The sequence below is a fragment of the Strongylocentrotus purpuratus genome, unplaced genomic scaffold (assembly GCF_000002235.5).
Source record: "Strongylocentrotus purpuratus isolate Spur 01 unplaced genomic scaffold, Spur_5.0 spur5_scaffold_2, whole genome shotgun sequence".
Taxonomy (NCBI): domain Eukaryota; kingdom Metazoa; phylum Echinodermata; class Echinoidea; order Camarodonta; family Strongylocentrotidae; genus Strongylocentrotus; species Strongylocentrotus purpuratus.
Genome location: NW_022145605.1, coordinates 14,926,828 through 14,977,807, shown reverse-complemented (window position 1 = coordinate 14,977,807; position 50,980 = coordinate 14,926,828). Strand labels below are relative to the sequence as shown.

The 50,980-nt window shown below is 36.2% G+C and overlaps 3 protein-coding genes and 2 long non-coding RNA genes across 5 annotated transcripts; 3 read left to right on the top strand and 2 right to left on the bottom strand.

The window, feature by feature from the left end:
* Positions 1 to 7,076: 7,076 nt before the first annotated feature.
* Positions 7,077 to 20,978, bottom strand: LOC578077 (ankyrin repeat domain-containing protein 13D). The gene is made up of 12 exons (XM_030991765.1): positions 20,769 to 20,978; positions 18,018 to 18,153; positions 16,883 to 17,053; positions 15,703 to 15,846; positions 13,675 to 13,858; positions 12,689 to 12,837; positions 12,151 to 12,233; positions 11,113 to 11,401; positions 9,536 to 9,760; positions 8,469 to 8,581; positions 8,170 to 8,237; positions 7,077 to 7,568 (listed from the first exon to the last, which is right to left on the bottom strand). The coding sequence occupies exons 1-12, from the start codon at positions 20,865 to 20,867 to the stop codon at positions 7,229 to 7,231; spliced, it is 2,001 nt and encodes a 666-aa protein (XP_030847625.1). The 5' UTR covers positions 20,868 to 20,978; the 3' UTR covers positions 7,077 to 7,228.
* A 190-nt stretch (positions 20,979 to 21,168) lies between these two features.
* LOC754314 lies at positions 21,169 to 23,136 on the top strand. Its single transcript, XR_973839.2, has 2 exons — positions 21,169 to 21,432; positions 22,016 to 23,136. It is a non-coding gene; the product is annotated as an uncharacterized LOC754314 (long non-coding RNA).
* Positions 23,137 to 24,314: 1,178 nt separating this feature from the next.
* On the bottom strand, positions 24,315 to 31,338 carry LOC578194 (structure-specific endonuclease subunit slx1). Its single transcript, XM_030991766.1, has 6 exons — positions 31,068 to 31,338; positions 28,582 to 28,633; positions 28,041 to 28,286; positions 27,365 to 27,526; positions 26,740 to 26,937; positions 24,315 to 25,843 (listed from the first exon to the last, which is right to left on the bottom strand). The coding sequence occupies exons 1-6, from the start codon at positions 31,310 to 31,312 to the stop codon at positions 25,790 to 25,792; spliced, it is 957 nt and encodes a 318-aa protein (XP_030847626.1). The 5' UTR covers positions 31,313 to 31,338; the 3' UTR covers positions 24,315 to 25,789.
* A 51-nt stretch (positions 31,339 to 31,389) lies between these two features.
* LOC100893601 (serine-rich adhesin for platelets) lies at positions 31,390 to 46,586 on the top strand. Its single transcript, XM_030991764.1, has 13 exons — positions 31,390 to 31,575; positions 32,503 to 32,599; positions 33,166 to 33,309; positions 33,893 to 34,000; positions 34,349 to 34,483; positions 35,231 to 35,325; positions 37,102 to 37,171; positions 37,518 to 39,431; positions 40,235 to 40,345; positions 41,371 to 41,448; positions 42,091 to 42,148; positions 42,639 to 42,747; positions 43,289 to 46,586. The coding sequence occupies exons 1-13, from the start codon at positions 31,565 to 31,567 to the stop codon at positions 43,536 to 43,538; spliced, it is 3,180 nt and encodes a 1,059-aa protein (XP_030847624.1). The 5' UTR covers positions 31,390 to 31,564; the 3' UTR covers positions 43,539 to 46,586.
* A 161-nt stretch (positions 46,587 to 46,747) lies between these two features.
* Positions 46,748 to 49,129, top strand: LOC115926689. The gene is made up of 2 exons (XR_004065212.1): positions 46,748 to 46,981; positions 47,392 to 49,129. It is a non-coding gene; the product is annotated as an uncharacterized LOC115926689 (long non-coding RNA).
* The last annotated feature ends 1,851 nt before the right edge of the window (positions 49,130 to 50,980 follow it).

Sequence of the window (50,980 nt, the reverse complement as noted above, 5' to 3'; positions counted from 1 at the left end):
GAGATTCTATGTGTGTATCGAGCATCGCAAGATAGCCCAATCCTATATTTTCTTTCATAGCTTGCAAAGCTTATTGGAAGAAAAGATATATTGGTAAGATATTGACAATGAGACCATCAGAATTCAGAAAACACAATTTCTCCACATCCAAGACTTTTATCAGTCTCGTATAATATTACAAAATTAATTCATGTGTGTTTGGAATATGAATGAAATTTCACAGAAGAAACTACATTTAAATGAAATATGAGTGATGAAGAGAGTTTAGATTCCACATTCTGATTTTTATGTGCTGCAGTATTGACTAGAAAGTGAAGGTACTATTACAAAGCAAGTGGTATATTTATCTTTAAAAGATTAAATGTTTTAAAAAACAGTACTTGTGAATGCCAAAGTGAAGTAAATTAAGCAAGCCAACGTACAGGGCTGAAAAGAAACTCTGATTAGAGGCATGTGACAGCAGGAATTACAGTTTGATGTACATGTCGTGTTTTTACGACATTTGACATTTGACACCAGTTAATTATTTACCAGGGTCCAGCTTGCTAGTGTGAAATAATGTTATTATGCTCTGTTTTGATAAAGATTTAGCTTTGACATTAAGTGAACTAATTATGCCAGCAGTATCCACCGCTTATATCTACAGTACTCGCACAATAACATGTGCATGTGTATCCTTGCACACAGTCACTTAATTGTTGATGCCCTTGTCAATTATGCTTGGTTGACCAAGTGCTGGCAAAACAGAACTGCCCTTTCATTCAATGTTTGTGTAAGACACTCTTTTATTATCTAGTTGTTTTTGTGAATGGCTAGTTTATAATTTTCATACATATTGTTAAGGTCGAGAGGCAGGGTTTGTGTAAGTATTTACAAACTTTATGTAAGCTGAAAACAAGATACATACAATAAACCTGCTTAAGTGACTACCTGTATAGAAAGACCACCTGTCTACAGAGACCACATTCTTTTTTCCCCATTGAAAATGGTTTCTCATTGAAACATGTACTACAGGAACCAGTACTTAAAGATTACCTGCCAATAAAGACCACTTTTCATGACTCCCTTGAGTGGTCTTTATATATACAGGTTTCATTAGCTGTACTGCAATAGCAATATATGCACATTATATTGAACTATATGTTGTGTTTTATCAAGTACCGGGTAGTTTGTAAGATCTTATTTTCCATATTCCCAATTTATTTGAAGAATAAGGCTGTAAACTCTAAACTTGCAAGTTCCCCATATTCCAGAGGGCGCTCAAAATACGTACGCGCTGGCGGACGGCGCTATAGCTGCCTATTGACACCAACAGAATACGGCTCTTACGCATATGGCATGTTCCGATAACTACGTTGAACGTGCCTCTTTAAGCACAATGCAGTTTGATGAAGAATTATTGCTTTAAATATATTTGTATTGTTTTTCATTTTTCATTTTTGTGGTTATTAGTATATTTTACATTTACTAATATCATGAATTACTTTCACTTTGGCTGCTATTGTATTATCTTTATTCATAAGTGTATTATTTTTGCATGTTACATAGATTCATGTGCTCATTGTAATTTTGATTTTAGGTGCAAAATGGTTGTTTAATGGTACAGTACAAGCACAGCTATCTGACACTGTGACAGAATTGTGAAAATGGCTAAATTATTTGTTTAATACTTTAAGGGAAAAATAGAAAATTTCTTTAAATGAATTTATTTTGTTGTTGGTTGTTTGTTGAATTTTAGTGGTGTCTTTTTTCTGTTTTTTTTTAAATTCTTTAAGAAAAATATGGAATTTTAATACTTATTTTTCATGAATTTACTTAGACATCAAATGGGGGGGGGGGGGGTGTCCTTTCACCTTAATTCAATTCCTTTTTCCCCTCTCTGTTTAATTTCTCTCCTTTTATTTATTCATTTTTTTTTTTTGGGGGGGGGGGGGGGGTGAAGACATCCCCCATGCCCCCATATCTACTCCACTGCGAAATGATACAAGCTTACATATAATTGTCCATGCATTATTGGTCAACGAAATGGGCATGCTCGCTAATGAGATGTGCACCTGATATTCAGAGCCTAGCTGCATTTGATAGATTGACGACATGAGTCAGTTGTCTACAGTATATGCCCCAAGGCTTTTCTGGGCAGAACCAGTAATTGCATTATCAATCACATCACAAGGCCTTCTTTCCATCTTGTCTATTTTGTGTTCCTTCCATCCTTCCTCCTATTTTTATAGTTCAAGAACGCAACATCTCTCTTTGCCCTAGCTTCCCTCTTCCTGTACAAGCATGACAAGTGTGAAGTGATCAATCAAATGCCAGATCATTGTCCTATGTATCTCTTTGGTCTTATATCTCTCTCTTTTTCTGTTTGTTTGTCTGTCCCTGTCTCTCTCTCTCTCACTATACCACACCCTCCTCCTCTCTCCATCCCTCCTGTCCTCCCTTCATATGTCTGTCTGTCTTTCTCTCTCTCTCTCTTTCTCTCACTTTACCCATACCTGCCAACCTGAGACAAGAGAAATTAGGAGTAAATTTTTCTGGATGGACTACGAGGTCGCGAACCACCGAAGGATTGGGGTAGTAGCCCGTAGATTGGGGGGGGGGGGTACACAGGACTTTAGGGTCTATTTTTTTTTCCATGTCGCTGTGTATATCTTCTATGAGCGCGAGCGCGGATGTCGGCGTGATCTGGTTATCAGTGCTGTGTTATGCTTTAGTCTTATACATACATACATACATATTGGTATTTATTGAGCGCCTTTACATGAACATGCTCAAGGCGCTTTACATTTCAAAATACAAACATAATAGTTATATACTCTCCAAGTGCATTACACTCTATAAAAAAAAAAATAAATAAATAAATAAATAAAAAAAAAATTAAATAAAAAAAAAATCGGAGTTTTGAGGCATGCATTCGGAATTCGGAGTTGGTATGTAAAATGCGGAGGAACTCCGCTTAAATCGGGGTGGTTGGCAGGTATGTTTACCCCTCCCCCATCTCTCTCCATCCCACTCACTTTACCCCTCCATGTCTCTCTCTCTCTCTCTCTCTCTCTCTCTCCCTTCCTCATCTTCCCTATCTTCATCTTGCTCCCTTCCTTTCCCTTGCTTGAAGATCTAAAAAAAAAGACAATGTTCCAGTTACAAATGTAGGCATTACTCACAAATTGCAGGATCAAATAAACTCATACAGAAATTATAATTGAACATATCAGAAGCAAAAATACAAAATATATATAGATACTGCAAAAGTTTGCATACCGGTCAATGTTATGCATCTACTAAAAGCAAAGAATATTGCACCTTTTCATGAAAAGTTGGACAAACATTACACAAAACAGAAAATATGGTCCACATAAATACCAAATATCTTACAAACATCAGACACAATAGCTGTGGGTTAATGGGAATAAGTTATGATTGTTTTTTTTCTACAGCACATAAAAAATGGAGCCTACAGGTTGACAGTTAATTAAGATCCTATCTATACAGATGTTGTGTCTTCATCAGTTATATAGGGTTAACATACATAGGTCTAGTTCTGAAGTACATGTTAATATAGCTTTTACATAATTGCTGAGCAAAATTGTTGCATTTTGATACATTTACTCTCTGTGACCCTCGTAACATGGCAAAGTTTACAGGAGATCTGCCTGACTTTGCAGCAAATCATGATGCAAACTTCCTTGTATAGAAAATCAGCAAAATGACACGGAGGGTTACAAAGTAAGCACAAACATCAACAAATTTGTATAATAACTAGATATATTAAAGAGGGGTTGCACAGTGATACTACAAACTATTCTTTGTTGTGTTGAAGTACAGTTGACATATATTTTTAATTATTTTTTTCTTTCTCAGTAATGAAATGGATTCATTCCATAAAAGGGATTTGTAACTCAGCCAGAACTTATGAAACGGCTTCATTTATTACAACTCGCATCAAAATCCAGTGATGATAAATAAGCAAACTGTCTTCCTACATGTAGCTACACTGAACAGGTAAAATTATTATTGGGTGCTGGTAAATAATAACTAATATATTTACCCTTTTTTCTGTCAGCCATGAAATACTCTATAACACAAAATTACTACGAAAATGTTATAGATGATGTATAATACACTCATTAAACCTTAGCTCTCTAAAATAAAGGGAAAAGAAGATAGATTTGAAATAAACAAGTTTTGTATGATACATTAACAAGCTACAGGAATGTTTTTTTGTGTACTTGCTACATGTATCGGCTTGTGGGGACACATACATGTAGGAAAGTAGGTTGTATAGAAACATGCTACTATTACCATGGTAATGGTTAAACTGAACAACAACCTACCCCCCCCCCCCCCCCCCCCACTTTCTATAACCTCTGTGGCCCTAACTTCCTATTCACTATGTGAAAAGCATACACTTTCAATCTTATCATGTAGTTGTGATTGAAGAAATTGAATTCATGTGCCACTTATTACAATACAAATTCATACATATCACAGAAATTTACTGTCTTAGAAACTTATCATTGTTTAAAGAAATATGGGAAATATTTTTACATTCACATCAGTTGATATCTACAGTGAACACTGCACATATTATACCAGCATCATTGAAACTGAACCAATCATTCCTTAGTGAAAAATATATAGAGAAAGAAAGTTGACTATTGCTAAAAACAAGATTTTAAAGAAGCACCTTTAATCTGCCAAATGCTAATCAAATACTAAAGAACTTTTTTTTGGTAGAAAAACTTGACATCTTGAATTTATCTTCAATGCAGGAACACTAAATAAGGAATACTAATGGGGTTAAATTAGATTAGTAAAAAAAAAATCAAACTAGATTTGAAATCCATTGTCTCATATTAATAAGATTAATTAAAAGCTGGGCTACAAGAAATTCAAGAGCTGGCAATAAATGGGATTTGCAAACTGGTGTCTATTCTTATACATTGTTTAAAAAAAAATGATGAATTGAATTAAGTAGATCATAGTTTTGGGTTTTCTTTGCTCCGTATTTGTTTACTAGGGAAAGGGGAGGGGGTCCTTCACGTAATTTAGTCATATCATGCAGTCCAATTTTCATGAATTAATCACCAAGAAAGGGAATTAAATGATAGAACATGAGAGGAGAGTCCTCGATGCAGCTTAGGAGAATGCCAATATATATCTGCAGAAAGATACAAATTGTACTGAGTTTGAGTTCTGTTTCAGTACAATTCTACCATGAGCTCCAAGTTTGATTTACTCCAATAAGTTTTCTTTCTTTTCTTTTGCAGTTTCTTCCTTAAAGATTTATATGCATTTGGTTAAATAGTGTCAAAAATTAGCATTCTTGTATTTACAAGGCAATATATAAATATGTACTGTACAACAGGGTGAATAGGAACACCAGGGTTAAGTAAGGATAACAATTGGAAAACTGTAACGATCAAATTTTTCATCTTCAGAGATTATACAGACCCGTATCATTTCCTTTATCAATGATAAATAAAACGATAAGAATGGTCTACATCATAACTAGAAAATATTGATTTGTTACCCCTCTTGCGTGTTCCTATTTGCCTTGTCTTAAGGTAGGTATCAAATATTTTTACATTCACCACATTACGTTCTTACGTATCCATACCACAAACATGACTTTGATTATCGCATAAAATCCCATCCGACATAATCTATATATTTTTCACCTGACAGGGACATAGGAATGGGTTATCAAATATGCTTAACTTTAATCTCAGTGTGAATGGAAAATGATCAAATTGCACATTTGTATCTTCTTTAACTTCAATGCTTTTTTTTCTTGTCCTTCTTTTGGGGAATATAAGAGATAAAATATTGTTCACTCGGCTCAAAGTAGCCCTATGACTGCCTTCCCTTCTGTTTTTTATGACGAAAGCGTACCTTGCCTATATGACTATTTGTTCGATAATGAATTATTTTATTCGTATCCGGCACACAACATATTCCGATGAAAGATAACAATAAGTTGAATTGCAATCGTGCAAGGGACAAGTGACTGGCGAATTTCTTTCAGTCCTGCCTGCCAGATCAGTTTAACCCATTAGGTATCATTTCATTTTGCATACCACACAATTTGCATATGTTATCTCAGGATTGGTATTCAATACATGTAAGTTAATTTACAAGTACAACAACCATTCATATGGAATTTGTGTCATTCCTGCCCATTTTCTCTTACTGCGACATACTGTGACACCAAATTCATCAACTTTTATTACAAATGGGATTTATAAGAACAGTTTTTAAATATAGTTTCCTTTTCATTGTTCACGTTGAATTGTTGATACAAATGGATTCCACAATGTCTAACACCACAATTCAGAAATCTGCTCGAGAAATTCCATAAATGTCAAACTTTCCTTCGTCCCAATTATTATAAGAAACAATATAAACAATATGAGCAATGAACTGCCTATGGGAAGAGGATAAAGGAGGTCATATAGTAGAAAGGAATGAGGGATAGAGGGTAGGTTAGGACTATAATCTTAAATGCTAGATTTGTGGTTTTTCACAGATATCAAGGATCCTGGTCAAAATGTTTCTCTGACTTCACACTTCCTCTATCTAACAATACTAAGCAGGTTTGTGTATGATATATCGACAAGAACAGAACAATACCATCAAAGTATAACGTTTCAACACAAGGAATACATCTCAAGATAAGTTATAACCAGAGGCAACATCTTAAAACAAATCAGTTGAAAGCAAGATCCAAAGAAGCACTTTGGTACAAGAAAAAGCAGAAACGGTTAAAACAGAAAAGAGAGCTTGATCTGTCATGATGGATTGGGTCCACATGATCGTCAATAGCTTAGTCCATCTAAGATAAGAAATCACACCATGGAGGTGTTTCACAAAGATTTTAAGTCAAACTTAACTCTAAGTTCGACTTCAAAATTATGGAGAGCCATTTGTAGCCTTAAAATAAATATATTCAAAAGCAATAATTCAAGTATTTCAGACTTTTCATACATTCCACATCAAGAACTTTAAATCTCCTTGATAATAGAAAATATGAATGATTTGAATCAACATTTTATGCCTTTTAGAACAACTTTTACAAAATATTTTCATAGATGCGAATGGCTTTCCATAATTGTTAAATCCAACTTAGAGATAAGTTGAACTTAGGATCTTTGTGAAACACCTCCCTGATCGTCAATAGCCTAGTCCTTCTGAGATGCTAAATCACACCAGTTATATCTGTTTGATGTCATTTCTCCGTCATTGAAAGCTGGAGTATCATCTGCAGCTCCTCATCCTCCTCCTGCCTTCTCTTGTCAGCCTCCAGCCTCTCCCTCTCAGACAGCTCCAGCGCAAGCCTCAGCTCGTCATCCGTCCTGCTGGAGAACTCGCAGCCGACTGGGGCGGGACGGGCGGGTAGCGGCGAGGTAGTGATGGAGGGTTTGGTGGGGGTGGGGTTGGCCCCCGGGGGAGGTAGAGTGACCCCGGTGTGATTGGATGAGGCATGGGAAGGCGATGATGATGTTTGGTCCCCTGATGCATTGTTGCTCTCGTCCGTCTGGGAGAGAAGGAGGCTTTCTTGAATGGCCCTGTGGTGGTGAAGATGGGAACAAAATGTGAGGAAAAGATGAAGCATCCTTCTATCAAAGATTAAACTAGTGTGTGTGTGTATTGGGTTTTTACAGACATGTATCAATCAGATATGATTATTTATGTCTGGGGACCGACCTTTAAATGTCACCATCCAAAAGACGTGACTCAGTTTCGAACCTGCGTCCTTGGTTGAATCAGTCTATAACTTCCATTATTAGCTGGATTACAGGTGCACGCCACAACGCCCAGTTGTGCCAACTATTCTATTAATTATACTACATAGTGTCATCTTATTTTGTTTGGGGCACAAGAAATATCAACGAAAATAGGAAAAGCATATTCTGATAAAATAATTGGTGAAAAACTGAATGATAACAAGAGCATCAGTCATTAAACAGAAGATATGAAGTTTAAAAAAAAAAAATCTTTCCATCTGTCTAATAAAGTTCAAATTAACAAAAAAAGTTTTTGCATACACGAAATCAATGTTGGCAGACCCAGACTTGATTTTCAAAATAGGTCTCCAAGGGCAAAAATTAGTTTTAAATGATGCATATTATACAAACACCAGCACACTGTAAAGCTACTATAATTTACCTTTCTAAGAGTTTGTCTTCAATAGATTGAAGGTTTTCTGTTTCACCAAGAGCATCAATAAAACCAACCTGTAAGGAAAGATAAAAATAAAATCAATTGAGTACATCATCATCATAACAATAAGAATTATAACATGTGCGATTTAAAGGCACCAAATCCACTTGAAAGCTCCATCAACTTCTTGTAAACTTGAGGGGTCTTAAAAATAACCCAGAGTCAAGCACCCTTCAATACAGGTAGTTACAGTTGATTACAAGTAAAATGAATTTTAAAAATGAGATTGCTATAGTTAGACTGACCTCATCTTGATTGTTGGTCTGTTGTTCTAGTAGACTCTGCTGTATAGCAAGCTGTAGAAGCTCATCTTCACCATACCTCACCTGACTCTCCCCAGATCTATACTTGGAATAATCTAAAGTGACAAATAAAATGACAAACATATAAGAAAATTTAAAGAAAATCTGTTAAAGTGGGAAACCTAGCCAGTTTTTTTTTCTTTTTAACATGTACACAAAATAATACCAGTACATCTGACACGTGGGCACCATTTTATGAAAGAGTTGCAATGGATTACAAATAATTTGCAATTGATATCAATTGCATCTCCTATCTCTTTAGTACAGAGTTGGGATTGATATCAATCAAAAAATCATCTGTAATTATTTGTGTCTCTTTCATAAGATGGGGCCAAGATCACTAAATGATACCAGTACTGTTGTTTCCTCTCTTTCTCTCATATTCGGTTTAATTTGAATATGATTCAAACCTAACTGAACGGCTAGTGAATCAATGTTGATCTGTACCAACAAAAGTTAGATTCAAATAATTTGATCTGTGAAATGAGTATGCTCTGGCCTCTATTAAAGGGCAAGTCCGGCCCATTTGCAAGTTGATCGCTATTTTGCATATAGCCTTTGTGACACATATCACTGTTCATGAAATCGTGCCAAAGCATACCTTTCTTATTTCTCGTCGGATTTTAATGTTACTTTCACTGTTTTGTTTGTTTAATTTTCTCTATTTATTAAATTCAACTTGCAAATTGGCATGACATGCCCTTTATGCACAGATATCACTCCTTACCATTCATTTACATTTAAAATAGGTTTTACCTTGTAGCAGCAGTTCTTTAAAGTGGGACTGCACTATTTGTAGCTACTTGCGCCCTCTATACATTAAACAATGCCTAAGCAGTACCTGTTGGTTCCCCATGATCCCTTTTTTCTTATTTTAAGTGAGAGCTGATTTGATGAGATAACCACCTGCCAGTGACCACGTAGGGAGGTCTAATCCCTCCATGCCAAACTAGTGCAGACAGGCTTTAATATATGTGAAGTGTTTTTTTTTATCTATGCCCTGACCTTACCTGCAGGTATATCAAAGACATGTGGGTCCACGACACAGATGGTGGCTGGAGGAAGCGGCTTTGAAGAAGCTCCTTCATCATCTAAGAAATCCTCACTCACTGCTGGTGGGGGCTCCTCAGACAAAATCTCAATGACCTCATTAGATACGCCCGTTACAGGTTCCCTCTTGGCATACAGGTTACCGAAGGTCACGCTTGCATTGATTACATGAAAGAGAGGGATCTCTGTTGGTACAATGGAAAAGACATTTTTTTTTAATGATACAAATTAAGTTTTGCAACCATAGTAGCTGTATGTTCTTTATAAATTTGAAATGGGACAGGAAAATTTCATAAAAAAACGGTATGCATTGCATTAGTTTTGCTAAAAACAGACCATTGCATTCTCCACATTTAAAATAAAACCAAGAGACACTGTCCTTTCTTTTCGACGTAATAAAGAATCAACATTGAATACTTTGACATTGACAAAACAGACTATTATTACAGTCAAACATGCTTTAGCGGCCATCTGTCTATAGAGACCCATGTTTCCCTTGAACATGGTTCCTCATTGAAACCTGTTATGAAGGAACCTGTACATGAGACCTCCAGCCTATAAAGACCACTTTTCATGTTTCTCTAGAACAAGCCTTATGTACATGTTTCACTGTACAACGTTAACAGCAGTATATCATACATCAAAGCATATCATTTTTCATTAATCCCTCTAAGTCTCTGATACCACATAAAAAATCCAGCTCGTCTAGCTCTCTTCACTAGTTTGCTCATAGCTACTATGAAATTCAAAAGGAAACCATCAGGTATACGTACATGAAATGGAGGGTGGTAATCTCATCCATAATGAGCGAAATGGTGAATTAAAATCAATATAAGTATAAACTTGTCTTCGATCCACTGGTGGTACAGGTAAAAAAAATTTGTACAGACCATACAAATCAAAAAATCTTCCTCTTTTTTTTTTTGGGGGGGGGGGGGTCCTGCAAATAGTAAACCCTTACCGATCTTGACAGGAAATCCATTCAAAAGGAAACCATCAGCTACTTGTACATGAAATGATCCATTGGTGGTAAAGGTAATTTGTTTGTACAGAACATACAAATCCAGAAATCTTCCTTTTTGTTGGTCCTTCAATATTCTGCAAATAGTAAACCCAAAACCCTAAGAAAGCGACTGGAAAGTTGTGAAATTTGGTTCCTGAAAAGGATGCTAAGAATTTCATGGACAGAAAGAGTTTCTAATAATGAGGTATTTGCCATGGCAGGAACAAGACGAAAGCTTCTAAATAATATACAGGTAAGAGGTCGACAGCTGAGCTTCTTGGGTCATGTTATTCGGAAGGATGGTTTGGAAAATCTTGCACTGACTGGAAGAATCGAGGGGAGGAGTAGTTGGGGCAGTAGGAGGATTCTTTGGATGAGTAGCTTAAGGAGTGGGATTTCTGAAAGTGGAATTGATCTCGGGGAGAATGAATTAATTCATAGAATATGAGACAAAGAGTTGTGGCATTCCATGGTCGCCAACGTCTCAGGACATGGCACGTAAAGAAGAAGAAGAAGAAACCAAAAAAACCTTACCGATCTTGACAGGGAATCCAGCAGGCAGCTGCAGGGTGATGAAGTCCCTGAGCTTGGCGAAGTGGGCGTTGCTGATAGCCATCAGGTCTATGATGGGCAGCACCTGCTCCTGGAGGGAGAGGGGGTGGTTCTCAGACAGCCAGAGTGTGGCACGGAACTTCTGCACCTTGGTGGTGACCTCCCTGGGGCGGCCGATGTCCCGCCCCTCCAGGGGGATCATCTCGTTGAAGTACTCCTCGGGCTTGATGTCGGTGGGGTTGGTGAGGGTGCCGGACTGGGTCACATCGAGCTGTGAAGAAGGATAGAAGAGAGAAAGAGAGATGAGGAATTGTGATATCATGCTCTTGGTAATTGTTACCTGTAAATGGACAATGTTGTATATTACTGAAGATCATGGCTATTTCTTACAAATGAAGATTTCTATTTCAAACAGTAAATTGCAAAAAAAAAAAAAAAAAAAGTTTCCCTTCATCAAAGAATATATCGTCTGTTGAAAGACAGAAGGGCACTGTCTGTATTGAACAATTGACTTTTCACATCTCTCCGATGTCAGCAGACGAACTGGAATAGCCTGTGTAGATACAAAGAAAGAAGGCCTACCAGTCTAAAGTACACACATCAAGCTTCCTTTCCAAGTCTCTCTTTAGAATAGAATTCCACTGAATTCAAAACCACAACAGACAACAATGAGCAAAGGAGAATACAGATAAAAGACACGAACGTGTGGTTATTGACATCTTGTTCTTCTTCGTTTGTCGCTTTAATGGCAATTAGTCAACTTTGATAATTGTCGCATCTGTATTTCCCCCTCTCTCTCAATAATGTCTTGGTAAAATTATTTTTTCCAAATCTCATTTTAATATGATGTTCAGTCATTTTCTTCTTTTATTTTCATAAAATATTTCAAATTAAACCACGATCCGCACACATTTTCAACTCACGCTGGCTCTGTCCTTTCTAGGATGCCTTCTTACCAGCCCAGCGTGTTACATTAAATTATCATTATGGTATGGTATGAATAACGAGACAAACACATACCCCTGCACCTCCTACTTCTTGTTCTTGTTTCTCTACTACACCTAGTAATGACTGGAGAGGGGAGGCGAATGCAGGCCCATCAGCTGAAAGATATAATACAGTTAAAGAAATATAATGATACAATCACTACAATTACTTACACCAATGTATGGGTTTAACTCTTTATTTCAGAGTACAAACTCTTAAAGGTCTGTAAATTTTAGATTATAGGACTAGTTGCACTTGAGGTTATTCATTTTAATAACCAGTAATTGTTAAGTCTGTGCATAAATAACTGTTCAATCTTGTAAACAGTGCACTTAGCAAACATGACAAGGAACTTTTGTAAAAAAAAACATATTCAGATTTTTCATAAATACATCACTTCATGTTTGTTTTTATCATTTTATTATACCCCATAAAAGTTTGTTTCAATACTAACCGAGCCACATCACTTTAAACACCATTTATTTGTTCTACATTGAATGAAACTTTGATCTACTTCGATAACCCATAAGTCAATTAAGTCAAATTAACCAAAAAATGATGATTGTTATACCTTTGACTTTATCCTTGTCTTCTTTGGTGAGATGTTCTGTTCTGTTTTTTGTGACGAGTTGTACATTGTTTGCAGTGAATACTTTACATTCATAGTCATTGATTGCCTCCACTTTGTCATGCCTCCAGCCCCAAATACCTGCCTTTGTTCTGAGACAAAGTCAAAACATGATAAAATGTGTTATTTCACAGTCTCAAAGAACTAGCGGTTACTATATTAAGCTTAGGGGGACGAAATGGGAGCATTCAGAAGTGAGCAAATTAAGTGTAGGCTGAAGAAACGAATTGCCCACCAACAACAATAACAACAGCAAAACAATGTTTTTTATCCAATATTTTGAAAACTGTAATGATTTTGCATGATCAATGTCATTCATTAACGGACATCTTCAGATCTTGAAACACAAAAGTAAACTTGGTTGAATATGAACGAATAAACTTAGTCATATCAGTGTCAGTTCATTTATTTTCTCAACAATGAATGTACACTTCCATTTAAAGTTTCAAAAATATCTAGCAATAAATTCCAATTTACAGGTATATCACATTTCATCTCAAGTTTTGATTGAATGATTCTAAAAATCTGTTGGAATATGAATATGTTTGTCTCAATCATTTTTCATTCATTCTACAACAGGAGGCACAAATGGCGCAGTGGTACAGCAGTTGTCTCATAACCGGGAGGTCCCAGTTTCGAAGCCAAACGATCCGCTCGTGCTCTTTGGTAAGGCATTAAATGCTCATTATCAAGTCCCTTGGAGAGGACTCAAAGCCGTATGTCCCCCTGTTGCTTGCTTATAAGGGTATACATGCTTTCTTAGTAGTCAGGTAAAACAATCATCTTCAAATTATGGATGAAAATGGAGGAAATGGAACATGAATTTTTGTGACGCACAAGATCACCTTGCAAGCTGAGAGTTAGAAAGGTATTACCAGTAGCTCGTAAACCTGGCATGATCATAATGATATGATAAGAAGATGGCCTACCTTGTGAATTCTATTTTCTCTGTATCTATATAGGTGTTGGAGACGGGCGAAGTTAGTCTTTGGGCTACGGCATTCTCTGAAGGCTGCATCCTGGAGATGTCATGGTGTGCTTGGAGCTCTAACGTCTCGGAGTAGACTACCTTGGCATCATGGTCTATCTCCATGAACTCAAACTGGTTACGATCTGTAAACACAGACATGGATGATCAAAGAGATTTGAGAAATGTATCAAATAGCTTTAAATTCTGATTGCGCAGTCAACAAGAACTGCTCTGAATATGTCTTCATACCTCGTACATTGACACCTTAGAATAATCTACCTGACCACACAAAATACATTTTTGACAAAGATAAGTTAAAATAGAAGTCCAAAAACATCTTTCTAAGTGGTATAAGCAATAAGCCAAACAACTTCTCCTTCTGCACAAAGACTAACAGCACACCCTACCCTGCCACCGTTTGACCTCTTTTGACCCATTTTGACCCCTTCAGGGGGTATTGGGCAAAGGGAGTTTTAAGAGGTATACTTACATTTAATAGGAAATACAATCATTGCAAGATGTTGTGTACATGTAAGTTTATACGAATTTCAAACATATACTAAAATTGTTGCAAGAATAAATTTATATTTCCTTAAAATGCAGATAGAGATTCTTCAACAGTGCCATCAAGATCTACATGTCACTCTCCATAAGTTTATACTTGTTTACATTTAAAGACTACAAATTATCTATTTTCAAAAAGAAAATGTAATTTGACAAAGATTTGATTTACTAGTCATAGCGATAAACAAGTCAAACTTTCAATAGAAAAATCTTGGATTTGGTTATTTGTCCATTTAAAACAAATAGATTTTGCTTTCAGATTGAAAAAGCACCCAATGCTTAAGAAATAACCATCACTCTAATGGACCATATAGGATTCTATCTTGTATTGCAGGATTGAAAAGATGAATAAAACAGAAATTATCAGACAATAAAGCATTGCAAGTTTATACATCCATGATAAAAAAGAAATTATCACATTATCTCTTATTGTCTCTGGGATAACAACCACAAGAGCACATTAACAGATTCCACACAACAAAAAAATAAGATACAAAAAGATAAATCTGTGGGATACTGAAACTGTCTTATCTGAAGGACAAATCCACTTTAAGATATAATCATGAAGAACATCTTAAAGGGGATACTCGAGTCAAAACCAAAAGCAATTATATTCACTCCTAAAGACAGCCGTTTCCTGTATGGAGAGGTACTCTAAGTTATTTTCTTCTTCATTACCGTACATTACTCAAGTTGTATTTCTTGAAGTTTTTTTTTTTTTTAAGAAATCCTCTCCACAAGATATAAATTCATTCAACATTTCTGAAATATTCTGAGAAACAAAAGCAAAAGCTGTACAGATTACAAGCCTATACAGAAACAGTGTGGATAAACCTAATTGTGATCTATAATAATATTCATTGTTATACACAGGGATGGTATAAGAAGCACTCCATGAACTTACAGTATAATGCACGCTTAACTGCAAAAAGGTGCCTGTTCCCCCTTTAAAAAAATGATTAAGTTGTACAAATACAAGTAAACTATGGAGAAGAGAAGAAAAAAAATGACATTTGAATGGTAAACAAGCCAATTAAGGACACCAATTGGAAATCTAAGAAGAGAAAAAGTAGCCAATGAAGTCATTAAATTTTGTTGACAGGTTCTGCACTGTGCAGCATATTCCTTTATGAAGACAATATAGATGGCCACTAGACAGGTAGCCTTTCAAGAGACATGGCCACGAAAGGCTTGTTCACACGTGGTGCGGGTAAGCTAGCGGGGTAAAGCCGCCGTAGGTCTTTAACGTATAAAATGAATGGCAACGGCGGGCAACAAAGGACGTACACATATTCACTGAGCTCTGTGTTATTATATACAGAAATGTAAAACGTATAACAAATTTATGTCTTTGAAAAATAAATGCTGCGATTTTGCCGCATGATATCTGAACGAGCGTTTAGTCAGGTTGGACAGTACTCACCTTCATTCTTAAAGACGTAACTCCTGCTCCCTCTGACCCAGTTCATGTTATCAAACCCAATGAGGGTTGTATCGATCCTGACATTAGGACCACTCTTCCATACACGATAAGTATCACTAGGACACATCCTGGACATTAGAGGCACTGCAATCCAAACAAATTGATCATTTATGATTTAATACAATAACAATTGTTGCTATATTGGTCAAACTTCATCCACAATGAGCATCATGACAGTAGTATCTAAATTATCATTTCACCCCTTGAACAAAGAGAAGAGACTTTGAAAAGAAACTGCAATAATGGACATGAGCTCACAACATTAAAAAAAAAAAAAAAAAAAAAAATTCTAGAGATACTACATGTACATGTTTGTACGCTTATCATGTACAGTGTACAGTATTTTGTTGATGATTTAGGTGACTCTCTCACCTACATTTGTACATGCAACATACTCAGATAGAAGCCTTCATGATTTGACATGCACAATTGTCATATACTTTCAAATTCAATACATTCTTCTCAACATCTATTGCTTTTCGTAACTTCATTTTGTCAAAAGAATTGGTCATTTTCAATGAAATATAATAGAATGACAGAGAAATTGGAGCTTTGGAAACCTATGCTAGAAATGAAAACTTCAATAGGTTTCTAATATTTCAGTTTGCTACACAAAATCGGTTCAGAGACGGCTGAAATATTCATAAATATAACGATTTCTAATACTTGTGTACCACCACAAATATTAGATAATTAATGGTCACCATATTTTTTTAAAGTGGAGCTGAATTGGTATGATCGTATTGGCTAAATTTCTCACATTTTGGGGTCTAAAATTACCTTCATAGCAATTTTAGGTTCTAAAAGGGCACTAGAAATGTCATAAATAAGAATAAGAGCAATAACCATTCACTTTGAAGGCATTTGCGGTCTGAAAACAGAACTCAACTATCCTTTTAAGCCTTCTTTAGGACTACAGTACCGGAGCTTTTAAATAAAACAAAACAAAAATGCTTGAAAATGAAAACATGCAAAGATGTATTCTAAAACCCCAAAGTACATCAATACGGTAGTTTGCCTGCATACAAAACAGGTAATCACTACATATCTTTGTGAAATTTGTGATAGGCTGCAAAGGCTTTGAAGATTAACAATAGAAGAAGGAGAACAAAAATCTTACCCCAGCTGGTGAATTCCCATCTCATCTCAACGTAGAAGTCCGGGGCTTGGCTGAGCTTTTCTAGGAGCTCTGGTATCCCTCCTATGCGGGCTGTGGCTCTCTGGTGATCCCTGTGCTGGAGGATCAGTTGGACTAGTTCCGGATCACCCGTACTTGTGGCTTCCTGGATCACTGCATGAGGGTACAACAAGTATAACAAAAGATATGAATGTTCAATACATCGCATTGAAGGGATACACAAGTAAAATAATGCCACATTTATCCTGCATTTTCTACTTTATGATTTATTTCTCTGTTTTCACTCATGTATTTTGTCATCATTTTTTCGTCCTCAAATTAGCACCAATTATTTCAATTTTCCACTCCTACATGGTTAAGAAAAATGAAAATATGTATGAAATGAACAATGTGAATGAAAATGAGTAAATTCAACAAATTTTTCGACAAAAATAGTGATTATAAATTTCACATTGCATTGCCAATTTTGAGACTGTAATGATTACATACAACTAAATCGTTCTTATTCATGGATGGCACAATGTACTACATCATATACAAATTGACTCAAAATTTCCCATCATTTTTGCTCTCTTTCAATACATGACAACTGTGTGTATTTCTTTGTATTCTGGATCAATCTTTTTTTAATGTTTAAGTCACTTATACATGTAGATGCTGAACTGCAATAAAAGCATGACACCTCATTTTTTTAAAACAAATTCCAAAACTGTTTGTTAAGACATTTACCTGTTTATCCTACTTTGTTCTCACTTGTAACATTAAAAAAAAAAACTTTTTTAGCAGATGATTCTGCATTTATTGATAAATTAAATACAAAAATTCAGATTACAATAATAGTATAAAAATGTAATAATTGATTTACATTAGAATGACAACTGAAATACACACACACATAAACATGCATATATAATTGAAAACTTGAAAGTATGGAAGTAAGTCAAAGCATCAAGATAAATGCAGAGGCATTAAATCCAATCCAAGTAAAATTCAAGTGAAATCCAAGTAAAATTCTGATGCATTCTACATGTATGAGGTGATACTGAACTGCTATCAGCATGACACCCCATTTAAAAAAAAATTATTAAAAAAAAAAACTGTTTGTTGAGATATTTACCTGTCCATCCTACTTTGTTCTCACTTGTAACATCTGCATCGAATCCTAGTAGTACCCTGACACATTCTACATGTCCGAGGGTGACTGCCAAGTGAAGGGGAGTTCTTCCTCTGGGGTCCTTCTTTTCTCTTTCACCCTGCAAAAAAAAAAAAATTAATACATTTGTGTTATGATGTGTAGGTGGAGGTGGGGTGGGGGGGGGGGGGTAATATGCCGAACATTCTGTAATAGTGGTGGAAATGTAAATGAATAATTTACAATTTTGCTACACTTTATTCATACTAGACTCTATATGTGATGTACATTGTAGATCTGCTGTATACAACATTGCATGTAAAGTTCATGTCAGATTCAGATTTTAAAAATGTAAATACAATCAAACTTGCATTTCTGAATTTTTTTGACAGCTAGGTTATTCGTCCCGTCAGTTTTCTTATGAAACTATTTAAATAGAAATAAAAGAATAAGTTGGCATTTATAACACAGAAAATCAATGCTTGACATACAGCCTTGCAACATAAAGTTGGTACTCGATAAAATTATATTAATTTTGTTTTTGAATTAAATGGACTTCTTGTAAATTCAAATAAACTAATTTTTATATGTTTTGTCTATTATGTTGTGCAATATAGGAAATGTTTGACTGTGCAGATAATAAATAACATTCAAAAGATTTTAATCAACTTGCAAAATAACCATGTTCACTACATGCACAGATATTCCCATTTTTCAAGGTTTTGGGTACTGGAAAAATGTTGCACTCTGCCTATGCGCTATAACAAGAGGTAGACACACATGGCAGCATACACAAATCAAGCAACCTCTGACTTCTCTCTAGCTGCCAGAATGCTTTGGAAGTACTTTTTCAACAAAAATACAATTGGTGCAATTTTCTATTCAAAAAAAAAAGCAGGGGCACTAAATGTTTATAACAAAATGATATGAATCACCTGTGGTGCTATGTCGGCTTGTTAGGTATAAACTCTATAACTATAAGCAAGTTGTTGCGAGACAGCGAGAGCCTTAATTGGTAAATGGTAGGCAAATTGAATTCTTTTTATACCCAAAGTAACAAATCAAGATTAATTGAGTTGGTTTAAAAAAAGGAGAAAAATAAGAGGAACAGGTACAGGTCACTGCAACTTTGAGCAAATTCTAAATTTCAATGAAATAAAAGAACTTTTGAAGTTGCAATCAGTCAAACATGAATTGGCAACTCTGTGACCATTACGTCTAGATACATCATGATGATCTTCAGAGGTCTAGCTCCTCCCATTTGCTCTGTACAAAAAAAAAAATCAGATATTTTGATTTTCCCTCAAGAAAATCACTAAATCAATCAGTCTGGGTTGCTTTCACACGCCCCCCCCCCCCTAAAACTAACATTACAGGGCGCGACAAACCCGCTTGCCCGACGTCCCGGGGCAACCAAATTGAGCCGTCGGGCAAGTAAATCAAATTATCACTTGCCCGATTCGGGCAAGTGATACTTTTACAGTAATTTCCTAGTGTCCAAGAACTCTACCATTCACCCGTCAACTTCTTACCCGTCGTCAAAATCCAGAAGCAAAAAAGCGATCGTTCCGATTTCGAAAAAACTTCACAGACAGCTAGCTAGCTCAGCTAGCTCAGCGCGCATGCAACAGTGACACTTCAAGCCATGAATGCCGCTCCGCCTCCACGCACGGCCGGCCGTGAGCTAGCTAGAGACAGCTAGCGCGATCGTACCAGCTGCGAGCTTATTCGCGCTCTCTCTCTCTAGCTCTGCAGGCCGCACCGACAGGCCTTTGCTATTCTCTGATTGCCGATTGGTTGAATCACGCCAAATATGACGTCATTATTCTAGGGAAATGAACACGTGCGAATCGGAATGGAATAAACAACAGGGATTTTCTAGTAAGTACAAAAAGTCAAATGTTTGATATTTATTCATAATGACTGTTAATGATTGTGAACATATTATTTAAAACTCGCTGCTCATATAAATCAGATGAATGTTTTTGTCTCGTTTTCAATTTATTACTGCGGTCTCAAGATCCGACCGAGCGAGTCATTTTGATAATAGTATCGAGACCCCCAGAATATAAGCCGTTGTTGTTTTGTTTTCATGGTTTTAGCGACGTTGTTTAGTCTAGTTTTTGCATACTTATCCGAGATTTATCGTAAAATATCTTCAACATTATTATTTAGTAAGAATTTACAAATTTTGGCATGATATTTATAGCAGTGAATGATGAAATAAAAATGTCCGTACTTTATTTAAAATAGTTGATTACCCATTAGACCTATTTACATGACGTTTCTTGATGGAAGAGTTGACCCAAATTATTAACAGCTGAAAATTAGCCTACGTTTCCAAATGACAGCGGCTTGCACAGACACACACGTGCGTTGATCAGCTGTTTTTTCTCGATTGTGCTAGTAAACATGGAGGCACCGCCAGCCAAGAAAGCGAACTACGAACACAACAGTATGTCATGTGCATTAATTTGCTATCTAAAACACTTACTTATCATTACGAGATAATAAATGCTTTAACCTCGAGTCCTTTTTCGCTTTAAAGTTTTGGGCAAGTGGAAATATTGTTTGGGCAAGTAAATTGAAAACCCACTTGCCCGACAGGGCAAGTGGTGAAAAAAATTCTTGTAGCACCCTGCATTAACAAGTAACAACACAGAACACTAGAACCTATAAACACAATACATTCCGACAGCTTGAATAATAATATTAATAAACAGGATAATATTTCACCTCTTTCTTTGCCAGCTCTTTACTCAAATCCTCTAGGTTGTTGTGCCAGATGGCCCAATGAATCGGAAATTCCTTGGCGACACTTGGAATGTGAGACATCTTAGTGATTTTACTCTATCCTCCTCAGACAATAATATGAAAGCTAGTGGCAAACACCAACAACTTCACACCCATTTTTCTCCTATGACATATTTTGTAAGTCTTAGAAAATATCGATATTTTCCGCTGTTTAGAAAATCAGTAAATGAAATATTAATTTTTCTCACTTTTCAACTCATTTATCTTTTAAACAAAAATACAGTGTTCTTTTTAAATATTATTTTGATTCTTAAACATGTTTAAAGAAAAAATGATGTAATATTTTTATAATGAATTTACAACAAATTGGCAAAAGAGTTTGACCTTTGACTGCAAGACGTCTTCGCAAGTTTTGACGAACTCTCACCACCGGCCCCGAAAATCAGCCAAATTTGTCGATATTTATACCTTAATTCTAACGTCACTGACGTTTACAGTATAAAATATGTCATTAACAAAGACTGTTTACAACAATCTCTTTAGGAGATCCTCGACATTTGCACTCACAATCCTCGTGGGAGCATTTTTCTTCGAGAGAGTCTTCGACAGGGCCACGGATGGTTTGTTCAACAACCTAAACGTAGGGGTAAGTAGCCGTAGCGTAGGCGCGCCACCGGCCGGCTCTGGCCCAGCAAGATATGCATAGGGTAGCGCGCCCAGTATTCGGTCACTTAAGGGGAAATCGCAAATATTTTGAATCCTTACCTCCTTTATTAGGCAATCTACCCATCAAAAGAAAAGAAAATTAGTCCTCTAACAAGATTTTAAAGTCACTTAAAAATATAGAATGATAAAAATGATATTGATAAACAAGATAGGTCTATTTCCGAAAGAAGAAAGAGCAGTTTTCTGCCCAGAACTTGGCTGCACCGAATAGAATTTGGTCACACGATTTGTGCGTGGTATCTCCGTTGACAAGGAGCGAAGCGTATTTGCACACTATTTTCACACAATTGCGCGACAAAGCACTGAATGTCAGAGCGTTGACCGAATGCTGGGCGATCGCTAATGCGCATGGCAAGGGTATTGTATAAAGTCTTGCACTTCAGTAAGCTAAAGTGCATCATTTGCAAATTCGCTGCAATACTAGTAAATCACATGCATTATATGAGTAACGGTTTATGTTTGTTCTGTGCACTAATATTTGCCCCTACTTTATGTCTTTGCAGAAACAATGGATGGATGTGAAAGGGCCCATTCTAGAGAGACTAGAAGGAGAAGAAGAAGATGAAGATTAGACCCCATTCAGAGCTACCCCTTTCACATCAATAGAGATTTGTTTACATACGTCAGTCGCTCACCACATATTCACATGGCCTCAACCAGAAAGGTGACTGAAATCCTCGCACATCCACGAAGAAGAGCAGAAGAAACTGTCTAGCAATCGTCATGACCAGCTTGACTACAGGAAATCTGAAATGCAGTGCTTTGAATTTGTCTTCAATGGTCGTTGGAACAGTTTGTGCTTTTACTCTGCCAAGAATTACACATACATGTAGGTTGACATAGTCTTGATGTTGAACCGAATATGAAACTACAGTAAAAAGAAGTCATCCAAGTCCTCCTGCTTTCATCTCTAAGTCATAAGGATTGCATCGTATTCCAAAGAGTTGAAACTTGACAATGATTATTATTCTTTTAAAAGATGACTGTAGTGTAATGTCAAGTGCTGATAATTTAATCCAATCAAGTACATTTCCAATACAATAATTTCAAGGAAACATGTCCTGCAGTAAATATGTATTGCAAAATGATGTGTATCAAAGGTGCTTGTATATGATGCAATCGTGCCCGTGTAACTGCATGCAACTTACCAGTATGAGGCAGTGTTTTCATAAACTGCTTACTTCAATATTTTCACCTCTGAATTAATTGAAAGTGTTAAAAATCAATCATTTATATTTCTCTTGACAAACAAGTAAATTCAACAACTACTGTGATTAATATAGAAAATTATCCTAACATTTTGACATAACCTTAAAATATAGGAATGAAAATATTACATGTTGCTTTTCTAAGACCTTGTAACATTTCTATTACAATTACAGGTGTATTTCTTCGTTATACACGTAGTCTATGAAAGCTTCAGTTAGCAATTTTAATGTCTTATGAAATCTTTGAAATTTTAAGAAAGGGCATGGAAAAATGAAATTTTCTTGGTATTTGGTCTGTATGATATGAGAGCCATATTTACCTTTGTGAAAAATGTGATGCAATGTATTTAAATGTACATGGAGAGAAACTGACATTATATTAAAATGATTACTGTGTTTGAAATTTGAAAACTTTACAATACCCTTGTCAGCCTTGTGATTTTTTGTTTAATGATGCTTGTGCATTTGTGTCCATTTCTATCTTGCAATTGTTGTTTTGACATGTACCCACCAAATTCTGTCATAGCCGATTGCAGTGGACCTGAAAATTTTGGTCTACAACTTTCATACCGAGAATATTCAGAAAAAAATTAATATGAAGTGGAAAAGGAGAGAAAGAAGATAGACAGGGGGGAGGGGGTGGGGTTAAAAATTTAAATGCTCACAATTTTAGGGAGTTGATCAAGCTGCTCAACAAACAACCTCAATGTTGTTTATCTCTCCTTTCTTTTTCAGATTTAAAAATGAATTAAAGAGGAAAAATGTAGGCTATTTGGTTGGCTCTGAAGGCTAATTGCTTGAGCCCCTATGACATTTTACATGGCAATATAACAAATATTGGTGGTGCATTTTTATGTTGGGTAATATATTGCATGTATTTTACCTTTCCTGAAATCCTCTTGCGCGGGTCCGGTACACTTTTTCTTGTATGCTGCACAATCGTACTCGCTCACTCGGTATGTGAAAATGCAGCTAGCATTCATGTTACACATAGCTTTAGATGGTTTGGCAAACGTGATCAAAATAGGCATGTAACTCGCAATGATTATTATAAATTTTCTTTCTCTCAATCTGTCAATATCTTTCCTCTCACTCATTGTCTTACATTTCCTTCCTATCTTTTTCCCTTCTGATCCGTCCCCTTCTTTTTCTCATTATTGCTTTCTCTCACTCGCAACTTTTTCTTGCATCTCCTTCCTTTCCTCAACTATCTTCAGTCCTTCACTACATGTGTAAATACAAGAAAAATAAAATCCTTTCTTTAGTCAATTTCCAAGTACATCATTCGATCTCTCTTTCTAACTTGAGCACTTTCTCTATGCAGCTTGTTTTCACCAAATGTGTACTGCTAGCTACATGTTATTCTCTTCGTCTCTTCTCCTTATAGTGTCTCCTTTTATTTCCTCCCAATCCTTTCCTCACTCATTCTCTTTCTTGAATCATCCTTTCTTGACTTTCTCTTCTCTCTCTCTCTTTCAGAAAAAAAATTCTCTCTCCTCTTTCACAACATTGACATCTATTTCTTTTCCATTCATTTTTTGTCTTCACACTTTCTGTCTATCTAATCATTGATAAAGATCCTAAATGAAACAAATTTTACTTTCATATAAAATAATTTAATAAGATAATGTTCAGCTTCTTGCAACTTGTTTGACAACAACAGCACAATACATACCAATATGGTAGATAAAATAAATAATGAACCTGAGATACAGCTCTTCATCAAAAAATATTCAAACAAGCTACACTTCCAATCTAACTCTTAAGAATGAAGTTTATTACAAATTCATTGAATGTGCATGTATTAACATGTCTCCTTTTTTAAAATCAAAGATTTGCTATTCTAAGTGACCAAGAATCAGTTCATATTACATACTTACTTGGAAGTGTATAAAGCATTGTACAACATACACAAAATCATTAAAAACATACTTTTTAAATACATGGTCCATTGCACTTGTAAACACAGGTAGTATAACAAAAAACATACATCACTATCATGCAAATCTTAATTAAAATGTGAGCTATTGAAATGTATACCCTTTGCTTAAAAATTGAAAGTAGGAGATTTTTATTATATAAATTCATTGAAAAATAAATTCAATTCTGTCTTGAGAAATATAACCAATTAACACAACACAGATCACCAATTCATAGTTCTGGAAGGAATACATTTTTTAAATAATAAAAACTGGCAAACTATTAGCAGAATGAATTTTGTTGATACATGCAATGGAGATTATCACAATACATACAGTATGAATAGAACTAATATAAATACTTAACATGTATTTCCAATCACTTATAATTGAGGATTGCAATGGAAGCGTTATTTCGAACTGAATCCTGTTTTTATTCTATAGTTCTGTTCTGATTAAAATGCTATTTAAATAATCAAGGTGTTATGGCGGTAACCATGGTAACAAAATTCCCTTAGTTGTGACGATTGAGACTCGTTCATATTTAGCTAAATGGAATTCTTTCTAAAAATAAAATTATTCTTCTTTTTCCAAGTGTATAACCTAATGGGACCTCTGAGATATTTCTTCTGACATTTTAAGAAATGTTGATAAAGGGTAGAACTACATGTACATTAAATCTGTGAAATGCTACTATGAACTGCATATATATGACAGTTTTCAATGTACTAAAATCAAAACAATTCATTATCACAAACTACATTTTAGGACTCCTTTTATGATTATACAGAACTTGAGAAGAAATTAATTGATGGTAACTGAATATTGTGGCCTGAGAGTGGGTATAATTCAATCTTGGTAACTCTTAACCTGAAATAGTTAAACTTATTTATTAATAATTAAATTGTTGTGTTTTCATGGGAGTAAAGAAAGGGGGTTTATCTGCAAATTTGGGGGTAAGAGCACTGACAAATAATGCACACAAAATTGTTGGGGCCAGAAGGTCTACGAACCACAGCTTGAATTACCGGAAATGATTTGAATGTACGTGTAAAAAAATTATCCTGTTCACTTGCTACACCAAAGTAACTAGGAAATGACTTTAAATACTTTTCTTGCATGTACGTTTTTCCTCAGCTTTGTGTTGTATCTATGTAGATCTAAGATCCTCGGCCCAGTGGTCTGATTCGTCTTCTTCTGATATCTGTTGTGCATAGAAAACAAACAATCTTGCTTTCAATATTTGTGCTAATCATACACAGTTGCATGAGAGAAGGCACTGGTGGCGCAACGGAAGGAGATGGTCAAGAGAGGTGGGGGGGGGGGGGGGGGGTATATATTTTTAATACATTTTTTGAGGAGGGAGTCTCATATATTTCTGACATTGTAAGTTGTAACCCCCCTCGGCAACACTGAAGTAAATTAGAAAGAATATTTTCACAAATTAAGGTATTAGAACCAAGTCAACCAACACAACATAATTATAAGAAGGATATGATATACTTTGAGGATTTATAGTTGGTTCATGTAGTCAACACATCACAACCATTCAGCATGGTCCTTTTGAACTGGCTCCTCCTAAAAAATGTTGTCTCAGCCTTCAAAAACAGATATCACATATTACTCATTGTGCATCTATCGTGCAACAGAATTAGCGGCAGGAAATACAAGAGTACATTACGGTACATATGTACCTTTCATCTCACATTCAGGAACTTGTGCATTATATCAGACACAGTTCAATTCACCAAATTGAGAAAGATACTATCAACATTGAATGGCTTTATCAGGTAATATGAGACTATTTGGTCCTTGATATAACCATATTGCCCTTGTCTTCTACTCTGGCAATGATTATTCTTGGGCAATATATTCTCATAAAAATGTAGCCCTATAAGCAAGTCAATATTAAATCCTGGGGGGGGGGGTGGGCGTTTCACAAAACTTGTCATCAGTGACGAATGACAGTTTTTGTTATAAGCTACTGAAACCCTTGCTTCTGATTGGTTATCAACAGATTTGTCACTGATTTTTGTCATTTGTCATTGACAAAAGGCTTTGTGAAACGGGTCCCTGGTCATTACATGTACTTCTACTAACCTCTGCTAACTTTGCATAGCATCCTTGCTTCTTCCTAATCAAGTCACCCCACAAGACCACTTCCTTGCAGGATGGACAGGAGCCCTCTATAGGCAGAAGTTGGTCAGGATCATTTTTAAGGAAGCGTTTTGACACGCATATCATGTGATACTCTGCTTTGCATGATGGGTAAAGGCAAGTCAGCATAGTCTCATCATCCTGTATGACACGTAATGCAACATTCAATTTCAAATAATTAACAGGGAAATGGGTCACTTTGCAGCCAACAACTTCTGTCCATCATTATTATGTTCTCATCTGTATTTTGAAGAGTCGTAGATAATAGATATAAATATTGCAGAAATCATGTTCAAACCGTTTTCACACAAAATCTAAAAGTAGTACATATTGGAATCATAAGCAGATTGGAAATTAGAGGAAACATTAGGCCCAATACCCTAGAAATATACATCCTTCAGTGACTCATTTTATTTCCCTTCTAAAGATGTTTAATATACTCCAATTAAAACAAAGTCTGTAATTCTGTATCCAAAGCCCAACTAAGTTTGTTTCTCACTCACAATTTTAATTCAATCAAATGCTTTTTTCACCTACACCTTCTGAGTAATCCTTGTGTACAACTCACCTGGAATCTCTTTCCACAGATGATGCATCTTTTGCCTGCAGTTTGGCTTGAAGGAATGGCTTCCACATCATCATCTTCTTCAGATAAATTCTGAGAATCTGAACTCTTGTCCTTTTTACCTTTCCTCTTTTTCATTCTCCTTGGGTTTCCATAACCACCAACCTAAGCAACAGAAGAAAACAGTTATAATGAGAGAGAGAGAGAGAGAGAGAGAACACCCTACATGATTAGGTGAATATAAAGTTACTTTCCTTTCAAAGCAAAAAAATCCACAGAATTGGATAAAAACATCAACAACTGCCCTAATCATATACAAACTTGCTCACAGTCAATAAAATGTAACCATTTCAGTAGCAAATATCAATTACCATTGAATAGGGACACCAAGATAAATAAGGACAAAGAATAGACGTTATCGACAAACCAAGTACCTGTTTTGTCCCCTTTCCATATGCAATACAGACCCTTTTAACCTTTGAAATTGTCTTGAAAGAAATGGAAAGGGTCTACATCATGCCAGGATAAATTTTGTCAGAATAATATTTTTTTCAAAATTGTCATTGTCTCCTTATTTTTATGCTACTTCATGAAGCTTCATGTATAACAATTTATGTAACAGGCCTTCAAAGTCAATCACAAAGCAAGCTATATAGGAACATATTTGAGCACCTGTTACCTTCGTGCTTGTCACCTGACCATACGATATGGGCATGTGACTTGGGGGCTGTAGCCTAACATCAAACTCCTGCTTGTACTCCTGCATGAGCCACTGAACCGTGAGAGGGAGACGACACCAGGGCCCGACACGCAGCATGTTGGAGACGACCCGGAAGCGGTACTGAAAGGCTGTCTCCTTCCCGGTCTTTCGGGGAATGTGGCGCAGCCGCCTGGATTTTGTCGGGTGCTGCCATGCCCATTCAAACTAAAGACAAGGAATTATTCAAAATACAGTACAGACAAACATGACGTAGGAACAAACATGTCATAGGCACAGAAAATGCTGGTGTGTTTGAGTGTATGTGGACAAAAACTTACTGAGTCAACTTTTTTCTTTTTTATTATGTAGGCTGCTGGTCTTCAGGCATAATTTAAAAAAATAAAACTAAGCATTAACAATGTCATGATAAGCTGAATTAATTTCAAATGTAGAATATTTTTTTCAAAGGACAATTTAGCCAAAACCTAAATTGAAAAGTAATCACAAATGCTCAACTTACTCTTAGTGCTGTAATTTCATTTGGAAAGCCAAATATTATTAACACCATATCCCTGAAAGAAAAGATAAAAGGATTACAGAATCAGCGATAACATTAAATATACTGAGATAAACAGATTTGTATCTCTTTCTCGAAATTGGATAAAAAGGTGAAGAGCATTTCCATTTCAACCATGTCTAAAAAGACATTCTTTAAATGTGAATGGCATTGTTGGCATTTATAAGCACAACGGGTTAGAAAATATGGACTGATGAGTTGTATATATACAAAGTCTAGGGGGTAATTAATGCAGGGCATGCCAAATCAGGACCCCCCCCCCCCCCCCCAGGACAGAGTCTCCAATTTCCTTGTTTTACAGGGGAAGAATTTTGAAAGTGTCAATTAGGTTTTAAAGGAAATTGAAGAAAAAGCAATTAACAAATTAAAAGGAATTTTCTACTGAAAAAGTTAACTTTTTTTTTTATCAATATTTAGTGAAGGATTAATCCCTTTGGTTTTGATGGATTCTTTCACCTTAGCATATTAATTAATATTATAACATCTTTCTCATTTGTGTGTTAACGTGCCCCTTCCCTCATTCATAGACGCAGGTTATGTCAAGTGGAAAACACTCCATCCCTCGGATAGGACGTTAAATGGAGGCCCCTTGTAGAGAAGAGCAACGCTCAAAATACACGGGGGCGGTGGGCGATTCGCCCCCGTGAGCCCCACAATCGCCCCCGTCAGATGGTTCACGAGGGCGATTGCAAAATTAAAAATCGCCCCCGTGGAATTATAAAATAAAGATTATCTTTTCTGATATAACTTTAACACAATATTGAGTATCAATTTTCAAACCTTAAACCAATAAAATGGAACTAATTAGATGGCGCTTTCTCTCCCATCTCTATGAGTATTACCGATACAAACAACAGAGCTCGCAGTGCAGCTGTAGTGCGGCCGTCAGCAATGTCTATACTGCGCCGGTAGTACCGGTGTGCACGCTGACGCCCAATATATGCTGGAGCTGGAGACGATCGCGCAAGGACTGAAACATGGAGAAATTTTTCGTTGTGAAAAGTGTGAATCCTCTGAAATCTGGTTATTCTAAAAGATCAGCAAATAATGTAACTTGACCAGTAAATCAATATTGAGAAGAAGATCACCAAAGATGTTGCAGGGGCGGATTTAGGCGGTTTAGGGGTTTAACCACCCCCCCCCCCCTCCCCCTTGGGCTGCCGAGTGAAAATGTGTTGTGCATAGAAAAATGCTATCATGTGTCATTGTGTCCAGACCTACACAGTATTAGTAGATGTCAGTAGATGCCAGGAAAACATCTCTAACGGGGGTTCAAAATAGCGCCAAAAAATCGCCTCGCCGCTTTGCGGCTCGTCGACGATGCTCCGCATGTTAGTAGATGCCAGGAAAACATCACTAACGGGGGTTCAAAATAGCGCCAAAAAATCGCCTCGCCGCTTTGCGGCTCGTCGACGATGCTCCGCATGTTAGTAGATGCCAGGAACACATCAATTACGGGAGTTCAAAATAGCAACAACAAAAATCGCCTCGCCGCTACGCGGCTCGTGGACGATGCTCCACATCGTATCTGGGTTACCCCCCCCCCCCCATCCTTAGCAAAAAGCTAGATCTGCCCCTGTGTTTTGGAAGGATATGGTAAAAACCAAAAGTAAAGAAAGAATGTAAATAAGGTTGCTCCAAATAATGAGGAGGACATTATGTGCAGAGCGGGAAGAAATGGAGAGAATGTCATTACGGAGATAAAAGTCAATAACAGCTATGTAACAAGTACATTTCTAAGAGGGAAAATGCCGACTTAAATAAATGATAATGATAAAATACCAAGGAATTTAGGAGTTTCATGGGTACCAATTCAATGAAAATTTGTATTAAAAAAAGAGCCCCCGTCGGTACTAAAAGAGCCCCCGTGAGAGAGCTCACGGGGCTCTTTTTTTTTTTGGAAGAGCCCCCGTGGACAAAAAATTAATTTGAGCCTTGGAGAAGAGTCACTACCTTTGCACTATTAGAACCCACTGCACTATTCGTATAAGAGTAGGGGGGAAACCCCGGTGAAGTGGTCCACCTGCACACACCCCTAATATAGTACGATAATACTCTGTAAAGAGGTGGTCTGTACTCAAAAGGAAGAAGAATATGAATTACACCAAATTTAAAACAAACTAGGCCTAAGCCCTAAAGTGAAAAACAAAAACAGGACGAAACAAAACAGAACAAAAGAGTAAAGACACCAATCAAAATCCAAAATGAGAAGGAAAAATCTTGTTATGATGAGCCAATCCAACACCGCTAAACCGCAGCTGACAGTCATTTTAGTGATGGTGATTGCCATTGACAAGATAATATGAGGTGCTCGCAGGAGCTAGAGTCGGACTGTAGTGGCGCGGAGTCAGCGCGCAGCGCCAAATCTCCGGCCAGAGCGCTCCCCAGGAATCAAAAGCAAAGGGTTTGGGGTAGGTACCAACACTTACCAAGGACCCTTTCCACTTGTTCTGTATGCACCTCCAAATTTGGAACCTTTATTGTGTTGACCAACCCTTCTCTTCGGATCCACTGTATAACCAATATATGTCCATCCCTTGTAGCGTGGATTGGTGCTGACCAGACAATAACAACCGTTGAAATTTTCGACCTCTTTCGCCATTTTCACATTCAGAATTGTTTCTTTCCGCGATGAGGGAAGGTTGTCATTGTCATGTGACATGTCACCTGACATAGATATCCGAATCGGATATGCTGCTACGGTACGCTTACGACTTACGTTACGTACGTACGTACGACGTGCATGTACAAAATGAAATGAAGTGGTCATTTCCTTCATACATACATGTAGATCTACATTGGCATTGTGCAGATTGCAGACCACAAGTCGTCATTTAGAAGTGGATTTGATTTGAATGAGGATCATAATTTGGAAATGGAATGCAAGCTGTTGAGCAATGCTGAGGCCAGAAGATAGAAACTAACCATGGATAGACGGTGATCAATCTTTTCTCTTTCAGTTTCAGTCTTCTTTTTTACAATTTTAGATCTAGTCTAGACCCCTTTTAGTTTGTTTTCCTTAAAGGCTTAATGAGATTTAATTATATTAATAACATTGACTTAGACCTATGATATTTTTGCTCAGTCATATGTTCATATGTTACTCTACTAGTCTTAGTCTTATTAATCTTATAGTCTAATAAATGTAGAGTAATGAGACTTATGAGAGAAGCATGTGTGATTACAATTATGAGATGACTAGATTTATTGCATGGTGCAATTTATGACAACTCATTCTCAATGTTTTCAAGGACATTGTCATTGATTGTATGACTGACTCCTTGTACAAACGCAAGAAAATTAATTATATCCTGGATTGAAGGAAACAAATGAAAGACGAGAAAGAAGAAAAAGAGAAGAAGAAGAATGAAAAGGAAAAAGGAGAAGAAGAAAAGGGAGAAGGAGGAAGAAAAGAAGGAGAAAGAAAAGAAGGAGAAAGAAAAGGAGGAGAAGAGAAAAGGAGGAGATGAAGAAGGAAAATAAGAAGAAGAAAAACAATGAGAAAAGGAAATGAAGAAGAGGAGATGAAGAAGAGGAGACTTTATTGTTAATGCATGACAATGGTAGCTATGCGCTATATACAAAACTACATACATGTATAGTGCAGTGTATATATTACCGGTATATACATGTACATGTACATGTACTAGATCAGTGGCCCAGTCATTGAGAGAGTGCCTAAAATGTGACATATATATTGAGTTAATGGAAGATAATCAAATAGTTCATAAAGCGAAAGAAATGTACACACATCAAATAATAAATTAACAAATTTTCTTTAACCATTCTTTTTCTGTTGTGCAAATATATTGTAGACTGTAGAATATATTGATGTATTTTGATTTCTCCTTTGATTTGTTACAGACGTTTAGATCAATTATTTTTCATCTACGATCACTCTGTCGTACAGAGAGAAGCAGACGACCCAAAGGATGCTATAGCATACTTCTATCCTCAAAATGTAAGCATCATAAAGGGCGATAAAAAATATGAAGGCCTACATGTAATTAGAGTATCTTATGAGGTGTTAGAGTAAAGTAATAGTTGACAATATGGCTTAATAATAATTTTTTTAAATGAGACATGTTGAAATGGAGTTGGCACGCTGTAAGGTTGACAAATGTTGGTTTTAAATGGAGTAAGATTTATTAACAATTCCTTCAAAAAGTTTTTAGCTTTTAAGAATTCTAGAATAGCTTTTTGATTTGGTTCCAATAAGTTGATTGTTTTTTTTCTTTTTTTGTGTGTGTGGAAAATTCAAGAATTAATTTAGGATATCTATTCATTGGGCGTTTGGCATTCCACCTGATTTTCTCCCAGTGTTCAGGTCGTACCACTAGATTTTGTTCTCTTCAAATCAGCATTGTTAGTAACCACCAACTTTGTGCACGGGAGACGAGTGTTCTTGTACATACAGTATGAGTAAAATATTGGTATTTGCTAGTAGAGCCTACCTTTTCAAATTGACTCACGTATATTTCATCACTCACTGTTTTAAATGTTTGTTTTGTTTAATGGCTACCTTAGTTTCCAATCGACACCCAATGTTTGCTATGCGGACAGCTGATGGGAATGGTCAACTTCATGAAGATCTTATGTTCGTCTGAGCCTAGGATCTACAAACTCAGAAAGATGAAACTGGCGACGTTGCATGAGGGTAATTTCACTCTGGTGAGTAAATTGATTAAATGCGTTCTGGCCGGACTGACATTACGTTTATCAGAAAGCATTATTTTATGTGTGAACGGATCTTCAATACATACTTTTCAATTTATTGCATGCAAGGGGACAGAAAATGCAAATGTGTAGGATTCATTTTTGTAAGTTATGATAGACATAAAGTGCTAGTATTCCAGGGGCCAGGGGGGGTGTTTCACAAAGACTAAGATCGACTTAAGTTGGACTTGAACTATTGCAGGCCGTTCATGCCACTAGTTCCTCTAACTATTTCTCAAGGGACGTACAAATCGTGGTCACAAATCTACAGAATTTACTATTTTTATAGTTTATTATTGAAGTAAAAATTATTATCTAAAGATCATAATTGAGAGACCAATGGTGAAAGCAATTAGTGGCATGAATGGCCTACCAAAGTTCAAGTCCAACTAAAGTTGATATTAGTCTTTGTGAAACACCCCCATGGTTTCTATTTGGTAATTTTATCACACAGACATAACATCAATTTCCAGAAGGATCTTGCATTTATCCTCTGGTATTTTTGTTTCTCTCTCTCTCTCTCTCACTCTCTATCTAGGCCTTGGCACATGACCCTAAAGTATCAGATACGGTTGCCATAGGGATGATGAGAAATCTTTATGATGTCTTCTGCATGTATCATGGCTCTTTTACAAGACTTTTGAAGGTAATTTGATATATAAATTTATGAATTTATTTTAGTATGATAATGATTATGACAATAATTATAATTATTTTGGTAACGATTATAACAATAATGATGGTGAAGATGATGATGATAATTATTGTAATGATAAATGTGAGTTTATCTAGTGCTAAAATAAGAAATAGAATCTGTAACTCTCTTTTTCTCCGGTCTCGGACCAACATAGTAACTTAACCTTACTGCATCATGATCTTAGTAATTCAGATGAGAAAACTATATAAGACAGAAGTAGAGATAAAAGTAACATTACAGTAAGAATAATATTCATCTATTTCTCATGAACATATGTTCATGCATTGATTTTGATAGCATTGCCGTGGCAACAGAGAAACATTCTCTTCCCAGATGTCATCCATATGGAATTGTTACTTGCCATTCATCCGTCACTATGGCAACAGCATGAAGACAATCTTCCATGCAGTGCCCACCATAGAGCTACCAAAGGTAATAAACTTGATTGTATAACACATGTTCCATCGACAATCAATTCTAGATCGATTTGTTGCACTGTCAGTCAAGTTCCTAACTTCAACTCTGCAACTGTGGCCCTAAATCAAACCTAATTGAAAACTGTTTGCTACCCTAATCTGAGGCTAACAAGTGCCCCCCCCCCCTTTTTTTTTTTTTTGCAGTACATGAATTAATTTCAACTTTTAAACAATAATATTGACTGGCCACGAAGGGGAAATGATGGAAGTAAATTGCCCAAGAAAAATCAAATTGCCCTATTCAAAGACTTAGGTATGGTGATTATTCTTGTAGAATTTGGTTTACATTATTGTACATGTATTGGCTTACTACATGTGCTGTCTGTTAGGATGTACACTTTCTGTGTTCATTTACATTCAATATAATTTTTAAGCAAGCATTGTAGTCCCAATTTTCATATTTACATTTACATGTAGCTTTAGGGAACCACAAATTTATTGCCCTATTTTCCTCTATTTTTGTAAGTGAATAAAGCAAAATATTCTTACTAATTAAAGCGGGACTGCACTACTTGTAGCTACTTGCGTCATCTTTATATAGCAAACAATGCCTATAAAGCTTTACCCGTTGGTCCCCCATGGTCCCCTTTTTCTTATTTGATGAGATAACCACCTGTCAGTGACCATGCAGGGAGGTCTAATCCCTCCTGGCCAAACTAGTGCAGATAGGCTTTAATGCTTATGTTTTCTTTTTTCTTTGTAGAAGTGCGGCCAGATCTTTCTCAAGTGTTCCCATCTTTTGCAGTGGTTGAAACAGAAGCCATGGTTACTAGCTGGTTGTCTTCTCTACAAAAATAAGTGAGTCCTTTTTATATTCATCATATGCAAGATAGTCATGTCTATTGATATAGTTTTATGAAATCAGACAAAGAACTTGTTTTACAATATTCAGTAGATTCCTTCTCGTGTAGTTAGTAAAAAGAAGACATTTTAAAAATGTGTATTTTTGTCCCCTAAATAGAAATGAGATTAATGCCAAAGTAATGGAATGATAAACTGCTTCAGAATCTATTAATTATAAGTGCTTCTCTCTTATGTTGTCATTTCGTTAATGTTCTGCTTTTGTACGGAAATTCACTCTAATATTTTAAAGTTGATAGTATTCACAAGCTGTCATGCCTTGCAATGGATTGTCATGACGATGGTTTTACACTGTGTACTTTGAAGTCACAAACATGTAAATGAAAGAAGAGGATTTTTCTTCTGTTCTGTTGAATATTCAAAAATAGGGCTGATACCTTATCTTCAAATGAAAACAAAGTTGTGACTGAGTGGTTTTGAGCTTTGACCCAAATGATAAACTACGTTTCAAGGTTCTCTCACTGTTTGATAAACTACATTTCAAGGTTCCCTCACTGTTTGATAAACTACGTTTCAAGGTTCCCTCATTGTTTGATAAACTACGTTTCAAGGTTCTCTCACTGTTTGAATGTTGGCGATTGTTTTGATAAGGAGTCTGTTTCTCTAGTTCAAAGCTCAGCCCCATTATATCACATTTGTGTTTGTTTAAGGGGAAGGCAGGGGGTTGCTAATATCTCAAATCGATGTTTGATTAAGAGGGATTTCAGTTTGTTGATAGTATTATGTTTGGATATGATAAGGGTAATACATATTTCAATGATCTCTTTCATGATTAGGAAAAAAAACACCTGATCAGTGATGAAGTAATTATTGGAAATGATCTTTGGCTACTGGGCTATTAGTAATACATTATTGATTTGAATCCTATGCTTAGACAACCTTATTCATTATCCAGTAATTTAACCACAACTGATTTGAGATGTGCACCTATATATTGCCTAGTCCCTTGTATTATCCATTTTATACCAATTGTGAATCTGTTTCTTCGCTAAATGTTCATCAGGAATGTAGCTTAATATGTGCCAATCACCATCAGATATTTGTTTTGTATATTTAGTAGTGTTATTGGTAACACCATGTTCAAAATATGAGCCCCAAATATTACTTTTGTAAAGACATTTTGCATGTTTATGTACTCTACCAATTAACATAAATGCGACTTATGAGTATTGAGTAGACTACTTGACGCACCCGTACACGCTCGCATAATATAGGGCTCGCACAGAACCCAAGTATGACTTGTGTGCCACTGTATGCTATTCTTTATTGCTTGATACTCCTAATCCATTAGCCCATAGCAAGCAAGGTGAAGTTTTTCTGAGGTTTATTTTATACATTCTAGCTGTTTAAAAATGAATGTTTTAGGTGATTGGTACACTTTAAACTTATCCTGATCTGATCAAAGTATTTTCAAGCTTATCTGCCGTAGTTTACAGGAGGGATTAGACCGCTCTGCAAGGTCACTGGACAGGTGGTTATCTCATCAACTCAGCTCTCAGTTAACATAAGAAAAAGAGGATCATGGGGGACCAATGGTCACCGATTAGGCATTATTTGTTATATAGAGGGAGCAAGTAGCTACCAGTAGTGCAGTGGGCCTTTCAGACTCTTTCCCTGACATGAGGTTCTTCAAATACAAAGTACCGGTAAGGCATTTAAGACGTTGTTTCCATTTTTAATCTGAATCAATATTTTGTCTTTGATTTCTCCAAGGGTGCTGTGTTCACAGTTGACCTCTGACCTCATGAGAAGGTTGCTTCTTGTCAAGGCTTCACAAAACCCTGTGAGTATATCTATATTATTTTTATATTTTTATTTTTTGAAATTCCTATTTTCTTTTTGCTGAAAAGTGCAATTTTATTACATTGTACCCATTCAAGGAGCTTCCCAAATAAATTTTATCATACCGTGAGCGATTAGAAAAGGAAATTAATTGTGATGTGCTGAATGGTCTAATGTGCCATCGGTTGGCGATTAGAAAAGGAAATTAATTGTGATGTGCTGAATGGTCTAATGTGCCATCTAATGGATGTTAAAATAACAGAGCATTATTTCACCTTCCATACAATTCATCCACGATTCAAGAAAAAAATTCATTGTCTTTTCTTGTATTTGTTTGTATTTTACAGTTTCCAGGTGAAAAGATCACAACAGATTTCGACTTGCCTTTCGGTGTGCGAATCTTATCCATCTACCTTCATGAGGAAGAGTACAAACTGTTTGCTAAACAGGACAGTGCAATTAACGTGGAGTCTGGAGAAGGCGATGCTATGTCAGAGGAAGCTTCGGCAATGGTTGAAACGAGTCAAAGAAGAGAAGGGTCAACGTCAAGAGAAGGGCATCCGCAGCAAGCAACACCACCACCACATCTACCACAACTCAAGGAAGATGGGAGTAATATGTGCAATATAGAGTCTTCTGAGAGTGATGCTGGTCAGAGAACGAGTAGTTCTCCAGAAAGCAGTGATGACATAGGCCAATTTACTGAGACCAGCGATGCAGGTATGGACTCTGAACGACATCACGCTCACCATGGTAATGAGGGCGATAAGAGTAAAGCTGTAGGATCCTCAACAGAAGGGGAGAGTAGAACCAAGAGTCCATTAATTGCCTCAAGATGCAGGGGGAACGGTGATGTAAAGGAGAATGGAAGGCAAGAACATTTATGCGGAGATGCTAAGGTCACAGATGTTACGCACGTAGAAGCCAAGGGGACAATAGGTATCAACGAATATGGAGAAGGTAGGGAAAACAAAGAGAATATAGATAGGCATAACAAAGTAAATCATGAACATAGTAAACAAGGAGCCACCAGTATTGCCTTTTACACCAAAGACAACAAGGTTAATGGTATTATTAATCATCACGAAGACATTATTTGTAGAGAACATCATGTTAAGAACTTCAGTTCCCGCAACGGTGGTTCATCTTCTAGTGTAAGTAAGGATGTGGGGACAGAGAGTATTGATGGCTCTGGTATCGGAACCATTGCACCGTCACTCAACATCGCTAGTTACAATGATCAAAGCTGCTCGAAGACTGCAGAGAAAGACCATTCTGGTGCAGCAGGAACCTTTAGTAATGCTGTCATTTCAACAGCAGTATCTGAACTGAGTGCAGGTGGTATTGATGGAGTTCTTCTGCCAAAGGTGGAAGTGAATTATGATGGGGGAAATCTTGAAGATGAACCCTTTGAGATCCATATCAACCCCCTGGACAGTGAGTCATCTCCAGAACATTCTGACTCTTCAGGCAATGCAGTAATGTCAAGACAGAGATTAGAGCCATTGGCAGATGACAATGGCAACATTCTGCTCCAGGATGATACCGAGCGTTTAGATCAGGTGGACGTTGGTGCGGATGAATCTAGACAGGCAGCTGGACTTGAGAATGGTGCTGATGGTAGGACGTTTAGGAACGTCCAGGAATCTGTTACTCTTAGCCAAAACAACAGCCATAGTAGGGATTCTTTGAGTCAGGAGCCGACACCGGTAATGCAGCAGTTGTCACGAAGAGCCAGTGGTGAACAACAGCCATCCTTCAGACATTCCTACACCGTTCAACAACAGGGAACTGAACCCAACCCTGCCAAACATGAAGGAAACATGGACTATTCTTCAGTCCCAGAATACAGTACTCCCAACGCTTCAAGGAATCCAAGCAGATCACAGCCCAGTGATGCATCTGCAGCTGCATCGAGACAACATGATTGGACACATCATGGTACAGACTCAGCACTGCACACTGACAACTCTGATCACACCAAGCAATCCAACTCCCACGCTGCTCAATCCACTAATGACCAAGGACCAGGGTATAGGAATTCTCCGGTCCTAGACCAAGACAGTCATGACCTCCATAGAGATACTGCAGCTTCTGACCAGCCTGAGGATAGTCAGCAGTCCCCTACAGGAATCCTTGTCAGAGCAGATGGCACCAGGAGGAGGGGGTGGACTCGTTCAAGGTCAAGTCTGAGCGTCACTTCACCCACTCCAGGAAAGAAAGGAGTCTCTCAAGGAGGTTCAGAGGAAGAAACAACCAAGGTAAGATTCAACATGACTTCATGAATTTTAAGACAGAGAATGAATTTAGATATACAGTCAAACCTGTCTATAGCGACCGCCCAAGGGAAACACAAAAAGTAGTCTTTGAAAAAAGGTGGTCTTTGTAGACATGTTCCTTTAGTACCGTAATTAACGTTGTATAAACCGACCTCAAAGGTCCATGTAGTTTATATTTTAAGCATTGTGCAGTATTGGCATTGCAATCCAGCAGAGATTAATAAGGCGTCCAACTGGAATTAATAGATTTCCTATTTTAATCTCGGATAATTTATGTTTGATCTGCTTTAATGCGTGCTATTTGGAAATGTATGTTGTGTATTCTTCACCTCACATGGCATGCAATTAGGAAAAAAAAATACATTCATTTTTCAACAAGTAATACAAATACAAAATCAAATTCAGAAAAGTGCACTTGTGATAGTAAACATATCGGTGAGGTAGAGGGAAGAAAGAGGACTCTGTATGCAGTAGAGAGAGACAGACAGACAGGCAGAGAGACACACAGACAGACAGACAGACAGACAGACAGACAGACAGACAGATCTATAGAGAGAACGCGCAGGTCTTTCCCTATTCAGAAAAATATCATAACAAACTAAGGCACAATTGTGTACATGTCGGTTATCATTTTTAAAGACAAAAAAAAAAAGTGACTAAACACGATTTGTATTTTTCTTGTGTACCATGAGAAATAATTTTTCTTTTTGTTGACAAAAAGAATAATCAAATACATATAAATTAATTCAAAGTTATTATATTCTGTAATTGTTATATTTCCTTAGGTTGAGGGAATGGTGAATGTCTCCCTCTATGTCCAAGCACATTCCGACGTGATGCTGATCTTCTTGGGAGAGAAAGATTGGATCCAAGATAAGAGTAGACTCCGCAGCATGGTGAGTGTAGGATAAATCAGGGGCCTGTTTCATAGAACTTGTTATCAATAACAGATTCTAATATTCTATGACAAATTTGCTCCCAGCCAATCAAATGCCACAATTTCAGTAGCTTATAACAGTTATTGTAGTTTGCTATTGATAGCAAGTTTTATGAAACAGGGCCCTGGGTTTTTAGAGTTGGACATCATTTTATGTCATTGGTTCTTAAAGACCATGTCAGAAGTGAAAAATGAAATAGATGAATTAAATACAATAATATCAATTATATACTATTTCAATGTTCGTCAGCTCTCTGAAAACTCAAAATCAGAATTGGAAAATCGACTTGATGAAATCATCTTATGTGGAGAATGTATACTTACAATGACTTTGCATTAAAAAATTAATTAAGTACGGCTCATCACCTCAGCTTTAATAGGTGAGCCAATTTAGTCCACATATTATGTCATCACTGTAACTGTGGTGAATTTGACCCCTGTTCACTCATAATGTGGAGTGGTACTGACAATCAGGCTTTTATGAAAAGAAAAATAATTGTTATTCCTTTATATTTGTATTCTATGTTCATTCAGCTTTCAGTGAATATAAAGTTGTATTTTCATGAGATAGGGTCTTTGATCTTGAAGACATGACCTTCATGGGTGTCTGTACAGCGTGTGTTAAAAAGATGAAGAAAGAATATTTGTGAACGCTATGCTTTCTCAAGTAATTCCTTTGGAATCATTTCTCTTTCTAAACAATAATTTGCAGTGTGGTATGAGTAGAATTATCATTGGATATATGTTGAAAATCAACTTTTTTTTTTCTTCTTCAATACTGAATGTATTTTTCTTAAAATGTCTTTAAACTATATTTTTTATGGGGGGGGGGGAGTACATTGTATGAAATTTCGATAGTCATAAGCAATTTAACTGCTTTAAGGATTATGTCAAATTGTTTGATAATACATGTACATGTAACTTTAAAGTACAATCATAACACTAACATCGACAGTTTTTCTTGTATACTGATTTTGCTTGCAGTGGCAGTCATTTGTCATCAAACTGGCAGATCTGGAACTTGAACTTCAGCAAGTCCTGGGCGATAAGGCGACAAATCAGGTAGGAATACGAGTTGATAATTGTGTAATATTAAAGAATAGCATATACGTTAAAATCCAGATAGCCCGTTAGCACTGTAGTAATGCGAGACGCTACATGGTTTAGTAACTAATGATCCGATGTTTGATCCTTACCCTCTTCTTCTGTCCTCCTCTCTCTCTCTCTCTCTCTCTCTTCATACTTCTTTCTGAATCTCTCCCTCTCTCTCTCTCCCTCTCGCTCTCTCTCCTTATACTTCTTTCTTCTTCCTGAATCTCCCACTCTCTCTCTCTCTCTCTCTCTCTCTTTCTCGCTCTCTTGCTCTTTCTTTCTCCTCATACTTCTCTCCTCATACTTCTGTCTTCTTCCCAAATCTCCCACTCTCTCTCTCTCTCTCTCTCTCTCTTCATACTTCTCTCTTCTTCCCAAATCTCCCACTATCTCTCTCTCTCTCTTCTCTCTTCATACTTCTTTCTTCTTCCCAAATCTCTCTCTCTCTCTCTCTCAAAAGGAATATTAAGGAGGCTGTTGACTTGTTTAAAGAAGAGTTGAACAGTATTCCACAGAATATTTGACTTATATTGTAACATGAACATCAAAAGTTTTGTTTCATCTTCTTTTTCTGCAGTCTTACTATCTATATTTTTTTTCCTTTTTCCTTAGGAACAAGATCAGCTTTACAACTTTCTCCAGTTCAGTCCTTATGAGAAGTCAGTGAAAAGTAAGCCTTTGTTTTTCATACCACCATGAATACTCATAGCTATCCCACTACCAAGGAGGAAAGCGGTATAGCGCCATCTCTTGGCCAAACTTGAAGTTGCTTTCTAAAAGAAAAGGAAGTTGAGCAATAACTGTCTAATATTTATACTCTTAACATGCATTGGACATATAACTACATGTATCTCTATTCATATATATATCACTTTTGTCTTGGTTCCATGTATTTGTATGGCTGTGAAGAATTAATTTTTGACTATTTTGAAAGAATGAGATATTTCTGGAAATGAAAAAGTGTAAATTGTTTGCAAAGCCAGGAAGAGTAAAACAAAATATGTATTATTCTAAGTATTCTGTCAAAGTAAATGACACTTTCCATTTTTGTCTTATAAGTTCTAATCATCTTCAAATACTATAGCAATATGACTTAACTTAAACAGTGGTGATATTTTGAACAATTTTAAATCTATATTTATGTCCCTCTCTCTCTCCAGCTAATACAACCAGTGTCATGACAACGCAGAATAGAGAGTTTGTGAATGTTGTGGATGCCATGCATGAAACGTTCCTCTCCAAAGAGCATGTCAGCCATCTTGTGATGAGGTATGTGTAATATGACTAAAGCAATGACAATGGATCATTGATGCAATTCAATTTTTATGCCGGTTCTTTCAGTGGTTCTCATTAAAGTGTCCCTCAAAATCTGTTTATCAGGAAGAATGCTGAGGCTGAAGAATATATCCTTCTCTCGCTTTCCAGTAATGTAAATATCTTTATTCTTATTTTTCCATACCTTTCTTTCCTTTTTTGTGCTCTCAGTAATAATTTTTTTTAAATTCTCTAAATTTATATGGATTATACATATTCATGAAAACCATTTAAAAAAAAGGGGGTTTGGGTATGTTTTTTTCCCCTCTTCCTTTTTTATTGGAGATGCTAGACTTCCCAGTTTTAGTTGTGTTATTTTTTATTTGATTAGTTTGAGTCATAAGGTTAAGTAGCCACTGACATGGCAACAGCAACAACAACAGTGTGCACAAAGACAGAGGCAGAAACTATACTTGTACTCTTCATTTTTCTGGACTTAGAATATATTCCATAGGGTCATATTTGTATTTGTTTTGTTTTTTTGTTTTTATTGCAGAGGTCAGCACAGCACAGTGATAGGGAGTCAAAATGACGCCTACCAGACTTACTTTCAGCCACTGAAGGCGCAATCAAACACTACCACATCGACATCGTCATTGCTGTCATCATCATCATCATCATCGCCTTCATCTGCGTCGTCATCTCCCGTAATGCAGGCAGCAACTGCCATGGCAACAAGACAGGGGAAGCTAGAGGTCCAAGCAGAGAAGATGCTTTTAAAAGATCATGGCATCAGGTTTATTTAGCATCTCGTCATCATTACCACCACCATCATCATCATCATCATCAACATCATCATCATCATCGTCATCATCATCATCTTCCTACCCTGGAATGCATGCAATGCCTGCCATAGCAATTGTTACAGATTTTATATAACAATTACTTTGTGGTATTTGTGATGTAAATGAATCAAATTCATGTATTTTATTGTATGGGAAATCTGAATAAATGCAGCTCGATTTTAGTCATATGCAATAGTGGTGTATTGTTAATTTATTGGTAGATATTCAAGAGGAATTGTATGTAATGAAGTTTGATATGAATAATTATATTGAATTGTGTTTTTGATAGACACATGGCAGCAATGCAAGAAAGACAGATTTCATGGAACCTTTTGATGTTTAAGCACACAAATAATATATTCTCTAGTGCACTTGTGCCAATGTATTATCTTGAACATATTCAATACTTACAGCATAGCTGTCTATGTCTTGTTTCGTATGCAAGTATTGTGGATAAGTATGTGAATGTATCGTACTGAATTCTAAAAAAATATGAATGGATCGTTTTGCAATATCCTCTCTTACCGATTTACTGTTTTTCTATTTCACGATTGCCTGATGCATCATGAAGTAAAGTTTTATGCGAAAGATAAACCATCAAACTTTCCAACAACAATTGTGGATTTGCCAACAGAAATTTTGAAAGGAAAGTTGAGAAAAAAATATCCTCTGGCAATGCACTTTAAAAGATGTAAAATGACTTGGACCCACCCCCCCCCCCCCCCTCATTGTTGCAAAATTGGAGAAAAAACAAAGAATGTTTGTATGTGCCCTTGCCAAATGATGAAGTATTTTAGTATACACAAGAACATGTGATCACTTTATTGATCCTGTCAATTTGTTATGCAGATATATATCAGAATTCGGAAACTCATGGCATATATTCTCCAGTACCTTATTCAAATTCAGCATTATGTTGAGGTAGATGTACATGTATGCACGTTCTATAATCTAGTTACTATGTATTTCACCTTACTTTTGTTGACTACTTGACTTCATAACATTCTGAAGAAGAAAAAATTGTATGCAACAAGTATATTTGGTAACAAAGTGGAAATCTGTTCTGAAAAAAATAATGTGAACTAAAACTGATTTTGACATGTTATTACTGATAAAAAATAGATGTGTGCTATATGATGTTGATATTCATATATTCATTCTAAAAGCTTTCACAACTGAACATTGCCAAATGCATTTATACTTGTCTGTGGTAGTCATATACATTTGCACATAAACATGATGACCATACAACTGTTTTTACCTAGTCTAAATCTGTATTTTGCCTGTTTTCAAAGTGGAAAAGTGGCAGGTAGTATTATCATTTAATGAATAGAACATATCAAAATTCCATAGGTGCTGAATTAGACAAAATTGTAATGTCTGGCATTTAGTTTTCTTTATTTCAGTGCAACAATCGTTAATACAAGAAAATCACTAAATCTAAGGGGAGATATTTTACTCTGTTATCATTTTTTTCTACAAAATTTGGTACATGCTATGTGTCAGTTCAAATGGTTTGTACACAAAAGGTGTTAACAAAACTGTTAAGATTTTGCAACTAAAAAATGTTTGAAAGCTGGTACAGATATCAATAACAGGTGAACTTGTGTAGAATTAGCACCCGAACAAATCTTCCTCTTGTATATTGTAATGCTAATTTTTGCTAAATAGGCAGGAAGGCGGACCTAGTTGTCATAAAGGTCAACCAATACAACCACAACCTGTATCACACCATATTGTTTTCCTACCTTGAGCAGAAAAGACATTCCATGCATGCAACTTACAATGTACAAGCCTTGAATGTAATCAACCTGAGAATGTAATTAACATGAGAATGTAGATTCCATGTTTATTTCATACCAGAGATGTTTTAATGAACCTCAATAGAACATTCCAAAGCAACAGGTGTTGTGCAATATACTTGTATCTCTTGGTTTTAATAGTTCAATGCATCCTTGAGTCACCTTTACAAGTTTTTTTGTCTATTTGAACATATCACAAACATTTAGACTATGTGTTAAAGGCAAGGGCGTAAATCCTTACATAATACCTATTGTTCAGGGGGGATGAATGAATAGATCACCCCCCCCCCTGAACAATAGGTATTACGTAAGGATTTACGCCCATAGTTAAAGGTATATGTATAATAACAGTCGCAAATATACTGTATCTATCTCAAATGTATAATACAGTTGATGACTTTTGTGATTACTTTCTTTTATCTTTTAAAACAAAAATGGAGACTGCAATGTAAAGGTAGTTGAATATAACTGACACGTATACATAGTATCTCCTAACCTAGTTCATAGCATACCGGTAGTTGGTCCACCTTTTCAATTTCTGTGTTCATATTTAAGTCTTTGAGTCTTTGATAATGGTTTTTATATTGTAACTGACACTGCCTTTCTCTTCCTTTTAACCCCAATTTTGTGCATATTATACCTGTAACGTAGATGGCATTTTGAAATTATATTTTTAGAATACTAACCGTGATTATCATTTCGGACAAGGTTTTCCAAGTTTGTATTCAGTCTAGTAATTCCTAGAATAAAAGGAAGTAGGATCCCTGCCTATTATGTGACATCTACATATAACATATTATTTTTAATCTTGTTTTTTAAAGAAATTGCAGTTTTTGTCACTCCATCCTGTACATAAGTCACAAAATGAATTTTGTTGATATATGAAAATCTATGCTTTGATATGTATACTTTGATAATACTTAAACTATGAAACCAAAAAATAGCTATTTTCAGACTTTCTGCCTTATTTCAATATGTGCATAGTTAATGTGTTGTAAAAACTCGGCTGCTGCAATAGCCAAAAGTGTACATTGCATGTATAGTTCATTTAGGAAAGTTTTAATGTAAGTGCTTTGTGCAATTTACTATTTCCACCTCTGAAATATGCAGGTTACCATTGTCCAAAATTCAAGAAGGTGGACATTATTGTTGGTGTAAAATCTTGTTTGAATCAATACAAATTAATAAAAAGAGCAACCTACCAGTATTTGGCATTGTGGATTGTTTAATAAGATTAAAGCCCCACTGTACTACTTTTAGCTACTTGCTCCCTCTATATAGAAGACAATGCCTAATCGGTGACCATTGGTCCCCCATGATCCTCTTTTCCTGATGTTAATTGAGAAATGAATTGATGAGATAGCCACCTGTAAGTGACCAAACTGGGTGGTCTAATCCCCCCTGGCCAAACTAGTACAGACAGCCTTTAAAGAACCCTTTTGGAGCCAGAAGGATGTTGACTCCTGTACTTTAATACAAAGTTAATGCCCTTCTGGCTCCAAACCGACAATTTTCTCTGACAGAGAAATGTATATTTGGCTGGCCGATTGGTAGGCTCCATGCATGGAACTTAAACTATTTTATCATCAAATTGTCTTAAAGGTAAAGACCAGTAATAGAAACGCCCCAATTTCAAAAAATGAAATGGAAGCTCTTATTACCAATCATGTGAAAGAAAATGTTTTGACTAATACATGATGATAACAATTTTGCCGGGAAACCGCCTACTAATTGATATATTTGGTAAATTGTTTGTCTACATGGTCTGTGAGAGATAAACGCACGTGTCGCGCGCGTGTGCGTATAGTCCCATATACATCTTTCTGTGTACAGTGCTTGTAACTTTACGAAGACTGGGCCGTATTTCTTATCATTTTGATGATTCCAAAACCGTGCAGTACAATACAGTACACCAATACTTATATGCTAGATGATCAACCTTTTCTGATCAATTCCACAACGTTTCTTTCACAATGCAATCGCAAGACCATAACTGGTCTTTACCTTTAAAGGGGCCGTTTGTTAAGAAGACAGAATTAAAATAAATTGTCATATTTAGATGTTTATGTTTAATCCCAATATGATTCTGTAATGCAGTTGAATGCTACTTTTCAAACACCCAACAGTAGATGGCCCGACATATGCTCTGGCGACAACTACTCCAGGCTTCATTTCGTCAAAAGGTATATTGGGTAGCAATTAGGTATCGGGTTAGCTTTAGGATAAGGGTTATATGGTTTGGTATTTTTGTGGGTCTCGGGTTAGAAGTTTGAGAATTGTAGTAGTGTTTGGATATTGACCACCGAGCAAATCTCGCTGGAGCACGTGTCAGACATACACCTGAATGGTAAAATGAAACTTTGTTGATATTTTAGTCTGTGCCTTTTGAACTGGTTTTTATGGAAAGCTGTGTTTTCTTATGCATGATTTTTACCCCCACATTTTCAATTCACATGCAGTCCCACATAGCTCATGATATATAAATCATATGCCTTTTTATGTTGGATTTCTGTGGGTTAAGATTGTGTTACACACAAACTAAATCTAAAATGGCCTTTCAAGTGAAACTGAAACATTTTCTCTGTTGAGAGTCAGAAAGGTGTCATCTATACTTTTCATTTCCTTTTTTGTTGTTGCATAGAATAGATGTCTCTGAAAAGACAGAAAAGCACCATTTAAAGACTTTGTAAGCAATATGGAGATATTTTGCACTAACATTTCAGTATGTGGTTTAACTTCTAAACTTATTTGATAAGTAAAGAGCACAAGATATTTGGCCTGTCTGGATTTAGTGCATTGTAGGATGTATACATAGTAGAAGAAAAGATAGAAATGTGGTATTACTATTAGAAGCAGGCTTTTTGACCTTCTTTCCAAAAGATGAAACAGTTAATTGCCAATAGACTGCATGATTGAGAACACTCATGCAGTGTAAGTAGTAGTGGTAGTAGTAGTAGTAGTAGTAGTAGTAGTAGTACATGTAGTAGTAGTAAACTCGTAATAGAAGTATTCGTAGCGGTTATAGTATTTTTAGTGGTTGTAGTATTTATAGCAGTTGTTATAGTGTCAATATTTGTAGTCAGCCTACATAATTGTAGTAGCAGAAGTATTTTAAAGCTAGCGGCCAACAGAAACGGAACCTTGGTTTTGAAAGAGACCTAAAAGCAATGTAATATTTATCTCAAGTAAATACATATTCATTGTGTGTAATATCCATATTTTGCATCAAAGAACAAATTGGTCTGCAAAAAAGAAATATTCATGTATATTTTTTGTACCATTAACAAAAAAACCTGCAAATCATGTAATTGTTATGGTCAGTATCACATTTAATTTCGACTCATTGGACAGTGTCCACTCCCAACTGATTAAATTTCTGAACGTATAATACTGTTGAGAGGGATCTGATGTATATGAGGTAGTGATTTAATGTCTATGTGGCTCCAAACCGACAATAATAGACCTGTATTTGGACAGAAATTGTGGGTATATGTAATATCATTCCAGTTAGAACACAAAGCATTAAGTTGGAGTAGAAATAATTTGAAATATACCCTGTATTGTATAGGCAATATTATATCCAAATCTACACGAAGACAGTAATGAATAGGTGATTATTTATTTTCTGGTAAACTGTGTAATATATATATCAAATATAGTTACTCAAATATATTTCTATGTTGTCAAATTTTTGTCATGTTGTCAAATGTATTGCTTTTATTAAAAAACGTCTATTGTCATGCTCGCCAATCCGATCCGTTTGCACTTGAATTTATTTTAGAAATGTTGATACAACTTGAGAGATATTAAGAAAAAAACTGCCCCCAAGGGAGTGCAACGTGTGCAATTCTTGCTTAATCAAGTACATCTTTAAACTTTCATATCCATTCTTATATTATCCTCAAACAATTACTTATCTCTTTCTCTCATTTTTCTTTCATCAAATGCAACTTCATGTTGCAAACAAAACTTCTCCTTTAAAGCCTCTTTAAAGCGTTGGGAGCCCCAAAAATTTGATGGCGAAATTTCACCTAAATTGTATCATAATATGAAAGAGGATGTCATTCACATTTCTGCAAGAATTTTCAAAACAGAAATGTGTTTCAAGTCGAATATTGATGAAAGAATACAAAATTTAGGTTTTCTGAGTACATGGAAACCTAAATTATGTATTCTGTTATCAATACTTGTCTTCAAACACACTTTTGGGGAGGGGATATTTGCAGAAGTGTGTCTTTAATGACATCCTCTTTCATATTATGATACAATTTAAGTGAAATTTTGCAATAAAAGTTTTTGTCGAATTTTGGTCTCCCAACACTTATTTAATATTGCCTTCTGAACCATCTGTGTTCCTCGATATATAAGTCCACTGAATGCTTTCAAATGGGCTATTCTGGAATATATTCATATTTGTATGAATATTGCATTTGTTGCATCTGATAGGATTGTCCAATGATGGTTGAATAGACCGCTTTACTAACATCTTCAAATTATATGCATACTTTTTAAACAAAGGTTGTTCTTGACAACCAGAAAGCTTGCCAGAGCCTTTCCCGCCATAGCAATGCGTAATGTATGCAGAATGGATTCAAAGTATTGTAGTTCACTCATTAATAACATGTTAATGGAATAACTCATCACTATATGTTCCCAGGAAAGAAACATCCATAAATTTGAATATGTTAGTAAACCGGTCTAGACTCTATTGTCAGTTGGGATTTAAGAAAGGGTCTCTAGTTGAAATACAGACCTGCTATGCATACTTCTTGAACAAAAGTTGTTCTTGAGATGCAAAACCTTAGCAAGGCATTGTCAGACATAGCCACAACCAATATGCAAATTAATTCTACCATTGATATACATTCATGCATAGCAGGTGCTTTTAATATTTAGTAAGTATGGGTTCTGAACAAAATCATGCATGAATTGAAACGCATGAGAAAATTGTTCTGCTGCTTATGAAGATGTCTGGCATAGCAACAACTGTGACTTTGGGAAATCAATAGTTCATTTACAGGTGAGTGAAATATTTGGTGATATATCAGACATCCTGGCACAAAAGTCTACCCTCATTGTTGGGCATTTTCCGTGATGCGGGGCGGCTCAAGGGCGTGGGTAGGAAGAAGTGCCTATACAAGTACATAGCATGGTAATATACTGTTTTCAAAATCTTTGATAAGTAGGACTTAGTCGAATCTGGGGGGGGGGGGGGCTATTATTCCCAAATGCCGCCCCTTGTGTGAGAATTATTATTATTATTATTATTATTTATAATATATCCTTAGTATTCGAGAGCTCCAGTAAATTTCTGAAAGGTGCAGTCTTGCAATGATGAGGTACATATACGTGTCTACTAAAATATAGGGGACTGTAGCCCCACCCCTTCCCTTTTCCATTTCTCATTCTCTCTCTCTCTCTCTCTCTCTCTCTCTATTGCTCTCTCTATTGCTCTTTGGGCGTCGACATGGTGGACGAGGCCAAATTCAAATTGTAACTATTTTTACCGGGCCATAAAGTACGGAGCCCCGGAAGTGACATGGAGAAAAAAAAAATTTCTCGTTTTCCTGAGATAAATTCTCGTTTTCCTGAGATAATTTT

Coding starts and splice junctions, on each gene's coding strand:
- LOC578194 (XM_030991766.1), bottom strand. CDS start 31,312: ATGTCAGGTGACATGTCACATGACAATGACAACCTTCCCTCATCGCGG. Junction 28,287..28,581: donor ATGAAATTACAGCACTAAGA/GTAAGTTGAGCA, acceptor CCTTGTCTTTAG/TTTGAATGGGCATGGCAGCA. Junction 26,938..27,364: donor TCTGTGGAAAGAGATTCCAG/GTGAGTTGTACA, acceptor CGTGTCATACAG/GATGATGAGACTATGCTGAC.
- LOC100893601 (XM_030991764.1), top strand. Junction 34,001..34,348: donor CTTTTACAAGACTTTTGAAG/GTAATTTGATAT, acceptor TGATTTTGATAG/CATTGCCGTGGCAACAGAGA. Junction 35,326..37,101: donor TGTCTTCTCTACAAAAATAA/GTGAGTCCTTTT, acceptor GATTTCTCCAAG/GGTGCTGTGTTCACAGTTGA.
- LOC578077 (XM_030991765.1), bottom strand. CDS start 20,867: ATGTCTCACATTCCAAGTGTCGCCAAGGAATTTCCGATTCATTGGGCC. Junction 8,582..9,535: donor TGTCTTTGATATACCTGCAG/GTAAGGTCAGGG, acceptor TTGTCACTTTAG/ATTATTCCAAGTATAGATCT. Junction 8,238..8,468: donor AGACCAACAATCAAGATGAG/GTCAGTCTAACT, acceptor CTTTCCTTACAG/GTTGGTTTTATTGATGCTCT.